Raw genomic sequence first — 72,089 nt, forward strand, 5'->3', positions numbered from 1 at the left:
ACCCACTTGTGCCTTTTTGCATAATCATAAGTCAAACGAGTTAATTTTCCATCAATGGATGTGGATTTATCTTGGGAGTTTAATACTAGCGAATTATCTTCTCTTGTGACATATTCAAATTCCTTTATAGCTCGCAATAATTATTATTTAGAGTTAAACCGAATTTTGCATCTAATTTTGTTACAAATTACTATGATATTTATTCTTAATTCCCTCAAACGTTATGGTGGGGGAAAAAAGGGTTTATTGTATAAATATGTTAACTCTCTTACTGTGAAAAAAAATGTTGGGCTAGTTTTCAGGCCTTTTGGGCAGGTTGTGAGTAGTCCTGCTAAAAACCCTGGCTCACGCTAATGTTGTTCACAACACACTGGTACTGTATATTTACAATAAACTACATACTTCCTAGTTAACAGCAAAAGTTCAGCTGTGAATCAGACACCCTGAAAACTACCAGACGCTTATTTTATAGTAGAGACTCGACATGGAGAGAGAACTTTCTATGAAGTTAACTCAACAATTATTTAAAAAATAAAATAAAATAAAAAAATAAAAGACTGACAAGAACCCCAAGGCCCATTACGCCCACAAAATAACAATACACGGATTTGCCTCGATCTCTAAACTAACAGAGGCTTACCTTATAAAATTAAGTAGCCTACAAATATTACCTTGTCGCACGAAACGGAATATCAGGTCTCTTATGAAACAATTGTACTTGTCTTACAACTGAACAGCACCATGCCGTAACACGAAATGAATATGGAGTCGAGGAAATGTTTCCTAAAAAAGGTGTGGCAGATGATCAAGTGAGCTCAACATTGGATGATCAGCCACCATAAAAAACGTTCCTATTGGACAAGAGGCAATGTCACTCACCCGGTGCCCGCAGAGCAGGGGGAAGAGTCCGTGCTATCCGGAATACTTGGGACGTCCCTACCCCATGCAAGTCGTTGAAGTTTAACATGGTTAAGGCAAATATTTGTATATTTGTGGTTAAGGTAAGGGTTAAGGTTAGGTAGGGGACGTCCTAAGAATCCCGGATAGTACTGACCGTGCAGGAAGTGACTACACACATATCCCGGTTGTCACTAGTTACCACAGCCACAAATTGCCTGTATAGTAAAAATGTATGAAAACCAAAATGTGCTTTTTGGTCTTAATCTTAAATTAAGGTTAGTCATAATGTTACAGTGTGCCTAGGGTTAAGTTTAGGGTTAGGTTTAGAAATGGTAGAAATAGGCGTGGTTTAGCCATTTGTGGCTGTGGTAATTAGTGACGACTGCATATCCTTGTTGAAACTACACCCAGTGCGACAGGGTGAATTTTTTTCTTCTTCTATAGATATAAAAGATGTAGCCATTTACGATTAGCCTATCCATCCGATGTACAATGTTAACGTATAAACTCCGTTCAATAAACAGCCATTAACCACTTCTGATAACGTTTCATGACGTCTGACGAGTATACACTTGCGGGGCGAGGAAGGAAGGAAGCGATTTTTAAAGGGACCGCCCTTGCCCGGAAATTCGTCACACGTTCATCCCGCGATGACTGTGTTTTCATCCACCGGAAGCTTGTTGGTGGTTTATATGCGCTAGTCAATTATGATTGCATGTCTACTTACATGAACTATGTAAGTAGACAATTATGATTGCATGACATTATTAACGCCTACTGTATAATAGCTAATTAATTAGCTAACTAACGTTAGCCTGCCTAGCTGTAACTTCTGAAGAAGGAAAATGTTTTATTTCTACAATTTCCAAAAACAAAAACATCATTACTTTTACTAGACGTGTTTGTGAATTTAATTTATAACTTATGTACATTTGTTTTTACTTACACTTGTATGTTGACATCTCCATATTGATGTTGAGGTTTTAAGTTTTGGCAGACTTTTCTTAGCAGATGTACAATCATCGCGAATTGAATTATGGGGCGTTTCACGCCCGACGTGAACATAAAATTGTACATTCGCAAACGCCATTAAAAACGAGGGCTGAGGGTCTTACGTTGCTAACTTCCCTTGCGTCGTCATTTGAACCAACGACAAGATTGGGGGCGGCAATTCCCCTAAGGGCATAAGGCGATGGTAAATTGACGAAGGTGTATCTTTTATTAGTTTGAAACGTAGCCCAGATCTCTCGTGCCTTGCGAATTTGCAAATTAATAGGTTACTATGTCCTGATCAAAAATATTCTTACAGAGAGCAGAGCTTGTGAAACTGGTGCATTTTTGCCAAGCACCTAATTTAAAATATGGACGTCTGCAGTAAAATTCAACACCAAAATATACATGTTTTCATTCAAATCAGTTTTTTTTTTTATAATCCACTTATGCTTTGTACTGGTTTAAAAGGTGTGCAACTTATTTCTGCACTACTACTCATCTAAATGTAAACAATTAAGTAAAATTAACACCACTAACTGAAGTTATTTGTATATTAGGCTACCACACACAGAGAGCACACAACCCTTTCTGTATACAGCAAATACCAAGGCTCTATTTCCTATGTAGGCTATCTAATATTTTCACTTTGAGCTGTAATTTTTGTTCTCAAATTCTGGCTATCCATTTCTCCACACCTATACATTTTATAGCTATACATGCATTTCTACCCATATCCTTGGACAGAACGCCTATTCAGCTCAAATGATAATACAATCCTGTAGAACAGACACTTCAGCTCACTCTGAAGTTCAGCACATCAATTGATACAAAAATAAGTAAAGCAATTAAGTTAGTTAATAGCCAGCAACACTGTAGTCTTAGCTGTTCACTGCATCACTGAATGATTTTTCTGTATAATAATGTAGCCATTTACAACCCAATACATTCGATCTTCTAGTGTTGTTGGCCTATCAACTGCGCTCAATAAATAGCCATTTGTAGAGTTGAGACTAATTGGGAACGACACAAATTAGGCAAATCAATTGGAAACACTTTTTACTGAACAAAAATATCCATCACAATGTTGTCCCCATTTGAAATCCAGTGTCAATTGGAAGTGATGAAACTGTGGCTTATTCTGCACAAGGCTGTGCTTGCGTCCCATGTCAGATTCACTCCGGATTTGGGATTGTGTCTATTATATCAACAAAGACCAGCTATATGGCAATTTCTGATATAGCCTACTGCTTTAGATTACAATCCGGTTAACGGCTTGATTTCAAAAGTGTGAGATCAGATGGGAAAAGAAGGAATATCGTGAAGTCCAACCATAATAAATCATGTCCAGCAAAACTTTGCCTTGATATTGGAAGCACAATTCCACAAATACTTAATCTACTATACACCATGTCACCTCGCACAATTCATAAATATAATCCAACAGTAAACCAATTGGCTCTGCAAGTGGCTCTCATTGCCTTATACCTGACAGTTTGGTACCCAAAAAGTAGTGTAATGCATAATATAAAGTAAAATCCAGAAGCACACTCAGTGACTTTTAAAAGGAAGCAAACCAAAATAGGCATGTATGAATACTGAATGAAAGGTAAGTCCGAACTTGCTTTGCATTGCAACTTAGCAGCTTTTTCCATCGGCTCTAACAGTGAAAAAGGCATCTTCCAGGCCATATCAGTTTCTAAATATGCTTTACGTTCATCAGCATGTTCAAAGCAAGCCCTAGGTTGTCATGTATGTCCACAAAACAACCTACCATTTCACCACAGTGCCGTATACTAGGCCTTTCACAATCTGTGGGCTCATTAGGACAAAGTGAGAAATGCAGATATCCCAAATATCAAAGAACACCCAGCATTTTACTCTTTAAAACAGGGGTCACCAACACGGTGCCCACGGGCACCAGGTCGCCCCCAGGGACCACATGAGTCGCCTGCAGGCCTGGTCTAAAAATAGCACAACTCACTAGTGAGCCGCGTCTGAAATTTAATTATATTCTTTTGCCATTCTTTTTAATCACATTTGCATTTATATATATGTAAAAATGACAATATCTTAAAAATATTTTCATTATACATGAGTTTAGATTAGGTCAGAGTTCACCTAAACTTCTCTAGTTCATAGGTCAGTATTGTGCGCTCGAAAAAACCAGTGCTCGTGGAGAGTAAGCTAGCGGGCACTGCGAAGATGTTAGCTGAATGCAGTTTCTGGCAAAGTGCAGCTGGTTTAGCATCCAGTGCGACGAGTCCGTGGACAGCGGCAGTATAGCTCAGCTGTTAGTTTTTATCCGGATGGTGTTTGAAGATTTCTCCACAAGAGAAGAACTCCTGGCACTACTGCCCTTAAAGACAACTACGAGGGGAGTTGACATTTATAACACGGTGAAGGAGTTTTTCGTGCAGAAAAAGGTACCATTGGAAAAGCTGGTAGCGGTGACTACAGACGGGGCTCCTGCTATGATCGGCCGACATACAGGTTTCATCACTCACTGTAAAAGTGACCCAGAATTCCCAAAATTTCTGCATTACCACTGCATCATTCACCAGCAGGCGTTATGTGCAAAAGTGATCGGCTTTGAGCACGTGATGACTCCCGTTGTAAAAATCATAAACAACATCCGCTCCAAAGCAAAACAGCACAGGATTTTCAAGGTGCTATTGGAGGAGATGTCAGCTGAATATGGTGACCTGCTGCTACACACAGAAATCCGATGGCTCAGCAGAGGACGAGTTTTACTTCGTTTTTTGTCACTTTTGGGTGAAATCAAAGAGTTCAAGCAGTCCAAAGGCGAAGACGTCTCACTGCTAGAGGTCACAGAGTGGACACTTGACCTTGCATTTTTGACGGACATTACTGGGAAACTAAACGACTTGAACTGCAAGCTGCAAGGCAAAGGTAAGACTGTTGTTGATCTGATAAGTGCTTCAAATGCATTTAAAGCCAAGATTAACATTTTCTCTGTGGATTTACAGAAAAAAAGGTGCTGCACTTTCCCTCTGTGCAGTCGGTGCTGAAAGACAATGCTTCTGCATCTGAGACATTTGACAAAGTTGCAGAAAAGTACTGTGAAGTCATAAACAGACTTGGGCAAGAGTTTGAGAATAGGTTTTGTAACCTTCATCAGCTTGAGCCATGTGTGTCGTTCATTTCCAATCCTTTCATGAATATGGACACAACATTCTTTGCTGAGCAACTAAGTGCAACGTTCAACTTCGATGCTGGACAGGTGGAGATTGAAATCATAACATTGCAAAATGACCTCCACCTACCTCAAAGCCTACACCAAACTTTTGGTGCCTTGTTGACACAGAGAAGTACAGTGGAGTATGCACAGCAGCTATGAAGGTTACTAGCCTGTTTGGTTCAACCTATCTCTGTGAATCAGCGTTTTCTGACATGAACTTCATCAAGAACAAACACAGAACACGCCTCACTGATGTACATCTGAAAGACTCACTCACAATTGCAGTGTCAAGTTACACACCAGATTACAATGCACTGGTGAACAGCATGCAATGCCAGTCTTCCCACTAACAAAGAAACAGATACCAGATGTTGTCAGTGGCAACATGGCAGTGCCATGGCGAAGTTGAATTAAAATATTGAAGAATTGTGTTCAATTTAAAAGTGTGTTAAAAAATGCAGCAGATTTGGTCATTAGTTCAAAATGTGACAAGATTTATTTAAAAATAAGTTGATTTTTCTAACATTACATAATTGATAACTTTTTGAAACATAGTGCAACATAGCTCATGATTTGTTAAAAGGGTTTGTCAGTGGCTAGTGAAAATGGGACATTTTTCCTATGAAATGTAGTGATGTAAGTGATCATCTGAAAATGTAACAATTACTGAGATTAAAGTGCTGAATATTGATATCTGTTTCCCACCTTATTGTCATTGTTGATAATTATTGTGAGAAATTATTAACGTGATCAGTGTCTTCACATAGATGAGTATCATTAATCATTATTAATAACGTATAACTAAAGGCAAACTGAGCAAATTTGTTATTTCAGAAGAGCGTATCAAACTGGTAGCCCTTCGTATAACTCAGTACCCATGAAGTAGCTCTGTTTCAAAAAGGTTGGTGACCCCTGCTTTAAAAAATTGAAATAAACAACTTAATTGATGAGTAGCCTATATAAAAAAGGCTGCATACGTTTTACACCACTTCAAAATAAAATTCATGTTCAGAGAACTCATATCAATCAGTCAAAAATTTTCCATTAAACTGCATGATAAAAACAAGGTACATTTAGGTTTAGCGCTAGGCTAGCTTGTAAGACACAAGAAACAGATGTTATCTTAGCCTTATAGTAGGCATGTTTGCCACTAGCATCTATAGTGGAATTGAAAGTGGGCCTTGTGACAGTGGAATAAATGTGTACTCTCTTAACACACACACACACACACACACACACACAATATATGAACATAATTATATACAGTGCTCCATCTGTAAACTGCTGAAATAAAAAATGTGAGACCATATCAACAGTGGACTACTGAACAAAATACAAAAACATTGAGTAAAAGTTCTATTTACGTTCATTCAAACATGTCAAACGTTGTATAGCATCAATCTTTAGGGCCTTTTTAACTTACAACATCAATAATATTCCAACCGGACGATTCCAATGTCTTGAAAAACATTTTGGAACACAGCTACCTCTCAAGTGAATGCGCGCCTATGAACTCATGTGCATTCCTGAGTCAACAACTTCCAACTTCCTTTATTCGCTCTCTGTTCACCATAGACGCCTCAACAACTTTCTAAAGACTGTTGACATCTAGTGGAAGCCTTAGGAAGTGCAAAATGAACCCTAAGTCACTGTGTTAGATTGGCAATGACTTGAAAAGACTACAAGAACCAGATTTCCCACTTCCTGGTTTGATTTTTCTCAGGTTTTTGCCTGCCATATGAGTTCTGTTACACTCACAGACATCATTCAAACAGTTTTAGACATTTCATAGTGTTTTCTATCCAAATCTACTAATAATATGCATATTCTAGTTCCTGGGCCCGAGAGTAGTAGGCTGTGTAATTTGGGTACGTTTTTCATCCGGCCGTGAAAATACTGCCCCCTACCCAAGAGGTACACCCCTGCCTTTTAACAACTCAGTTCCTGGAGGGCCATGTGTCTGCTTGGTTTTGTCTTTTCCTTTCAATTTGTTTGCAATTAAGATCTAGACAACCAGGTAAGGGGGAGTTTTAGCTAATCAATTACCTTAATTGATCAATCAAGTACAAGGGAGGAGTGAAAACCCACAGAACTTGGCCCTCAAGGACTGGCGTTTGAGTTGCTTTAAAGGCTGGTTTCCTAGACCCAGATTAAACCTGGTCCTGTTCTAAAAATAATTCTTAACAGAGAATTGCCATTGAAAGGGCATTTTAGTCCAGGACTAGGCTAAATCTGGGTCTGGAAAACCAGCCTACTGTATGGGTTTCTTGGCAAACCCTATCAAATTTCCCATTCAATGATAATTTCCCTGAAAATGATAATGCCCTTTTCCCCGTAAGAGCGGTTTGAAAAGGCTGCCAGAAATTTCAACCTGTTTTGGTGGGATGGGGTTTTGGCCTGCCGTTTTGACCCCCCAAGACAGAGAAGTTGCTCTTCGCAGCTATTTTGTTTATTTTTCACCATTTCAATTGAAAACAATCACAGTAAGGTACTTAATTGTTACCCAGAAATTATTTGAAAACTGCTACATTGGGCCTTAAAAATGATTTCATACCTGGAACGTTTGGTAAAATCTGGGTGCCTTCCCAAAACCATTTTATTGTTCATATAGAAAATCAGCAAGCAAGTGAAAAATAATGAGAAAAATAGAATGGCTTGTAAATCTGTCAGGAATGTCATTTTATTGACAAAAGTGTACGCTAAACAGTATATACACACTTGTGAAATAAGCTGGAACGTCCCCAAAAATATAAAACTTAAGTGTCTCTTGTTAGACAACACTACAAAACTAAAACATTCCAAATAGTATTTACATCTTTGCAAAACAGCTCAAATTCAAAAAGAGTATATCGCAGGGGGACGTTGGCAGATACAAAAAGTTCTAAAGAGCTCTGCAGACCATTAAACCAAATGCAATGTTCAACATCTTTTTTCTCAGGAACAAGCAGTACAATTTATCATATAACATAGCTAGCAACAACATTGAGATTTGCATTTACTAACAGTGAAAAACAGCAAAGAGCAAATAAGCAAATGCTTTAACCATGACACAATGAGTGTTCTCTGTACTAACACCATGCATTGCAGCATTTGGCAAGTACCCCCTTTAGAAAATCATCACAAAGAGAATGTTAAATCTATGGAAGAAATACAAGAACACAAAACGTGTCAGGGAATTTGAAAATAATACATGCTTCCAAGTGAAAGTGACATCTCAGCACAGCAATAAGACTATCCTCTTAATCCAACCATATCGTTCAAGGCTCTTACTCTAAATATGATTGGACTCAAGCTACATCAACATGGCAACAGTTGGCTTTTTGCCATTTTGAAAATCCAAACATCCCACTTTAGTTATCATATTATACATCAAATCAATATAGCAGCGTGCCATTTTATTCTTACGCTACTAACAACTTGATAACTTTGGTAAAGGAGCTAAAGATAGTTGGGAGCTTAAATGCTAAATCCTAAATGCAAGTTCTTACTTTTGCATTAATGAAACCAGATGTGTCACTTAATCATTATTGGTAGAGGGGAACATTGGAGTCTTATCCTAGGGTTATTTTCACTTTCCTAGCCCCAATAGGCCTATCATTTAAATCCATGACAGCAGATGATGCCTCCTCGTGTGACTCAAAGGCAACCATTGCCTCACCAGTGGGCAGGCCCTTTTCACTGAACTGCTGACAGACTGAACCAGGCAGCACTTGATACCCATGAAAGAAATCTAGGATCTCATCGACTGTTACGGTGAAAGGCATGTTTTGGATCTTTACAATGGTTGGTCCACGATGGTTACCAGGGCCTCTGGTTGACTGAGGGCGCACTTCTGAACGCCCTTGGCCACTTCCTCGGTTGTTATGGCCTCCGCTCTTTCGAGAGCCGTTGTCAAAAGGTGGCCTGCCCCTCAAGCCCTCTGGTCCAAAGCCAGGTGGGCCATTGTTGCTACCTGGTCGGAAGCTTGGGGGTGTCGGAACTGCTCCAGGCAAGTGACCGGCAACCATGGGTGGGGGAATGCTAAGGGCTACATTCTCTGGACTTGCTGCAAATGGGGGTGGAGGAGGGCCCACTAGTCCATTACCTGGGACAGTAAATTGAGGAAAAGGACCATTGCCTAAATTGCCAACAGTGTTTCTGATGAAGTTCAACTCTTCTCCTGTTATACCGGCAAAGGGGTGAGCTTGGGCTTGAATAGGATTCTGTGCCTGAGCATGGCCGTGTGCCTGGCCTTGAGAGTTCCCTTCAAATTTCTGGCCTCTCTTAACCTGTGGTGGGTTTCTCTCGATTTCCTTCATCTGCTCAAAGGTGACCAAATGCACAAAGGCATTTCTGCCATTTAACTTCTGCCTGTGTAGTCTCTCAGCATTTAGCGCATCCTCCTCTACCCTGAGCTGCACAACAGCCTGACCTAGACCTTTACCACTGCTGTCAACCAGAACTTTAAGACTTTCTTCAACTATCGCAATGCCTTCCAGAAACAGATGGACATCTTCCTTTGACACATTATATGGAATATTTGAGATGTGTGCACAGTTTCTAGGGCTCTTGCCTGATTCAGAGTTTTTCTTATCAACACCCTGCATCCTTTGACGAATGGAATCAATCTTTTCAAACATAGCTTTCTTACTGATGGGGTGAACTTGTATGAATCGGCTTCCCATATACTGCATGTGACAGCTGAGGGCAACCTTGTAATCAATTTCATTTTTTAACTGGACAAAGCCCTCACCTATAGCTCGGCCAGTGGGTCCATAAGCAATGTAAATGCGGTCTTCCTTAATGTCCAGGTTTTTGAAGAACTCACAGATCTGTTTATTTACTGCTTCGTAGGGCAGGCCTTTTAGGTAAACACAGAACTCCTTGTTGTGAGGGGAGCGAGACCTTGCATGATCTCTGGTTGAAGGAGACGCTGAACTCATGTTGCTGCGGCGGTGGTGGTCTTGGGGAACATTACTGGATTTTGAGTGGGCTTGCCCTCCAACCCCGTTGCCATCACTGCTGACGCTCATCCACTGGCTCTCTGTGGCCGGAGAGATGTCCACGAACCTCTGCCTTAACATTCCGCTGCTTCTTTTGAGCGCGTCAAAAGTGTCCTGAGGGGAAAAGAACTTGGCCAGTGCCCTGCCGCAACTCCGGCCAAAGTTGTCCCTGACCAGTCGGATGGAGTCCACCCCTAACCCACAGAAAAACTCCCTAATATCCATTTCACTAGCTGAGAAGGGCAGCCCTTGAAGGTGGACATATAACTCATCTGAATTACCTATTGCTGCCTTCATCTGTGCCTGGAGATTTAACAGAGGGTTCATATGGTCAACAAACATGTGATTTGGGGCCAGTCCACTAGGGGGTGGGACACCTGGGTTGAATGGTGGCATTGAGCCCATGTGGGACAGACTCATGGGAAGGACAGGGGGGCCTTGGGTTAAAGGTGAAACAGTGGGAACAGGAGGCACAGAGGACACTGGTGGTGGAAGTGGCATGGGGGGTATGGAAGGCATGGGTGGCAGGGATGGCATGGTTTTCAAAGGGTGGATAGGTGGTGGTACAGAGTTGAGGGAGGACATGGCTGTTCTCATACTGGATTCCATGGTGAGATTTGGGCTGCTGAAGTTGTTGCTGAAACTGGGGGGCATGTTTCCCATGCTAGTGGTGGCAAACGTGGACACATTTTTGTTGCTTATGGTTTCATGTGCAGAGGCAGCTGTGGTGACGGTGGCTGGTCTGGTGTTGCTGAACCCTTTTAAAGTGTTGGGTAAACTGCCCCTCCCACATGTGTTGACGGGGGGACCTGGCCTGCTACCATTTCCTGCTCCTCCCCCTACATTGCCAGTTTCAAAACGCCTGCGGCTAAGCTCAATCATATTCTGCATCTCGGTCTTGCTGCTCAGCAAAAGTGACACTTTTGAACCTTTGATTGCTCCCCCTGTACGCATCATGCCAAGCCTGGCATCTTCATCTGTGGCGGAAACAATAAAAGCCTCACCATGTTCACCCCCTACAATATGCACCCCACCATCCGGGATGGTCAATCCAGAGAAGAAATGGCGTATGTCCATGGTCCCCGCCACTATCGGGAGACCCTGCAAGCGGATGACCACAGCCATGCTGCTGAGGCGAAACAACACACACCTGCAGGTAAAAAAAGGCAACCACCGTAAGACTAGAGGAAAGAGCAATGAACACACAAGAAACAAAGAGCAGGAGAGAAACCATGATTTACAAGACGGCTTACGTTTGTATATATTCGATGAGAGCCCACTGCATCAGAGAAATTCAAAATAAATGTGCAAGTATTAGGCGGTTTGTCCACTCATCACCACTCTTACACAGCCATCCACACATTGCTTCATTCAGCACATACATCAGCCTTGGCTCAAGGACATTATGTAGACCCTAGGTCTAACAAGCAAATCTTGAATGTAGAAATGTTACTTGTAGGCCTAAATCTTGCTCATAATTATAGTACCACACATTTCAATGAAATTTAGGCTTGGACGGTACACTGAACAGCGGGGTGTTTGGAAATAGCCACAGGATGGTTTTTCATTACCGTCAAAACAATTTCTTTCACTTTTTTTAATGAATTGGAATATTTGTAGCTAGTTTACCTGCAGTCAACTTGTGTAATACGTTAGGAGATGAAGATTGTGAAACCTCATTTCACCCGTCACATAATCTTTCATTATGAAGCTTGTTGGTAGTCCCAAGTCACGTGTTTGTTTACAAGCAAAACGATGAGAGACCAGAGCCTTGAGTCACTTCACTGTTGCTAAGCACGCACCAGGTGATCTAGTTACTGTATGGAATTCACATCTAAATGTTTGCAAGCTAGATATCGTATAAATATTAAGTTAACTGTCTAAAATGTTGTAAATGCTCTGCAGTTGTGCATTTGGTTTGCTAATTTAGTAGCTAGTTAGCCATCTCACTAAGTGGTTAGCTTCTTCCAAAATCAAGCTTTGCTTGTTAACCTGTTGGGGATAGGGGGCAGTATTTGCACGGCCGGATAAAAAAACATACCCGATTTAATCTGGTTCCTACTCCTGCCCAGTAACTAGAATATGCATATAATTAGTAGATTTGGATAGAAAACACTCTAAAGTTTCTAAAACTGTTTGAATGGTGTCTGTGAGTATAACAGAACTCATTTGGCAGGCAAAACCCTGAGACATTTTCTGACAGGAAGTGGATACCTGATGTGTTGTATTGACTTTAAACCTATCCCATTGAAAAACACAGGGGCTGAGGAATATTTTGGCACTTCCTATTGCTTCCACTAGATGTCACCAGCCTTTACAAAGTGTTTTGAGTCTTCTGGAGGGAGATCTGACCGAACAAGAGCCATGGAACGATGATGTCCCATTAGACACCTGGCGCGCGAGTTCATGTTGGGTACCCTCGTTCCAATACGTTATAAAAGAGTATGCATTCGTCCACCTTGAATATTATTCATGTTCTGGTTAAAAAAGGCCCTAATGATTTATGCTATACAACGTTTGACATGTTTGAACGAACGTAAATATATTTTTTCCCCTCGTTCATGACGAGAAGTCCGGCTGGCTTAGATCATGTGCTAACAAGACGGAGATTTTTGGACATAAATGATGAGCTTTTTTGAACAAAACTACATTCGTTATGGACCTGTGATACCTGGAAGTGACATCTGATGAAGAGAATCAAAGGTAATGGATTATTTACATAGTATTTTCGATTTTAGATCTCCCCAACATGACGTCTAGTCTGTATCGCAACGCGTATTTTTCTGGGCGCAGTGCTCAGATTATTGCAAAGTGTGATTTCCCAGTAAGGTTATTTTTAAATCTGGCAAGTTGATTGCGTTCAAGAGATGTAAATCTATAATTCTTTAAATGACAATATAATATTTTACCAATGTTTTCTAATTTTAATTATTTAATTTGTGACGCTGACTTGACTGCCGGTTATTGGAGGGAAACGATTTCCTCAACATCAATGCCATAGTAAAACGCTGTTTTTGGATATAAATATGAACTTGATAGAACTAAAAATGCATGCATTGTCTAACATAATGTCCTAGGAGTGTCATCTGATGGAGATTGTAAAAGGTTAGTGCATCATTTTAGCTGGTTTTATGGTTTTGGTGACCCTGTCTTTGGCTTGACAAAACATTACACACAACTCTTGTAAATGTACTGTCCTAACATACTCTAAATTTATGCTTTCGCCGTAAAACCTTTTTGAAATCGTAAAACGTGGTTAGATTAAGGAGATGTTTATCTTTCAAAGGGTGTAAAATAGTTGTATGTTTGAAAAATTTGAATTTTGACATTTATTTGGATTCAAATTTGCCGCTCTTGAAATGCACCTGCTGTTGATGGAGTGCACCACGGGTGGCACGCTAGCGTCCCACCTAGCCCATAGAGGTTAATCATTTAGCACTTCCTAAGGCTTCCACTAGATGTCAACAGTCTTTACAAAGTGGTTTGAGTCTTCTATGGTAGAAACTGACCCAAAGAGAGGCTTGGGAAGTTGGTCACAGTGGGAGGGCCATTACTACTATGACGCGGGCGCCCATGGGAACCCTTTTGTTCCGAAACGTTTGTAAGACAATGCAATCATCCGCCTTGAATATTATTGAAGCTCTGGTTCAAAAAGGCCCTAAAGATTTATGTTATACAACGTTTGACATGTTTGAACGAACGTAAATATATATTTTTTGCACATTCGTGACGACAAGTCCAGCGCGCTTCAGTACATTATCAGTAGCCTTCGGAACGCGCTAACAAGAAGGAACTATTGGGACATAAATTATTAACTTTTTCGAACAAAACTACATTTGTTGTGGACCTGGGATCCCTGAAAGTGCCTTCTGATGAAGATAATCAAAGGTAAGGGAATATTTACAATAGTATATTTGATTTTAGATGGTTCCAAGATGGCGCTAACATGTATCGCCTAGCCTATTTTTCTGAGCATACCACGTCGTTTATTGCAAAGTGTGATTTCACAGTAAAGTTATTTTTAAATCTGGCAATGCGGTTGCATTCACGAGATGTTAATCTATAATTCTTTGAATGACAATATTACATTTTAACAATGTTTTTGACTAGTAATTTTGTAAATTGTAGCGCTGATTCACCGGAAGCATTTGAGGGAAAATATTTTCTGAACGTCACGCGCCGATGTAAAATGCTGTTTTTATATATAAATATGAACTTTATCGAACAAAAAGGAGTCCTAGGAGTGTCATCTGATGCAGATTGTCAAAAGGTTAGTGCTGCATTTAGCTGTGTTTTGGGTATTTGTGATGCATGCTAGTTGCTTTGAAAATGGCAGTGTGATTTGTTTTGGCAGGGTACTCTCCTAACATAATCTAATGTTTTGCTTTTGCTGTAAAGCCTTTTTGAAATCGGACAACGTGGTTCGATTCAGGAGAGGTGTATCTATAAAATGGTGTAAAATAGTCATATGTTTGAGAAATTGAAGTTATAGCATATAGCATATATTTGTATTTCGCGCGACGCGATTCCACTGGCTGTTGACTAGGGTGCAAGCGTCCCACGTTCCCAGACAGGTTAACAGCAGACAATTCCCTACTGGATCAAAAGCCTTGCTGTCTAATATTTGTTTTGTGTGTGCAGCAAACTCTGTAGCATTTTTTTGTTACTTGAATAACTGAGTTGGGATGTCTGTCTTGCAAATACTTTAGGTCAGAGACTTTATAAAATGTTAGCATTTAGATGCGATTTTACTATTACTTGTTAGCATTGCTAACTGTCGGATTACAAAGGCTCAGTGGGGTATGAAAATAGCGCCCCTTGTGTTCAGTATGACCTTGTACCACACTGGGATATTAAGTAAATCTGGATACAGCCCAAGCCTAATGCAATAAATTGTATAACCCTACAGTGCATTCAGAAACTATTCAGACTCGTTCCCTTTTTACACATTTTGTTACAGTAAAGCCTTATGAATGCTAAATTACGTAAATATAATAAATTGCATTAAATAAATGTTTCCCCTCATCAATTTGCAGACCCTTTGTGATGCGACTCAAATGATGAGCTCAGGTACATCCTGTTTCAATTGACCATCCTTGATGTTTCTACTACTTGGAGTCCACCTGTGGTAAATTCAATTGATTGGACATGATTTGGAAAGGCACACCTTTCTAGATACAGTTGCAGTCGGAAGTTTACATACACCTTATCCAAATGCATTTAAACTCAGTTTTTCACAATTCCTGACATTTAATCCTAGTAAAAATTCCCTGTCTTGGGTCAGTTAGGATCACCACTTTATTTTAAGAATGTAAAATGTTAGAATAATAGTAGAGAGAATGATTTATTTCTTTCATCACATTCCCAGTGGTTCAGAAGTTTACATACTCAATTAGTATTTGATAGCATTGCCTTTAAATTGTTTAACTTGGGTCAAACGTTTTGGGTAGCCTTCCACAAGCTTCCCACAATAAGTTGGGTGAATTTTGGTCCATTCCTCCTTACAGAGCTGGTGTAACTGAGTTAGGTTTGTAGGCATCCTTGCTCGTTAGTTTTAATGACTCCAACCTAAGTGTATGTAAACTTCCGACTTCAACTGTACACTTAGGTTGGAGCCATTAAAACTAGTTTTTCAACCACTCCACAAATTTCTTGTTAACAAACTATAGTTTTGGCAAGTCGGTTAGGACTACTTTGTGCATGACAAGTAATTCTTGCAACAATTGTTTACAGACGGATTATTTCACTTATAATTCACTGCATCACAATTCCAGTGGGCCAGAAGTTTACATACACTAAGTTGACTGTGCCTTTAACCTGTTATGGATAGGGGGCAGTATTTTCACGGCCGGACAAAAATCGTACCCGATTTAATCTGGTTATTACTCCTGCCCAGAAACTAGAATATGCATATAATTAGTAGCTTTGGATAGAAAACACTCCAAAGTTTCTAAAACTGTTTGAATGGTGTCTGTGAGTATAACAGAACTCAAATGGCAGGCCAAAACCTGAGAAGATTCTGTACAGGAAGTACCCTGTCTGACCATTTCTTGGCCTTCTTTGTCATCTCTATCCCAAACAGAGGATCTCTGCTGTAACGTGACACTTTCTAAGGCTCCCATAGGCTCTCAGAAGGCGCCAGAACGTTGAATGATGACTCTGCAGTCTCTGGCTGAAAAACAGTAGCGCATTTGGTAAGTGGTCGATCTGAGAACAATGAGACGGGCGCACGCTTGGACGTGAAAAGGCCATTTTACATTTTCAGTCTTTGAACGAAAACAACGACTCCCGGTCGGAGTATTATCGCTATTTTACAAGGAAAATCGCATAAAAATTGATTGTAAACAGCGTTTGACATGCTTCGAAGTACGGTAATGGAATATTTTGAATTTTCTTGTCACGATACGCGTCCGCGCGTCACCCTTCGGATAGTGTCTTGAACGCACGAACAAAACACCGCTATTTGGATATAACTATGGATTATTTGGAACCAAACCAACATTTGTTGTTGAAGTAGAAGTCCTGGGAGTGCATTCTGACGAAGAACAGCAAAGGTAATCCAATTTTTCTTATAGTAAATCTGAGTTTGGTGAGTGCCAAACTTGGTGGGTGTCAAAATAGCTAGCCTGTGATGGCCGGGCTATCTACTCAGAATATTGCAAAATGTGCTTTCACCAAAAAGCTATTTTAAAATCAGACACCGCGATTGCATAAAGGAGTTCTGTATCTATAATTCTTAAAATAATTGTTATGTTTTTTGTGAACGTTTATCGTGAGTAATTTAGTAAATTCACCGGAAGTGTTCGGTGGGAATGCTAGTTCTGAACGTCACATGCTAATGTAAAAAGCTGGGTTTTGATATAAATATGTACTTGATTGAACAAAACATGCATGTATTGTATAACATAATGTCCTAGGAGTGTCATCTGATGAAGATCAAAGGTTAGTGCTGCATTTAGCTGTGGTTTTGGTTTTTGTGACATTATATGCTAGCTTGAAAAATGGGTGTCTGATTATTTCTGTCTGGGTACTCTCCTGACATAATCTCATGTTTTGCTTTCGTTGTAAAGCCTTTTTGAAATCGGACAGTGTGGTTAGATAAAGGAGAGTCTTGTCTTTAAAATGGTGTAAAATAGTCATATGTTTGAAAAATTGAAGTTTTCGGATTTTCGAGGAGTTTGTATTTTGCGCCACGCCCTATCATTGGATATTGGAGTGGTGTTCCGCTAGTGGAACATCTAGATGTAAGAGGTTTTAAACAGCTTGGAAAATTCCAGAAAAATACGTCATGGCTTTAGAAGCTTCTGATAACTCAAATGATGTCAATTAGCCTAATTGGAGGTGTACCTGTGGATGTATTTCAAGGCCTACCTTCAAACTCCGTGCCTCTTTGCTTGACATCATGGGAAAATCAAGAGAAATCAGGCAACACCTCAGAAAAAAATATTTTTTAGACCTCCACAAGTCTGGTACATCCTTGGAAGCAATTTCCAAATGCCTGAAGGTAACACGTTCATCTGTACAAACAATATTACGCAAGTATAAACACCATGGGACCACGCAGCCGTCATACCGCTCAGGAAGGAGACGCTTTCTGTCTCCTTGAGATGAACGTACTTCGCTGTTGTTCTGGGATTGATTTACACTTTTCGCACCAAAGGATCTTGTGAAGATGCTGGCAGAAACGGGAACAAAAGTATCTATATCCACAGTAAAACGAGTCCTATATCGACATAACCTGGAAGGCCGCTCAGCAAGGAAGAAGCCACTGCTCCAAAACCGCCATAAAAAAAAAATCAAGACTACGGTTTGCAACTGCACATGGAGAAAAGTCCTCTGGTCTGATGAAACAAAAATAGAACTGTTTGGCCATAATGACCATCGTTATGTTTGGAGGGAAAAGGGGGAGGCTTGCAAGCCGAAGAACACCATCCCAAACGTGAAGTACGGGGGTGGCAGCATCATGTTGTGGGGGTGCTTTGCTTCAGAAGGGACTGGTGCACTTCATAAAATAGATGGCTTCATGAGGAAGGAAAATTTGGTGGATATACTGAAGCAACAGCTCAAGACATCATCAGGAAGTTAAAGATATCCCTCTAGTGGTGTGGGGGCTGTGCTTTGGCAAAGTGGGTGGGGTTATATCCTGCCTGTTTGGCCCTGTTCGGGGGTATCATCGGATGGGGCCACAGTGTCTCCTGTCTCAGCCTCCAGTATTTATGCTGCAGTAGTTTGACCCTAGCCCCCTGACACAGGCTGTTATATCTGGAGTATATATCCTGTCTTATCCGGTGTCCTGTGTGAATTTAAGTATGCCCTCTCTAATTCTCTTTCTTTCAGAGGACCTGATCCCTAGGACCATGCTCAGGACTACCTGGCATGATGACTCCTTGCTGTCCCCAGTCCACCTGGCTGTGCTGCTGCTCCAGTTTCAACTGTTCTGCCTGTGGCTATGGAACCCTGACCTCTTCACCGGACGTGCTACCTGTCCCAGACCTGCTGTTTTCAACTCTCTAGAGACAGCAGGAGCAGTAGAGATACTCTCAATGATTGGCTATGAAAAGCCAACTGACATTTACCACGGAGGTGCTGACCTTTTGCACCCTCGACAACTACTGTGATTATTATTTCACCATGCTGGTCATTTATGAACATTTGAACATCTTGACCATGTTCTGTTATAATCTCCACCCGGCACAGCCAGAAGAGGACTGGTCACCCCTCATAGCCTGGTTCCTCTCTAGGTTTCTTCCGAGGTTTTGGCCTTTCTAGGGAGTTTTTCCTAGCCACCGTGCTTCTACACCTGCATTGTTTGCTGTTTGGGGTTTTAGGCTGGGTTTCTGTACAGTACTTTGAGATATCAGCTGATCTAAGAAGGGCTATAAAATAAATTTGATTTGAAAGCTTGGTAGCAAATGGGTCTCCGAATGGACAATGACCCCAAGCATACTTCCAAAGTTGTGGCAAAATGGCTTAAGGACAACAAAGTCAAGGTATTAGAGTGGCACTCACAAAGCTCTGACCTCAATCCGAAAGAACATTTGTGGGCAGAACTGAAAAAGCGTGTGCGAGCAAGGAGGCCTACAAACCCGACTCAGTTACACCACATCTGTCAGGAGGAATGGGCCAAAATTCACCCAACTTATTGTGGGAAGCTTGTGGAAGGCTACCTGAAACGTTTGACCGAAGTTAAACAATTTAAAGGCAATGCTGCCAAATACTAATTGTGTATGCAAACTTCTGACCCACTGGGAATGTGAAGAACAAAATAAAAGCTGAAATAAAATCACTCTACTATTATTCTGACATTTCACATTCTTAAAATAAAGTGCTGATCCTAACTGACCTAAGACAGGGCATTTTTACTAGGATTTAATGTCAGGAATTGTGAAACTGAGTTTAAATGTATTTGGCTGAGGTGTATGTAAACTTCCGACTTCAACTGTAAGGTCCCACAGTTGACAGTGCATGTCGGAGCAGTGGCCTCCATCGTTCTTAAATGGAAGAAGTTTGGAGCAACCAAGACTCTTCCTACAGCTGGCCATCCGGCCAAACTGCGCAAATCAGGGGAGAAGGCCTTGGTCAGGGAGGTGACCAAGAACCCGATGGTCACTCTGACAAATCTCCAGAGTTCCTCTGTGGAGATGGGAGAACCTTCCAGAAAAACAACCATCTCTGCAGCACTCCACCAATCAGACCTTTGTGGTAGAATGGCCAGACGGAAACCACTCCTTGGTAAATGCCACCCCGCTTGGAGTTTTCCAAAAGGCACCTAAAGGACTCAGACCATGGGAAACAAGATTCTCTGGTCTGATGAAACCAAGATTGAACTCTTTGGCCTAAATGCCAAGCGTCAAGTCTGGAGGAAACTTGGCACCATCCTTATGGTGAAGCGTGGTGGCAGCATCATACTTTGGGATTGTTTTTCAGTGACAGGGACTGGGAGACTAGTCAGGATTGAGGGAAAGATGAACGGAGCAAAGTACAGAGAGAGCCTTGATGAAAACCTGCTCCAGAGCGCTCAGGACCTGACTGGGTTGAAGGTTCACCTTCCAACAGGACAACGACCCTAAGCACACAGCCAAGACAAAGCAGGAGTGGAAGTCTCTGAATGTCCTTGAGTGGCCCAGCCAGAGCCCGGACTTGAACCCGATCGAACACCTCTGGAAAGACCTGAAAATAGCTGTGCAGTGACGCTCCCCATCCAACCTGACAGAGCTTGAGAGGATCTGCAGAGAATGGGAGAAACTCCCCAAATACAGGTGTGCCAAGCTTGTAGCGTCATACCCAAGAAGACTCAAGGCTGTAATCGCTACCAAAGGTGCTTCAACAAATACAGAGTTAAGGGTCTGAATACTTATGTACATGTGATAAGTATTTTATGTATTATACTTTTGCTAAAATTGCTAAAAAACAGTTTTTGCTTCGTTATGAGGTATTGTGTGCAGATTGAGGAGGAAAAAATAAAACGTAATACATTTTAGAATAAGGCCGTAACGTAACTTTTTGGGGAAAAAGTCAAGTGTTCTAAATACTTCCCGAATGCACTGTATAGCTCAACTTCCAATTGATCAATCTGATACATAATTAGGCCCATGTCCAATACATTTCAGGTGGAAGGGGCATGAATTTAAAAGGTTGAGTAAGTCGTTTTAGAAGCTTACAGGGTGCATTACTTACCAACAACAGATGCAAATCCTAATAAAACTAAACCACATTTTGAAGTCGACTTTCATTGTTTTATCTGACTACACCATCTTGAATCTAGCAATTAAGTTGTAGTTTAGAGTTATTTATTAAGGGTTAGGGGAGGGGTTGCCAAGTGAAGTCACGGAGGGTTGGGAGACAATGTCAGCATAGCGTTACAATTTCGCATGGTTCTATGCTAGATTGGGAACAAACAAACATTTAGCACGACAACTAAAATGGCTTTGAGAAAATCTGATCTCAGCTAATAAGGAGAAGTATCTAACAAAATAACTACATTCTGGCATTCACTAATTATAAACTATTTACAATATAAATGTGGGTACATTTGTGGATGAAAATCTTACTTACTCAACCTTTAAAATATAGACGTGCCAATTTGATATAATTGCAATGCAGTATCCCTAAGCCATTGGATGACACTCATCTCAGTAGCAACTGGTAAACACAAACAAATGCATTTATCTCATGATAAGCTGCAGACCATACTATTTACCAAGAGAGTTTTCATCTATATTTTTCATAGCTGTATATTTACCACCACAAACCACTAAGTCCGCATTCAATGAACTGTATACGGCCACAAGCAAACAGGCGGCGCTCCAAGTGGCCGGGGACTTGAATGCAAGGAAACTTAAATCCGTTTGACCTCATTTCTACCAGCATGTTAAATGTGCAACCAGAGGAAAAGAACTCTAGACCACCTTTACTTCACACACAGAGATGCGTACAAAGCTCTCTCGCCCTCCATTTTGCAAATCTGACTATAATTCTATCCTCCTGATTCCTGCTTACAAGCTACATCTTAAGCAGGAAGCACCAGTGACTCGGTCAAAAAAAAGTGGTCAGATGAAGCAGATGCTAAACTACAGGACTGTTTTGCTAGCACACTGGAATATATTCCGGGATTCTTCCGATGACATTGAGGAGTACACCACACTGGCTTCATCAATAAGTGTATCGATAACATCGTTCCCACAGTGACCGTACGTACATACAAAAACCAGAAGCCATGGATTACAGGCAACATCCGCATTGCGCTAAAGGGTAGAGTGTCTACACAGGACTATGATTGAATCATACTACACCGGCTCAGACGCTCTTCGGATGTTGCAAGGCTTGCAAACTATTAGACTACAAAGGGAAGCACAGCCGCGAGCTGCCCAGTGACACAAGCTTACCAGACAAGCTAAATTACTTCTATGCTCGCTTCGAGGAAAGCAACACTGAAGAATGCATGAGAGCATCAGCTGTTCAGGCCGCGGGTCCAGACGGATTACCAGGACGTGTACTCCGAGCATGCACTGACCAGCTGGCAAGTGTCTTCAATGACACTTTCAACCTGTCCCTGACTGAGTCTGTAATACCAACATGTTAAGCAGACCACCATAGTCTCTGTGCCCAAGAACCTGCCTAAATGAATACCGACCCATAGCACTCACGTCTGTAGCCATGAAGTGCTTTAAAAGGCTGGTCATAGCTCACATCAACACTATTATCCCAGAAACACTAGACCCACTCCAATTTGCATACCGCAACTACAGATGCAATCTCTATTGCACTCCACACTGCCCTTTCCCACCTGGACAAAAGGAACACCTACGTGAGAATGCTATTCATTGACTACAGCTCAGCATTCAACACCATAGTGCCCTCAAAGCTCACCACTAAGCTAAGGACCCTGGGACTAAACACCTCCCTCTGCAACTGGATCCTGGACTTCCTGACCCCAGGTGGTAAGGGTAGGTAAAAACACATCTGCCCTGCTGATCCCCCTCAGGGGTGCGTGCTCAGTCCCCTCCAGTACTCCCTGTTCACCCATGACTGCATGGCCAGGCACGACTCCAACACCATCATTAAGTTTGCCAACGATACAACAGTGGTAGGCCTGATCACCGACAACGATGAGACAGCCTATAGGGAGGAGGTCAGAGATCTGGCCATATGGTGCCAGGATATCAACCTCTCCCTTAACGTGATCAAGACAAATGAGATGATTGTGGACTACAAGAAAAGGAGGACCGAGTACGCCCCCATTCTCATCGACGGGGCTGTAGTGGAGCAGGTTGAGAGCTTCAAGGTCCTTGGTGTCCACATCACCAACAAACTATCATGGTCCAAACACACCAAGACAGTCGTGAACAGGACACGATAAAGCCTATTCCCGACTGAAAAGATTTGGCATGGGTCCTCAGATCCTCAAAAGGTTCTACAGCTGCACCATCGAGAGCATCACTGCATGGTATGGCAACTGCTCCGCCACCGACAGCAAGGCACTAAAGAGGGTGTGTACGGCACAGTACATCACTAGGGCCAAGCTTCCTGCCATCCAGGACCTCTATACCAGCGGTGTCAGAGGAAGGCCCTATGACTTCCATGATGTGGAAAACACGGACGGAATCGCAGAATTTGGTAATAAAAACATGTAAAATGTGGAATATTGAAATGAAATAAAATCTAAATTAGGCCTAATTGTAGTAACCAAAAGGATTTAATAATTGTAAAGTTAGACGAGTAGGCCTAGAGAAATAAATCAGTTTTCGATTGGGGTGTTTTGAGAGGGGGGCATGGGACCCTTACGTCACCACAACTTACTATCACTTTGAGAAACATGTCGAAGAGGCCATCTGAGAGTCATCAAAAACACAACAAAAATTCGACCCCAACCCCTAAATTCAGAGCAGAGCAATACCCAAAGGACTATGAGTCAGGCGATGAGAGAATTTGCAAAACAGCTTAATTTACTATTTATTGGACACGTAAAAATACGTGTTATGACCACTTAGTCTAAAGCCCATGTGAAAAACAAGGAAAAGCAGTGTTAGCCAGAGCATGCCTCTTCAAATGACCATTACTAGTGCAAGCGCATAAGCAGATTCAAGACAATCTATTCAGGACTTTGTGGCTGTGTGCGCCGAGTCTGACATCCCCTTAGAAAAGCTAAAGAAAGCTACAGCCGTTTTTAGTGAAGCGTTGCCTGAAAATAAGTGCAGCCTCTGTCAAACTCACCTGCCCCATGTGTTCAACCAACATATGAGTTGGCGGTGGTTGTTGACGAGACAGATGCAAGGGATTGAAGCGTTCTAAACATCGTCATAGGTGAGTTAACAGCCTATTAATATACCCTTGCAATTTACATTCTGCAATGTGAATTGTCCGCATGCAAATTGTGATATTCCAAACCACGAGCTATCGTGGTGAAATATAGCGATGCATAATGTCAGCAGCTGTCTGCCTCGCCATCTAGCTAACTGTCACTGTATCTATATTGTGTTTACACTTGACATTTAAATAACACTTATGTCACAATACTATTTTAGGTTAAAACATAATTGAACTTTTTCCTTATGTTTCATTGCAGGTGTTGAAAACCAGTACTTTCTGGTGGATGTCATTTTCATGGACAGATGCAACTACTCAACGTTTTCCCAATCTATACTAGCCTCCCTCCACAGCAACGATCTGAACCTGAATGATGCCTGGGCAGTGGTCACAGATAATGCCTCCTACTGCCTGAAGGCATGCAAGGAGGTTCTGAAAGGAGTGATGCCCAACAGTGTTCATGTAACCTGTCTCTGCCATGTCATCAATTTGGTGGGTGAGACCTGGCAGCACTTCAAATACTTCTCTGAAGTTGCATCACTTGTGACATGGATGAGATCGGTCTTCTTCAAGAAGCCTGCCAGAAACAGAAGATGGGTAAGCTTCCTCATTATGAAGGAGTTTGTGTAGGCCAAGGCTCCTCCTGAAACATTGAGCTCCAGATGGAATAGCTGGTTTGAGGCAGTGAAGTACCATGCAGAGCATGTTCATCTGTACAGAGTTTTTGTTGGCAGAAAAGTCATCATCCCAGGCAGTCAAACATCCTCAGCAAGCTGGAAACAGAGAAGGTGCAGGCCCTCACTGTTAAGATAACCATCTCAGAGGGCTGCTCCAAACTGATGACAGCTCTGTCAATCCTGGAAGGAACCCACCGTCCCACAGCCGTGTCTGCATACAATGTCATGGAGGATCTAGGCTCTTATCTAGTGAATGGAATGGCAAAAACATGTTGGAATGGTGCCAAGACAGATGAACTATTGAGAAAGATAGGGATTGGAGAGAGGAGGGAGGTACTTGACCATCTCCATGATGCATTCCACTTGGCCTTCACAAAGTTCTCAGCACTGGGACACACATCCAGCCAGAGGACTACCGGCTGGCTAGGGTGTTCGATCCTAGGCAGGCTCCAGCCATGGAAAAGCAGATTGACGCTTACAAACAACTGAAACCCATCACAAGCCCATCAACAGAGCTCAGTGAAGAATGGATTGCCTATCAGCTTTGTGTGTACAGGGAGCCCTCACCTGCTTTGGAGCTTTCTGATTACTGGAGGGGCCTGAGTGCGAGATTCCCAAGAGTTTCAGAAGTGGCAGTGCCCTACATTACTTCCCAGTCAGCTCAGTCGACTGTGAGAGGAGTTTCAGAAAATACAAGACTCTACTCACAGACAAGCGAGAGGCACTCACTGAGCTCAACACAAATAGGCTGACAATCATGTACTTCAATGGAGATGTCTGTGATAGATGGAAAACTTACAATGGACAGACATAGGAGCTCATAAGGTAGTTCCATAGGTTTTGCCTATTGCTGCATCATTGCCTGAATCTTTTTTTTCTTCTTTCCATTTAGAATGAAACACTTTCTTTGACAAAAAAACAATGAATGCAATGTGTTTTTTTTGTACATAAGTATAACTCTAGGTTTTGACTATCGCATGCTGCATTGTTGCCTAGATTCCTGCATGACTTTTTTTCGTTTATAATTAAACACTTAGAACTGTATTGAAGCACTTGCCTTGATAAAAAAAATTGTGCAATGTTGTATTGCATCATCACAAATATACTGTTATCTTATTAAATTGTTGACGTTTTATTCATTCACATTATTAGACACTCTTTTTGATGATAAAATAAGCATAAATTGTAAAACACACAATTCAGACAAAAATAGAAAAAAATGGAATTTGGGAAAAAATAAGCGGATTTCATAGGGCCCTAAAAATAGTCAGACTACAACCACCCTAGTCATAGACTGTTCTCTCTGCTACCGCACGGCAAGTGGTACCGGAGCGCCAAGTCTAGGTCCAAAAGACTTCTTAACCCCCAAGACATAAGACTCCTGAACAGCTAATCAAATGGCTACCCAGACTATTTGTATTGTCCCCCCACCCCCTCTTTTATGCTGCTGGTACTCTGGTTATTATCTATGCATAGTCACTAACTCTACCTACATGTACATATTACCTCAATTAACCTATGCCCCCGCACACTGACTCTGTACCGGTACCCCCTGTATATAGCCTCGCTACTGTTATTTTACTGCTGCTCTTTAACTATGTTATTTACATTTTTTACTTAACACTTATTTTTCTTAACTGCATTGTTGGTTAAGGGCTTGTACAGTGGGGGAAAAAAGTATTTGATCCCCTGCTGATTTTGTACGTTTGCCCACTGACAAAGAAAGGATCAGTCTATAATTTTAATGGTAGGTTTATTTTAACAGTGAGAGACAGAATAACAAAAATATCCAGAAAAACGCATGTCAGAAATGTTATAAATTGATTTGCATTTTAACCTGTTAGGGCTAGGGGGCAGTATTTGCACGGCTGGATAAAAAAAATGTACCCGATTTAATCTGGTTACTAATCCTACCCAGTAACTAGAATATGCATATACTTATTATATATGGATAGAAAACACTCTAAAGTTTCTAAAACTGTTTGAATGGTGTCTGTGAGTATAACAGAACTCATTTGGCAGGCAAAACCCTGAGACATTTTCTGACAGGAAGTGGATACCTGATGTGTTGTATTACCTTTAAACCTATGCCATTGAAAAACACAGGGGCTGAGGAATATTTTGGCACTTCCTATTGCTTCCACTAGATGTCACCAGCCTTTACAAAGTGTTTTGAGTCTTCTGGAGGGAGATCTGACCGAACAAGAGCCATGGAACGATGATGTCCCATTAGACACCTGGCGCGCGAGTTCATGTTGGGTACCCTCGTTCCAATACGTTATAAAAGAGTATGCATTCGTCCACCTTGAATATTATTCATGTTCTGGTTAAAAAAGGCCCTAATGATTTATGCTATACAACGTTTGACATGTTTGAACGAACGTAAATATATTTTTTCCCCTCGTTCATGAAGTGAAGTCCGGCGGGCTTAGATCATGTGCTAACAAGACGGAGATTTTTGGACATAAATGATGAGCTTTTTTGAACAAAACTACATTCGTTATGGACCTGTGATACCTGGAAGTGACATCTGATGAAGAGAATCAAAGGTAATGGATTATTTACATAGTATTTTCGATTTTAGATCTCCCCAACATGACGACTAGTCTGTATCGCAACGCGTATTTTTCTGGGCGCAGTGCTCAGATTATTGCAAAGTGTGATTTCCCAGTAAGGTTATTTTTAAATCTGGCAAGTTGATTGCGTTCAAGAGATGTAAATCTATAATTCTTTAAATGACAATATAATATTTTACCAATGTTTTCTAATTTTAATTATTTAATTTGTGACGCTGACTTGACTGCCGGTTATTGGAGGGAAACGATTTCCTCAACATCAATGCCATAGTAAAACGCTGTTTTTGGATATAAATATGAACTTGATAGAACTAAAAAGGCATGCATTGTCTAACATAATGTCCTAGGAGTGTCATCTGATGGAGATTGTAAAAGGTTAGTGCATCATTTTAGCTGGTTTTATGGTTTTGGTGACCCTGTCTTTGAATTGACAAAACATTACACACAACTCTTGTAAATGTACTGTCCTAACATACTCTAAATTTATGCTTTCGCCGTAAAACCTTTTTGAAATCGTAAAACGTGGTTAGATTAAGGAGATGTTTATCTTTCAAAGGGTGTAAAATAGTTGTATGTTTGAAAAATTTGAATTTTGACATTTATTTGGATTCAAATTTGCCGCTCTTGAAATGCACCTGCTGTTGATGGAGTGCACCACGGGGGGGACGCCTGCGTCCCACCTAGCCCATAGAGGTTAATGAGGGAAATAAGTATTTGACCCCCTCTCAATCAGAAAGATTTCTGGCTCCCAGGTGTCTTTTATACAGGTAACGAGCTGAGATTAGAATCACACTCTTAAAGGGAGTGCTCCTAACCACAGCTTGTTACCTGTAAAAAAGAAACCTGTCCACAGAAGCAATCAATCAATCAGATTCCAAACTCTCCACCATGGCCAAGACCAAAGCGCTCTCCAAGGATGTCAGGGACAAGACTGTAGACCTAAACAAGGCTGGAATGGGCTACAAGACCATCGCCAAGCAGCTTGGTGAGAAGGTGACAACATTTGGTGCGATTATTGGCAAATGGAAGAAACACAAAAGAACTGTCAATATCCCTCGGCCTGGGGCTCCATGCAAGATCACACCTCGTGGAGTTGCAATGATCATGAGAACGGTGAGGAATCAACCCAGAACTACACGGGAGGATCTTGTCAATGATCTCAAGGCAGCTGAGACCATAGTCACCAAGAAAACAATTGGTAACACACTACGCCGTGAAGGACTGAAATCCTGCAGCGCCCGCAAGGTCCCCCTGCTCAAGAATACATATACATTCCCGTCTGAAGTTTGCCAATGAACATCTGAATGACTCAGAGGACAACTGGTGAAAGTGTTGTGGTCAGATGAGACCAAAATGGAGCTCTTTGACATCAACTCAACTCGCCGTGTTTGGAGGAGGAGGAATGCTGCCTATGACCCCAAGACCACCATCTCCACCGTCAAACATGGAGGTGGAAACATCATGCTTTGGGGGTGTTTTTCTGCTAAGGGGACATGACAACTTCACCGCATCAAAGGGACGATGGACGGAGCCATGTACCGTCAAATCTTGGGTGAGAACCTCCTTCCCTCAGCCAGGGCATTGAAAATGGGTCGTGGATGGGTATTCCAGCATGACAATGACCCAAAACACAGGGCCAAGGCAACAAAAGGAGTGGCTCAAGAAGAAGCACATTAAGGTCCTGGAGTGGCCGAGCCAGTCTCCAGACCTTAATCCCATAGAAAATCTGTGGAGGGAGCTGAAGGTTCAAGTTGCCAAACGTCAGCCTCGAAACCTTAATGACTTGGAGAAGATCTGCAAAGAGGAGTGGGACAAAATCCCTCCTGAGATGTGTGAAAACCTGGTGGCCAACTACAAGAAACATCTGACCTCTGATTGCCAACAAGGGTTTTGCCACCAAGTACTAAGTCATGTTTTGCAGAGGGGTCAAATACTTATTTCCCTCATTAAATGCAAATCATTTTATAACATTTTTGACATGCGTTTTTCTGGATTTTTTTGTTATTCTGTCTCTCACTGTTCAAATAAACCTACCATTAAAATTATAGACTGATCATGTCTTTGTAAGTGGGCAAACGTACAAAATCAGCAGGGGATCAAATACTTTTTCCCCCCACTGTAAGTAATCATTTCACTAAGGTCTACCTACACCTGTTGTATTCGGCGAATACAAATTGAATTAATTGTTTAAAATTCTGAGAGGATCAGAAAAATTAGGCCATGTGTTATCGCATAAATGCATAACATTAAAACACTAAAGGTGAAAGACAACCTATTAAAAAGCAAGTAGAAAATGTGGTCAACAGAAGGAGATCAGGTCATGAAGTGGAGACATTTACTTGGGGCTTTTGGATAATGTGGTATCTTGTCAAAGAAAGCCACCAACATACCATGCTCTTCCTCTATACCACTCATACCTTGGTAGGTCATTCTTAGCTCTGCTCACCTTCAGAGGTTTCCACAATACACTATCCCAAAAGGGACACTAGCCCAAAAGGGAATCAATAAGGCCAATGAATATAGCCTAACAAAGCTAATAATTACTGGTAAAAACCATGAAGAGCAGACAAAGTTGTGGGGGTTGGACTGGAAGTCAGTTGAATTAGCCTGTTCAGGACATATTCACAAGCTTACCTGTAATAATGGTGCTTCGTTAAAACTGTGGCACGGGATATACAAGCCAATCCTGACAGCAAGCAATTTAATTAAATTCTTGACTAACAAAACAATAGGAAATGGAAGCAAAAACATGAGCAAAAAGCAGGCAAATGTAGGCATCCTTAGTGAACAACATGTACAAAACACTCTTGATTCAACCCCATATCAGCTTCTGTTTTGCATCAGGAGAAATGCAGTAAATTGGCTTCAACAATTAGAGCACAAACTCTTTCAAATGGCTGCCTCGTCAAAAAGCCATTCACTAATATATTCCACAAAGATTATGCATCTCATAATTTCTCATGTTGACATCAAGCATGAAAATACATTTCATTCATCACCGAAATCCATAAGAGTGAAATAAACAAACATCCATGCCATTGAAAACTTGTATTTCATTGCTCAAGTTTCCCACGATAGCTTATCCTTACTCATTTCTAAAGTGTTTTATGTAAAATGATGTCAACTATATGGCCTACATATGCAAATAAGGTATAGTAATATGGTAATGAACCGGTCAGTTGGAAGACTGATTCTCATCTCCCACCAAACACACCAAACTGGGAGTTACCTTGTACTATAAGAAAATAATTGTCAAATCTGATTTCAGGTCTTTTTCCTCTGCGTATTCCCTTCATTGGTTGGCAGAACACAATATATTTTTAATCTTTTTGCATTTGTTTTTTCTTCCTGTTGTGATGGTGTCAACGGGTTTCTATTTTTAAAATGTTTTGCCTCCCAATATTTTTGTATATAGATCATGACTATCAAGAGACTCTGAAGCCTAATTCCTGAACATACTACGGACAAACCTAAAATCAGGTCTGCTGCGTCATCAGTCTCGCACTGAGGATTGTATTCAGACCCTGCCCCATGAAAAACGTAAGCCTGGGCCTACACTAAAATGTAGCCTCGCATATTCCTTATTTTGTATGCAAAATGCTAGAGAAAAAACAACCACCTGCATATGTGTGAACTCAAAGCTTCAGCACACTACAATATCTCAATTGTGTGGGAATCTTTCCACAAAACATACAGGGGACAATGGTCACTCCTGTGAAAGCACCTGACAACATGGTCCACATCAGCAACAATGGACAATAAGTGAGGTCAACTGTGGTTGTCCCACCTAGCCATCTTAACATGGCAATCCGCAGTTGAAACAAAAACAAAGCGGCACCTCGCCTCTATTTTGGGTAAAAACTGAGGAAAAGGCCTGGAGAAATATAACCACTTTCAAATTCATAGATGGCTATTGATGCAATGACTGGCCATCCAAGATATCAAAATCATAGTTTTAAGCATAATTTGAGGCCAAACAATGCCAGTATCATTTACTCAAAATAGTCAATCTAAGATTAAATAAATTACAGATTTCTTGAGTTGACGTTTTTGCAGAGGAAGTTTTAGTCGTGCAATTTTACTTCAAGCCAAGGTGTGACATGTCTTATGTAAACAAACTCTGATCCGTTGCACTGCTGGGCAGGTCTGTCTCACTGTATGTGTGTTCTGCGGTAGGATTGGATAGTGCGCAGCAGTGTGTATCCCGTGTTAGTGGGCAAGTTAGCCTTGTTGAAATCAAAACCAAACCCTCAAGTCATGACAAACTCACTTAAAAAAAAATGTTTTGGACGAGACTGACTTTATGAGCAAAATTATCCTATTTACACTTTAGTCGGTTTTGAAACTAGAATAAATGTTTGACTTGGGCCGTTTTCTATCAGATAAGTGGCATCGATATAAGTTGTTTATTGCCTTCAGTTGCGCTTTAAACACGTGGTAGGCCCCCATCATTAAGTTTGCAGACGACACAACAGTGGTAGGCCTGATCACCGACGAGACAGCCTATTAGGGAGGAGGTCAGAGACCTGTCCGGGTGGTGCCAGAATAACAACCTATCCCTCAGCGTAACCAAAACTAAAGGACATGATTGTGGACTAAGGAAAAGGAGGGCCGAGCACGCCCCCATTCTCATCAACGGGGCTGTAGATGAGCAGGTTGAGAGCTTCAAGTTCCTTGGTGTCCACATCACCAACAAACTAGAATGGCCAAAAACAAACCAAGACGGTCGTGAAGAGGGCACAACAAAGCCTATTCCCCCTCAGGAAACTAAAAAGATTTGGCATGGGTCCTGAGGTCCTGAAAAGGTTCTACAGCTGCAACATCAAGAGCATCCTGACTGGTTGCATCACTGCCTGGTCCGGCAATTACTCGGCCCCCGACCGCAAGACACTACAGAGGGTAGTGCGTACGGCCCAGTACATCACTGGGGCTAAGCTGCCTGCCATCCAGGACCTCTACACCAGGCGGTGTCAGAGGAAGGCCCTAAAAATTGTCAAAGACCCCAGCCACCCCAGTCATAGACTGTTCTCTCTACTACCGCATGGCAAGCAGTACCGGAGTGCCAAGTCTAGGACAAAAGGGCTTCAACAGTTTTTACCCCCAAGCCATAAGACTCCTGAACAGGTAAACAAATGGCAAGCTGGACTATTTGCATTGTGTACCCCCCAACCCCTCTTTTACGCTGATGCTACTCTCTGTTTATCATATATGCATTGTCACTTTAACTATACATTCATGTACAGTGGGGGGGAAAAGTATTTGATCCCCTGCTGATTTTGTACGTTTGCCCACTTACAAAGAAATGATCAGTCTATAATTTTAATGGTAGGTTTATTTGAACAGTGAGAGACAGAAAAACAACAAAAAAATACAGAAAAACGCATGTCAAAAATGTTATAAAATGATTTGCATTTTAATGAGGGAAATAAGTATTTGACCCCTCTGCAAAACATGACTTAGTACTTGGTGGCAAAACCCTTGTTGGCAATCAGAGGTCAGACGTTTCTTGTAGTTGGCCACCGGGTTTGCACACATCTCAGGAGGGATTTTGTCCCACTCCTCTTTGCAGATCTTCTCCAAGTCATTATGGTTTCGAGGCTGACGTTTGGCAACTCGAACCTTCAGCTCCCTCCACAGATTTTCTATGGGATTAAGGTCTGGAGACTGGCTAGGCCACTCCAGGACCTTAATGTGCTTCTTCTTGAGCCACTCCTTTGTTGCCTTGGCCCTGTGTTTTGGGTCATTGTCATGCTGGAATACCCATCCACGACCCATTTTCAATGCCCTGGCTGAGGGAAGGAGGTTCTCACCCAAGATTTGACGGTACATGGCCCAGTCCATCGTCCCTTTGATGCGGTGAAGTTGTCCTGTCCCCTTAGCAAAAAAAACACCCCCAAAACATAATGTTTCTACCTCCATGTTTGACGGTGGAGATGGGATTCTTGGGGTCATAGGCGGCATTCCTCCTCCTCCAAACACGGCGAGTTTAGTTGATGCCAAAGAGCTCCATTTTGGTCTCATCTGACCACAACACTTTCACCAGTTTGCCAATGAACATCTGAATGATTCAGAGGACAACTTCAGATGGGCACATATATGTATTTTTGAGCAGGGGGACCTTGCGGGTGCTGCAGGATTTCATTCCTTCACGGCGTAGTGTGTTACCAATTGTTTTCTTGGTGACTATGGTCCCAGCTGCCTTGAGATCATTGACAAGATCCTCCCGTGTAGTTCTGGGCTGATTCCTCACCGTTCTCATGATCATTGCCACTCCACGAGGTGAGATCTTGCATGGAGCCCCAGGCCGAGGGATATTGACAGTTCTTTTGTGTTTCTTCCATTTGCCAATAATCGCACCAAATGTTGTCACCTTCTCACCAAGCTGCTTGGCGATGGTCTTGTAGCCCATTCCAGCCTTGTGTATGGTCTACAATCTTGTCCCTGACATCCTTGGAGAGCTCTTTGGTCTTGGCCATGGTGGAGAGTTTGGAATCTGATTGACTGATTGCTTCTGTGGACAGGTGTCTTTTATACATGTAACAAACAGATTAGGAGCCCTCCCTTTAAGAGTGTGCTCCTAATCTCAGCTCGTTACCTGTATAAAAGACACCTGGGAGCCATAAATCTTTCTGATTGAGAGGGGGTCAAATACTTATTTCCCTCATTAAAATGCAAATCAATATAACATTTCTGACATGCGTTTTTCTGGATATTTTTGTTGTTATTCTGTCTCTCACTGTTAAAATAAACCTACCATTAAAATTATAGACTGATCCTTTCTTTGTCAGTGGGCAAACGTACAAAATCAGCAGGGGATCAAATACTTTTTTCCCTCACTGTACATGTACATACTACCTCAATCAGCCTGACTAACCGGTGTCTGTATGTAGCCTCGCTACTGTAATTTTTCACTGTCGTTTTATTTCTTTACTTACCTATTGTTCACCTAATACCTTTTTTGCACTATTGGTTAGAGCCTGTAAGTGAGCATTTCACTGTAAGGTCTACACCTGTTGTATTCGGCGCATGTGACAAATAAACTTTGATTTGGTGGACCATTTCAGATTGTCAGCGATGTGTACACAGAGGAACTTGAAGCTTTTCACCTTCACTGCGGTCCCGTCGATGTGGATAGAGGCATGCTCCCTCTGCTGTTCCCTGAAATACACGGTCAGCTCCTTTGTTTTGTTGACGTTGAGGTTATTTTCCTGGCACCACTCCGCCAGGGCCTCACCTCCTCCCTGTAGGCTGTCTCGTCATTTTTGTATTGTTGGTAATCAGGCCTACTACTGTTGTGTTGTCTGCAAACTCGATGATTGAGTTGGAGGCGTGCATGGGTGAACAGGGAGTACAGGAGGGGGCTGAGCACTCATCCTTGTGGGGCCCCTGTTTTGAGGATCAGCCGTGGTGGTGTTGTTTCCTACCTTCACCACCTGGGGTCAGTCCATCAGGAGGTCCAGGACCCAGTTGCACAGGGCAGGGTTCAGACCCAGGGCCCCGAGGTAATGATGCGCTTGGAGGGTACTATTGTGTTGAAGTCTTAGCTATAGTCCTTTAGTTCAGTTACCGTTGCTTTCTTGGGTACAGGAACAATAGTGGACATCTTGAAGCAAGTAGGAACAGCAGACTGGGATAGGGAGAGATTGAAAATGTCGGTAAACACTCCTGCCAGCTGGTCTGCGCATGCTCTGAGGACTTGGCTAGGGGTGCCGTCTGGGCCGGCAGCCTTGCGGGGGGTTAACACGCTTAAATGTCTTACTCACATTGGCCACGGAGAACGAGAGCCCCCAGTCCTTGGGAGTGGGCCGTGTCGTTGGCACTGTGTTATCCTCAAAGTGGGCAAAGGTGTTTAGCTTGTCCGGGAGCAAGACGCCGGTGTCCGTGTCTTGGCTGATTTTCCATTAGTAAATCTGCCATATAAGTATCGTGTCTGAGCCATTGAATTGCTACTCCACTGTCTCTGTACCGACATTTTGCCTGTTTGCTTGCCTTACGGAGGGCATAACTACAGTTTGTATTCAACCATATTCCCAGTCACCTTGCTGTGGTTAAATGTGGTGGTTTGCGCTTTAGGTTTTGCGCGAATGCCGTCACCTATCCACCGTTTTTGGTTTGCGTAGATTTTAATAGTCACAGTGGGAACCACATCCCCTATACACTTCCTGGTGAACTCAGTCACTGTATACGCCAATGTTATTCTGGTTTCCAGTTTGCACAAAGTCCAGTGTAATTCCTTGAGGGCCATCGTGGTATCGGCTTGAGGGGGAATAAACACGGCTGTGACTATAACCAAAGAGAATTCTCGAGAGGTAATATGGTCGGCATTTGATTGTGAGGTATTCTAGGTTGAGGGAACAAAAGGACTTGAGTTCCTGTACATTATCACAATCACATTATGAGTAGTTAATCATGAAACATACACAACCTTCCTTCTTCCTGGAGAGTTCTTTATTCCTGTCTGAGCGATGTACTGAGAACCCAGCTGGCTGTATGAATGGGGACTGTATATCTGGAGAGCGCCATGATTTTATGAAACAGTATGTTGCAGTCCTGATGTCTCTCTGGAAGGAGATCCTCGCCCTGAGCTCGTCTACTTTATTGTCCAGGGACCGAACATTAGCGAATAATATACTCGGAAGTGGTGGATGGTGTGCACGCCTCCTGAGTCGGACTACAAGTCCACTCAGAATACCTCTTCTCCACCAGCAGCGTCTTGGAGCAGCCTCTGGGATAAGTTCAGTTGCCCTGGGGGGTACGAACAAAGGATCCAATTTGGGAAAGTCATATTTCTGGTTGTAATGCTGGCGAGTTACCGCCGCTCTGATATCCAAAAGTTATTGCTGTCTGTATGTAATAACACAAAACCCGTTCTGGGCTAATAATGGAAGAAATCACACCAACAAAAAAAACTGGAAAGTTGCTTAGGAGCTAGAAGCATGTCTGTCAGCGCCATCTTCATATACAATGGTGCCACTGGACTCAGATCTACAGTTGCGCTCAGCTCAACCACTGGAGTCGCTATGGAGTGAGTTTGGGGGGGTGAATGTAGCAGATGGGGATTTGTGAAACTCACTCATCAGCCTGAAGTGTCACCCCTTGCACAATTGAAGGACCTTTTCAACAGTGCGGGGGGTTGGAACTCTTCAAGAGGGCAGTATCATGTGTTTGCGAGGCAGAGGTCCTGAGTTCGAGTCTCGATATGAGCTGAATCGGGGGGAAACAATACTCAATAAGAAAGCAGCGCGTCGTCCTTTACATTAACTTCCTGAACTTGTCCCTATAGGCTTTAGCCAAGTGGGCCAACACAGTCTTGTGACATGCAGGAGACCTGGTTCGAACCCAGTCAGTCACAAGATTAAATATGGAGTGAAAAGTTTTTTTTTTTGTGCCACTCCCTTCTATAATATCCTTGCAAGGCCTGTGGTCATCATGCCACATTGGCTTCAGAAACCACCAGAAGCTGTTGTTTACCATAGACAGTTTGATCCGATACGTGCTCCTTTACCTATCCTGGCTGGCAAAGTACGAGGGTGTTGTCTCTGGTTTTGAATTTGAAATTATGAAACTTTGATCAACTTAAATGATTGTCTTTATCAAGTTTACAAACTATGAATGCAATCTACCATATATATGGTATATAAATATTCAAAATACACTGCTCAAAAAAATAAAGGGAACACCTAAACAACACAATGTAACTCCAAGTCAATCAAACTTCTGTGAAATCAAACTGTCCACTTAGGAAGCAACACTGATTGACAATAAATTTCACATGCTGTTGTGCAAATGGAATAGACAACAGGTGGAAATGATAGGCAATTCGCAAGACACCCCCAATAAAGGAGTGGTTCTGCAGGTGGGGACCACAGACCGCTTCTCAGTTCCTATGCTTCCTGGCTGATGTTTTGGTCACTTTTGAATGCTGGCGGTGCTTTCACTCTAGTGGTAGCATGAGACGGAGTCTACAACCCACACAAGAGGCTCAGGTAGTGCAGCTCATCCAGGATGGCACATCAATGCCAGCTGTGGCAAGAAGGTTTGCTGTGTCTGTCAGCGTAGTGTCCAGAGCATGGAGGCGCTACCAGGAGACAGGCCAGTACATCAGGAGACGTGGAGGAGGCCGTAGGAGGGCAACAACCCAGCAGCAGGACCGCTACTCCGCCTTTGTGCAAGGAGGAGCAGGAGGAGCACTGCCAAAGCCCTGCAAAATGACCTCCAGCAGGCCATAAATGTACATGTGTCTGCTCAAACGGTCAGAAACAGACTCCATGAGGGTGGTATGAGGGCCCGACGTCCACAGGTGGGGGTTGTGCTTACAGCCCAACACCGTGCAGGACGTTTGGCATTTGCCAGAGAACACCAAGATTGGCAAATTCGCCACTGGCGCCCTGTGCTCTTCACAGATGAAAGCAGGTTCACACTGAGCACGTGACAGAGTTCTGCTGCCCGCAACATCCTCCAGCATGACCGGTTTGGCGGTGGGTCAGTCATGGTGTGGGGTGGCATTTCTTTGGGGGGCCGCACAGCCCTCCATGTGCTCGCCAGAGGTAGCCTGACTGCCATTAGGTACCGAGATGAGATCCTCAGACCCCTTGTGAGACCATATGCTGGTGCGGTTGGCCCTGGGTTCCTCCTAATGCAAGACAATGCTAGACCTCATGTGGCTGGAGTGTGTCAGCAGTTCCTGCAAGAGGAAGGCATTGATGCTATGGACTGGCCCGCCCGTTCCCCAGACCTGAATCCAATTGAGCACATCTGGGACATCATGTCTCGCTCCATCCACCAACGCCACGTTGCACCACAGACTGTCCAGGAGTTGGCGGATGCTTTAGTCCACGTCTGGGAGGAGATCCCTCAGGAGACCATCCGCCACCTCATCAGGAGCATGCCCAGGCGTTGTAGGGAGGGTATACAGGCACGTGGAGGCCACACACACTACTGAGACACATTTTGACTTGTTTTAAGGACATTACATCAAAGTTGGATCAGCCTGTAGTGTGGTTTTCCACTTTAATTTTGAGTGTGACTCCAAATCCAGACCTCCATGGGTTGATAAATTGGATTTACATTGATTATTTTTGTGTGATTTTGTTGTCAGCACATTCAACTATGTAAAGAAAAAAGTATTTAATAAGATTATTTATTTCATTCAGATCTAGGATGTGTTGTTTAAGTGTTCTCTTTATTTTTTTGAGCAGTATATATAAATATTCAATTTGAAATCACATTTTAAACCTGAATGCAATATTCATTCAATTCAGTTTCAAATCATGAAATATAAATTCAATTTATGCATTACAACCATGTTTGGACTAATGGTTATACCCCTGCTGGGTATACCGTTGTAAAACTTTTGCAACAGAAATCGTTCACTCCAAACAGAAACCGTTTCCAACGAAAACGAGTTTCTATTGGACAAATTCAGGTAGGTCCCTCCCCGTTTCGTTTGATTCTTAAAAGGTTAACGGTTTCCGCTGCAAAACGTAATGAATACACCCCTGGACTACCCAATCCATGGTTGTTGTCCCCCATTCTCTGGTCACGACAAATAGATAGATGAAATAGCAATGGAATTGCATGGGCACGAAAACGCTGTCAACATGAACGAGACTTCATTGTAAAACGCATTTGCCAATAACGTAGCTAAAAGCTTAGTCTGTCACAGTACTAAAGCGGTTTCCAAATGTGAAGGGCTGCAGAAAGACAGCAAATTCTGCAAGGCTACAGGAAGAGACCACAGACAAATTATATCCAGCCATTTCAACATGTTTGCCACTATCCATTTGGATGTGTACCACATTACTCGAGCAAGGGCGTCGTGCTTGCTAGCTAACGTTAGATTGGTATTAAGAGCAGACAGCCAATATGGCGTTGGTCCTGCAATGAAAACCCCTTATCCGAGACTTCAACGTAAAACACATTTGCCAATAACGTAGCTAAAAGCTCAGTATGTCACAGTACAAGAGGTTTCCAAATCTGAAGGGCTGTACAAAGACAGCAAATTCTGCAAGGCTATAGGAAGAGACCACAGACAAATTATATCCAGCCATTTCAACATCTTTGCCACTATCCATTTGGATGTGCACCACATTACTCTAGCAAGGGCGTCGTGCTAGCTAGCTAACGTTAGTTGGATTGATATTAAGAGCAGACAGCCAATATGGCGTTGGTCCTGCAATGAAAACCCCTTCTCCGACCTAGAAGCTAGCTAGTTAATTAGCAAGATGGGTAGCTAGCTAGCATCATTGGCTAAAGACAGAAAAATTGCCCTTCAACGTAGTTATTCAGACTAGTAGCTACCTAGCAAAACACGAGAATAGCAAACCCAAATGTTTAGCTAGCTAGCTAGTTCCCACATTTCTAAAGCTCACGAAAAGCATAACGTAATACATGAGTGATATAGCCTGTTGTTCGCTAAACACATGGTTAGCTAACGTTACCACATTTGGGCAGGCCGAACATCTCAAATACCCCCCCCAAATAAATATATAGCTAGCTAGCCCTTCTAGCTAACGCTATAGTCACCCAATGTCTAACTGCAGGTTTGTATTTTCACTAATCTGTAACAACCATTTCATTATTACGGTCTCTGTAATTGCATTTGTCTGCTGTGTTTTTATTTGGTCCTTACCGAAATATCTGTTAACAAACAGATCTTTATTATATGGCGCGTCCTCCTCTCTTGCGCTTCTCTCTCTGCTTGTGTAGCTTTTCTTTTTTGTAACAATAAATAGACAATACAATATTCAATTCAGGCAAAAACATATCAAAAACCACCGTACACAATTTTAAATAAAATAAAAAAGACATCACATCATACATAAAATGTTGCATTATAATGTTCAACAGTACAGATCCTTCAAATTGCATAGTAACAGAAGTAATTTAAAAGCTACAAATTCATAGGGGAAGGCTTGAAATCTGGGTTCTTGGGAAATGTACATATCTTGAATTTACTCAGTATTGAAATTAACAATAAAATCTAGCTTATCAATGTTAAACATTTTTTTGTTTGTTGCTCAAGGTAAGGTTTAAACAGACTTATTTAAAAATATATATATATATTTTTACCTTTATTTAACTAGGCAAATTTTATTTTCAATGAAGGCCTAGGAACAGTGGGTTAACTGCCTTGTTCAGGGGCAGAACAAGACTTGTACCTTGTCAGCTCGGGGATTTGATCTTGCAACCTTTGAGTTACTAGTCCAACGCTCTAACCACTAGACTACGCTGCGTATTTGAGAAATATACAACAAGATCCAAGAATTTGGATATTACATTGATAAAAATAAAAAAAAATAAACTTCTAAATAGAGGCGTTTGTTGGATATACACTGAGTGTACACAACATTAAGAACAATTTCCTAATATTGAGTTACACCCCTTTTGCCCTCAAACACCTCAATTCATCAGGCATGGACTAAAACAAGGTGTCGAAAGCATTCCAAAGGGATGCGGGCCCATGTTGACTCCAATGCTTCCCACAGTTGTGTGAAGTTGGCTGGATGTCCTTTGGGTGGTAGACCATTCTTGATACACACAGTAAACTGTTGAGCGTGAAACATCTAGCAAACCGGTGTGCCTGGCACCTACCACCATACCCCATTCAAAGACACTTAAATATTTTGTCTTGCCCATTCACCCTCTGAATTGCACACATACACAATCCATGTCTTCTTCTAGATTGGGTTGGCGGACCGCATCCAACTTTTAAAGTGCATACACTACCAACTACTGTACTGGATTGTGAGGCCAGTCACGGCCTACCTACATTCAATTGTCTTCATTAGTCCGGTTCCTCTAAGAAAGTAAAATAGAGCCCTGGACAACACTTCCCTGCCCCCACTACACCACCCAAACCCCATCCAGCCTCTCTAACCCTGTCACACAATCTCTCCCTTCCTCCACTAAACACTCACACAGACCTGTTTCATGTCTCTCTATTATCAACAACGTGACATTCAAACCTGTGTGCCCAAACTGTAGTCTACTCGACACAGCTTCCTCTCCTACATCCCATACTCCCCACCTCTTCCTTAACTGACCGGTGGATGCGATAAAATTGTCTCCCCTTACTACTACCACCATCCTACTCCCTTTGCCAAAGATCGAGCCCTTTTGCCCAGATCAAGGACTTGACTTCCCTGCGGCCCAACGGGACCTGAATATCTAACCCCTCTCCTCATGCACTCTTAGCCACCACATCAGCCTTCTCATTACCCTCCACACCCACATGGGCAGGAACCCAGCAAAAGCTTACCACCACTCTCATCCTCTCCAATCCCTTTAACAGCACCATCATCTCCACAAACATGTCTCCCCTATCTGACCAGCCCGTCTTCACACTACTCAACACTGCAGCCGAATCAGAGCAAATCACCACTCGGAGGGGTTTCACCTCCTCCACCCATCTCAAACCTATAATCACGGCCATCAACTCGGCCGCATACACTGACACAATCAGTTAAAATCAGTTGACCACTTACATACTCTGACATTTAAATCTGGGATATACACCCTTGCCCCTACCATATCACTGACTGCATCCTTTGAACTACCTGTATATTTCCTGATCTATATATCAATCCATTAAGGCTTAAAAATCCTTCTTTAACCTGTCTCCTCCCCCTTCATCTATACTGATAAAAGTGGATTTAACAGGTGACATCAATAAGGGATCATAGCTTTCACCTGGATTCACCTGGTCAGTCTACGCCATGGAAAGAGTAGGTGTTCCTAATGTTTTGTACACAGTGTAAATAATGTAGCACCTTCTAATGGACCTCTCTAGCCTTGTTTGGTATACAAAACATGCAAGGCATTAACCATGCTTTTTTCCAATCTGGGTCTTGAATACTGAGTTCCAATAAAACTTTCTCTTGGGGTAACTCTCTTTTGACAATGAAACATCTCTTAATTGTTTTACCACATCTTGGATCATTATTTATCATAAATATCCATTCATCCAACTAAACATTTATGGTTAAGTCACTGAATCTCAGATCCTATATGACCTCATTAGGTGAATAAAGCCATTGGGGATTGCATTGATCACAGCACCAAATTATGTATGTATGTTTTTTATTATAATGAAGTAACTCATTATTCAAGATTTTGGTTTGATAAAGGGAAAAGTTGTGTACGAAGCTCAACTTCCACACCAATAGATGTTGTTTATGACGTTTTGATAGTTTTATGGGCAATTTAGATGTAGTCACATGTTAACAAATTCTAACCAACAATCTTCTCAAAGATATTGTGGAACGAAGTACCAAATGGAGTCAGGTGCAACGATACACCTCTTCATCCAGTTAACTTTAAAAGTTATTATTTCCATCAAAAAAGTCTAACATATCAAACCCTCCTGCTTTCTTCCAAGCTTTAACTGCTTCCTTAAGATTTTTATGCTTATTCTTCCAGAAGAAATCCACAAAGGCTTTGTTAATGTCTTTGCAAGTAGTTTCATGGACAAATAATGAAAGTGCAGGGTATATGAAACAAGACAACCCTTCTGCTTTCACCAAAATAACTCTGCCTAGTATAGACAGGTCTCTTTGTAATCAATTATTGAAAAGGAGAGTCGCTATCTTCAGTCTGGATGAGAAATTAATCTGCTGTCTGACAATGTGGTTTTTGGTAATATGAATACCCAGATACCAACACTGTCTAACAGGAATGTTACCTATTGTAGTTTCTACATTATCACAGAGATCACACTTTGAGACGTTCCAACTTTAACCCTATAACAAAAAACAAATCAATAGGTGTCAAGTGCTTTGGCAATCTGACAATAGTCAGCCAACTGTGAGATCCTAACCTCTCCCAAATATTGATAGACCTTTGATATATGGGTCAATAAGGATACTTACAGATAATAATTCCAAAGTCAAAACCGGAAAAGTTGAAATTCCGCATAACTGGCGAACCCCACGTTTGATAAATAGTGTTTGATTGTAAAATTACTGAACTTAATGTCCTTATGTCCTCATTGACAGTTTAAAACATTTCCAACAAACAACATTTTTCCAAAGTAAGAAAAAGGAATTGATGTTCAATGGTATCAAACGCCATGTAGAAATCTAGAAAGAAAATAACAGCTTCTGCTTGTGTGGCTAGCTAGAAATGTCAGTATTTCTCTCCCTAATAAAAAAAAAAATGATATACAAATATTGCTCCACAAAGTTGGGATTCAAATTCACACGAGGCAAAAACAAATTCTCAATTTTCTCCTTTACTGTGACATGAAACCAGTATTACTGTCAACCTCATTAGCATGCTGCATGTTGTCAACGTATAGTGAATAATGATCCATTAACTCAATGGAATGTAACACATACAGTTGCAGTCGGAAGTTTACATACACCTTAGCCAAATACATTTAAACTCCGTTCACAATTCCTGACATTTAATCCAAGTAAAAATTCCCTGTCTTAGGTCAGTTAGGATCACCACTTTATTTTAAGAATGTGAAATGTCAGAATAATAGAAGAGAGAATGATTATTTCAGCTTTTATTTCTTCCATCACATTCCGAGTGGGTCAGAAGTTTACATACACTCAATTAGTATTTCGTAGCATGGACTTTAAATTGTTTAACTTGGTTAAACGTTTTTGGCTAGCCTTCCACAAGCTTCCCACAATAAGTTGGGTGAATTTTGTCCCATTCCTCCTGACAGAGCTGGTGTAACTGAGTCAGATTTGTAGGTCTCCTTGCTCGCACACACATTTTCAGTTCTGCCCACAAATCTTTTATGGGACTGAGGTCAGGGCTTTGTGATGGCCACTCCAATACCTTGACTTTGTTGTCCTTAAGCCATTTTGCCACAATTTTGGAAGTATTCTTGGGGTCATTGTCCATTTGGAAGACCCATTTGTGACGAAGCTTTAACTTCCTGACTAATGTCTTGAGATGTTGCTAAAATATATCCACATAATTCTCCTCCTCATGATGCCATCTATTTTGTGAAGTGCACCAGTCCCTCCTGCAGCAAAGCACCCCACAACATGATGCTGCCACCCCTGTGCTTCACGGTTGGGATGGTGTTCTTCGGCTTGCAAGCCCCCCCTTTTCCTCCAAACATAACGATGATCATTATGGCCAAACAGTTGTATTTTTGTTTCATGAGACCAGAGGACATTTCTCCAAAAAGTACAATCTTTGTCCCCGTGTGCAGTTGCAAACCGTAGTCTGGCTTTTTTATGGCGGTTTTGGAGCAGTGGATTCTTCCTTGCTTAGCGGCCTTTCAGGTAATGCCGATATAGGACTCGTTTTACTGTGGATATAGATCCTTTTGTACCCATTTCCTCCAGCATCTTCACAAGGTCCTTTGGTGCGAAAAGTGTAAATCAGTCCCAGAACAACAGCAAAGTACGTTCATCTCTAGGAGACAGAAAGCGTCTCCTTCCTAAGCGGTATGACGGCTGTGTGGTCCCATGGTGTTTATACTTGCGTACTATTGTTTGTACAGATAAACATGGTACCTTCAGGCGTTTGGAAATTGCTCCCAAGGATGAACCAGACGTGGAGGTCTACAATTTCTTTTCTGAGGTCTTGGCTGATTTCTTTTGATTTTCCGATGTCAAGCAAAGAGGCACCGAGTTTGAAGGTAGGTACACCTCCAATTGACTCAAATTATGTCAATTAGCCCATCAGAAGCTTCCAAAGTCATGACATAATTTTCTGGAATTTTCCAAGCTGTTTAAAGGCAGTCAACTTAGTGTATGTAAACTTTTGACCCACTGGAATTGTGATACAGTGAATTATAAGTGAAATAATCCGTCTGTAAACAATTGTTGGAAAAATTACTTGTGTCATGCACATAGTAGATGTCCTAACCGACTTGCCAAAACTATATTTTGTTAACAAGTAAATTGTGAAGTTGTTGAAAAACGAGTTTTAATGACTCCAACCTAAGTGTAAGTAACCTTCCGACTTCAACTGTACTACATAAATTAACCATTTTGTAACTTGCTGACAGTCATGAAATCCAATGGTCAATGCTGTTGAAATACTTAAAGTCAGGAATCTGCAACCACCCCACTGCTTGTGTTGTGTGCTCGGTTATTAGTATTACTGTCCGACCCAGCACTATGGTGAAACAAAAACAAAGTTGCTGGGGCGAACAGTAATACTAATAACCGTGCACACAACACAAGCAGGGTAGCGGATTCCTGCTTTAAGAGCACATCATTTCTGTATCAATAATAATACTTTGTCAAATACAAAAGGAACAAATTATTCAGGTCTGCCAATACAAAATATACTTACAGGTCTACACATACATAAGTCAGGAAGTTGTGCGTGTTTCTAAACGGTATAAATTATTTCCAGTCATCCCAGGAGTGGCATATTAGGCGGAAAACTAAACAAGTTCAGTATTCACAATGCTCTTAGGTATGTTTCCTGAAGGCTTTCTCTAGTGCTGCATCCACTTAATGCTCTTTATATTGATCCTTTCTTGCATAATCTCCCACAAGGGGCTGAAGAGAAAAAGAAGTTGGAGAACAATGAAGACATTGAGAACTGTTAGAGTGCATTGATAATGTTGCAAAATAAAAGGGTAATATATAGTATTCCATTCCTGCGATGGGCAACTTTGATGGGGGGTGTGGGCACAAAAAAAAAAAATAATAATTAATTAAAAAATAAATAAATCGGAACTCATGAGGACCGCAATGGCTCGCGGGTCTGCGTACCCACATCCATACCGACACATGCCTTTTGGGGACCCTAAGTGAAATTTGAAGTTTAGAGTTAATTCCCTGCAATTCTACACATTTTGTCATGGGGCGTAGAGAGAATGTTTCCATTTTAAACAAGTTTGCTGCATATCTACATATTTTGCCATGGGGTGAAGAGAAGATTTTAGCAATTTTGTAACTCATTTCATGCAATTCTACTCATTGTGCCATGGGACGGAGAGAAAAAATGTGCAGATTTACAGCACATTTCCTGCAATTCTACACATTTTGCCCTAGGGTGGAGAGAAATGTTTGCAGTTTTTAATAATATCTGAGAGTGATCCACGGGCCTAGAAAGGGCCAGTTTCCTGGACACAGATTAAGCCTAGTCCTGAACTACAAAGCAAATTCAATGGAGATTCTCCATTGAGTTTGCTTTGTTGTCCAGGACTGGGCTTAATCTGTGTCTGGTAAAACTCTGTATGAGAATGTTCTACTCGTAATCTCTCACCTCATCTCTCTCAGGCGTTTGACCTGCTGAATGCACTTGTCCGCTGTATAGTCCACTTCTGCACTAAATCGGCCAATTCCAAATCGTCAGGCAATTTGGAGAAACAAAAACAGACTAGGTAAGACACCAAAATAATACCATTGAGCTGCAAAATGTTATTCTGGACCCTGCTCTTTTTCAATTAGGAATAATAAAAAGGAAAGTTTACATCTTTCAAATCCCATGACAATCAATGTGAGGTCCCCCGGTTTGTGTTTCTGTTACTCATCTGACAGAGGAGTGGGCCAGGTCCTCATCTGTTCCAATTGCTCTCAAGACACATTACATTTAAGTCATTTAGCAGACGCTCTTATCCAGAGCGACTTACAAATTGGTGCATTCACCTTATGATATCCAGTGGAACAACCACTTTACAATAGTGCATCTAAATCTTTTAGGGGGGGGGTTAGAAGGATTACTTTATCCTATCCTAGGTATTCCTTAAAGAGGTGGGGTTTCAGGTGTCTCCGGAAGGTGGTGATTGACATGAAGGCTCCAATGAAGCAGAGGTGCAGGCATTGCATGGAATCAATGTATGAACAGTGTTTCATAAAGTCAGCAACACCAAAAAAAAGTGTCCCCTTTTCAGGACCCTCTCTTTCAAAGATTCTTGGATTTTTACGAATTAACTTCACAGATCTTCATTGTAAAGGGTTTAAACACTGTTTCCCATGCTTGTTCAATGAACCATAAACAATTAATGAACATGCACCTGTGGAACGATCGTTCAGACACTAACAGCTTACAGACAGTAGGCAATTTAGGTCACAGTTATGAAAACTTAGAATACTAAAGAGGCCTTTCTACTGACTGAAAAACACCAAGAGAAAGATGCCCAGGGTCCATGCTCATCTGCGTGAACGTGCCTTAGGCATGCTGCAAGGAGGCATGAGGACTGCAGATGTGGCCAGGGAAATAAATTGCAATGTCCGTACTGTGAGACACCTAAGACAGCGCTACAGGGAGACAGGACAGACAGCTGATCGCCCTCGCAGTGGCAGACCACGTGTAACACCTTTACAGGATCGGTACATCCAAATATCACACCTGCAGGACAGGTACAGGATGGCAACAACTGCCCGAGTTACACTAGGAACGCACAAACCCCCCATCAGTGTTCAGACTGTCCGCAATAGGCTGAGAGAAGCTGGACTGAGGGCTTGTAGGCCTGTTGTAAGGCAGGTCCTCACCAGACATCACCGGCAACAACGTCGCCAATGGGCACAAACCCACCGTCGCTGGACCAGACAGGACTGGCAAAAAGTGCTCTTCACTGACGAGTCACGGTTTTGTCTCACCAGGAGTGATGGTAGGATTCGCGTTTATTGTCGAAGGAATGAGCGTTACACCGAGGCCTCTACTCTGGAGCGGGATCGATTTGGAGGTGGAGGTCCGTGATGGTGTGGGGCGGTGTGCCACAGCATCATCGGACTGAGCATGTTGTCATTGCAGGCAATCGCAACGCTGTGCGTTACAGGGAAGACCTCCTCCTCCCTCATGTGGTACCCTTCCTGTAGGCTCATCCTGACATGACCCTCCAGCATGACAATGCCAGCAGCCATACTGCTCGTTCTGTGCGTGATTTCCTGCAAGACAGGAATGTCAGTGTTCTGCCATGGCCAGTGAAGAGCCCGGATCTCACCCTCTGACCTGTTGGATCGGAGGGTGAGGGCTAGGGCCATTCCCCCCAGAAATGTCCGGGAACTTGCAGGTGCCTTGGTGGAAGAGTGGGGTAACCTCTCACAGCAAGAACTGGCAAATCCGGTGCAGTCCATGAGGAGGAGATGCACTGCGGTACTTAATGCAGCTGGTGGCCACACCAGATGCTGACTGTTACTTTTGATTTTGACCCCCCCTTTGTTCAGGGACACATTATTCAATTTCTGTTAGTCAGATGTCTATGGAACTTGTTCTGTTTATGTCTCAGTTGTTGAATCTTGTTATGTTCATAGAAATATTTACACATGTTAAGTTTGCTGAAAATAAACGCAGTTGACATTGAGGACATTTCTTTTTTTGCTGAGTTTATATGGATCCAACTTAAAAGCCCTAAACAATCTAATCTAATCTAATCTTAATCTAAAATAATATACACCTTTTTTTTAAAGAATCTAATAGCTCTTAATTTGCCTCCAACCTGCTGGATGAAAGAGCAACATCCTTCAGGGCCATCAGACACCCTCCCTCCACGTAAGCATAAGACAAAACAATACATCCTGTGTCAGACCGAAAACATTCAAGTTAATAATAGCGGATCAACAAACATTTAAATAGCGGATCAACAAACATTTAAACACAAAGTGACTACAGAGTACAATCCACCAACTATTAGGTGCTACACTTAATCTGTAGGCATATGCAACATACTATTGCTCTAATGTGATTAACTCATACACCACTTAGAACATACATAACAGCTAAAAAGGAATAAAGGGACTCATTTCATGAACAGATTACCAGCCAATTACATATAGATGGTTCTTGTGGAAAATAGAATTCTACCCACACATCCCCTGCTCTGTGTTTCACCTGAGTATCTTTGCTCTGGATCACCATTCATCACAACATCAGCGATCTCTGACATGATCTTCTGTACAAGGCGGTTTGCCAACATGGACACCTGGCTGTGATCATACTGGAAAGGAGATCAATAAGTAACAAAAAAAAAAATCTACTACTAAACTTTTTATTTAACTAGGCAATTCAGTTAACAACAAATTCTTATTTACAATGACAGCCTATCAACAGTGGGTTAACTGCCTTGTTCAGGGGCAGAACGACCGATTTTTACCTTGTCAGCTCGGGGATTCGATCTGGGAACTTTTCAGTTACTGGCCCAATGCTCTAACCCAGTGGTCACCAACCTTTTCTGTGTCAAGATCACTTTGAGTCAAAATGCAATGCGAGATCTACCACTCAGATTTTTTTATTAACATGACTTAAAAAATGTAAGCCTATGCAACATTAACCCATTTAAAACAGTACTGTAGCAATGAGGTTTGTGCAGTAAGCTATAGGCCCAATACATTATCACCACATACTAACTTTGTTTGAATTTACCTGCCAATGCATTGTTGTTTGGAACATTTAAAAAATATATATTTCCAAATTTGAAGTAGGCTCTTTGATCACACCGATAAAAGATCCATTGTTGTATTACTTGTGAGGCACAGCTGAGTAAGAGGTGGGTATAATTTATGTGGAACGTTCCAACAGGAATCAGTTCCAAAAACTTCGTAAATATCAAGGTTGCCAACAAACAACGCATACGAAGTCGTATAACGGTAGAATGAGATACCGGGTAGGGAGTGAGCTATCTAATTACGTTTTTCACTCAGCACGTTTATTCGGAAAAATGTCTCTCTTCATTTTGGTACCCTCCACCATTCCTCGTTCATTGGTTTAGTTATTATTTCCGGTGTTCCTGCATTCGCCGGTGAACTCTGTTGCGCCTCAATTAGGGAATCGCTATGGTTGAAATGCAACTAATGACCGATAGCCCCTGTATTCTATTAGCTAGGTGGCTTGTACACAATTGTTACCGATGATACTGTATATACCAGCCTACTCATACTACAGAAACATACATTGTATTTTGCAAAGTTCTCTCTGTGTTAATCCTATTTCCCAATTATAGCAGGTAATTTGTGTCGATGTTGTTGAGTTCATTTTACCTAGTTAAATAAAGATTAGAACATTTCAAATATATGCTTTGACCTATTTCAGGTAACCTCAAGATGCTAGATTCACTACAGCTGCTTTTGAAGAACTTTCCAGTCGTTTGTGCTTTACATTCCGACTTTTGAACGTCTGTTTATTAGACATATGTATTAGTGTCTAATAAAAAAAGAGTATGTAAAGCATCCCATCTGGTTTAAGGTTATAGTGTGTGTGTAGTTCCTCTTGATGTCCACTAGGTGTCAGCACAATTTCAATAATGTCACACCAGGTTCACAACATGTTTTCATGTGTAACATATCAAATTGTATTTGTCACATGCGCCGAATACTACATGTGTAGACCTTACAGTGAAATTCTGACTTACAAGCCCTTAGCCAACAATTTAGTTGTAAGAAAAATATGTGTTAAGTAAAAAATAAGAAATAAAAGTAACAAATAATTTAAGAGCAGCAGTAAAATAAAAATAGGGAGGCTATGTACATGGAAGTAGGAGTGCTGAACTAGGATATGTTTATCATTTCTGAGTAGAAATAATAACATTACTTTGACGGGGAGGGGCTGATTCCAGTTCAGCATTCGTAGCCTGAGACATTTCATAAATGCGTACAGAGGAGTACTGTTCTACGATCAGCTTTGCCTAGATCATACTGAATCAGTTGTCTACGGAATAAGATTATGGATAATAAGCCTCGTTTGGAGATCAACCACCATAACCACTACTCTACCAGACAGACAGAGGTAAAATGTTAAGGGGAACGTGAAAATGCACACACCAAAGACAACATTTCAGAGGTTGGAGAATGGTGTGGGGGCTTGTTCTTCTTGGATCTATCAACCGTTCCTCAATCTTCTTCTGATGACTACAAGCATAGAATACGAACCTTCAAAACCTACACTATAGGATGGATGTGTCTAGGAATGGGGGACGAAATTCGAAAGGTACGTGTTTCACATTACCAGCAAATAAACGCTAGAAAACTTATACAATCATTTTTCTTATTGTACTTTTTCCCCTTCATTTGCCTACTACTGTTTCTAAGCTATCATAACATGTGTTTTTTTTTTCAGGGGGACCAGGTATCGGAACGCATTTTAATGGTCTACAAAGCTTGCCCCCAGGTAAAAGTAGGCTTTTGCTGACAAGGATTGTATTGTTACTCCACAACATAATATATTATCACAACACTATTAAAAGGACATTCTATACAAGGTGTCACTTCATTCGTGCTATTTGATTGGAACTAGCCCCTATCCCCCTACAAACCTCAAGTTGGTCTTTCATGCCCAAAAAAGGCAATAACAAAAATGTCTCTCTATTAATTGCTCCTCTGGGATTTGAACTCTCAAACTCTCATTTGGGGAGCAACCACCTTAACCACAACCACCTTAATACCCCCTTCTTCCATTTGCGATTATTCGCAAATGGAAGAAACACAAAAGAACTGTCAATCTCCCTCAGTCTGGGGCTCCATGCAAGATCTCACCTCGTGGAGTTGCAATGATCATGAGAACGGTGAGGAATCAGCCCAGAACTACAGGGGAGGATCTTGTCAATGATCTCAAGGCAGCTGGGACCATAGTCACCAAGAAAACAATTGGTAACACACTACGCCATGAAGGACTGAAATCCTGCAGCGCCCGCAAGGTCCCCCTGCTCAAGAAAGCACATATACATGCCCGTCTGAAGTTTGCCAATGAACATCTGAATGATTCAGAGGACAACTGGGTGAAAGTGTTGTGGTCAGGTGAGACCAAAATGGAGCTCTTTGGCATCAACTCAACTCGCCGTGTTTGGAGGAGGAGGAATGCTGCCTATGACCCCAAGAACACCATCCCCACCGTCAAACAGGGAGGTGGAAACATTATGCTTTGGGGGTGTTTTTCTGCTAAGGGGACAGGACAACTTCACCGCATCAAAGGGACGATGGACGGGGCCATGTACTGTCAAATCTTGGGTGAGAACCTCCTTCCCTCAGCCAGGGCATTGAAAACGGGTTGTGGATGGGTATTCCAGCATGACAATGACCCAAAACACAGGGCCAAGGCAACAAAGGAGTGGCTCAAGAAGAAGCACATTAAGGTCCTGGAGTGGCCTAGCCAGTCTCCAGACCTCAATCCCATAGAAAATCTGTGGAGGGAGCTGAAGGTTCGAGTTGCGAAACGTCAGCCTCGAAACCTTAATGACTTGGAGAAGATCTGCAAAGAGGAGTGGGACAAAATCCCTCTTGAGATGTGTGCAAACCTGGTGGCCAACTACAAGAAACGTCTGACCTCTGTGATTGTCAACGAGGATTTTGCCACCAAGTACTAAGTCATGTTTTGCAGTGGGGTCTAATACTTATTTCCCTCATTAAAATGCAAATCATTTAATAACATTTTTGACGTGTTTTTCTGGATTTCTTTGTTGTTATTCCATCTCTCACTGTTCAAATAAACCTACCATTAAAACGATAGACTGATCATTTCTTTGTCAGTGGGCAAACGTACAAAATCAGCAGGGGATCAAATACTTTTTTCCCTCACTGTACCATCCTGAGACAAGGCCGAGTATGGCCCACAAAGATCTCCGCCACGGCACAACCCAAGGGGGGGCACCAACCCAGACCGGAAGATCACGGCAGTGACTCAACCCACTGAAGTGGGTTGAGTCCCCTCCTAGGGATGGCATGGAAGAGCACCAGTAAGCCAGTGACTCAGCCCCTGTAATAGGGTTAGAGGAAGAGAATCCCAGTGGAGAGAGTGGAACTGGCCAGGCAGAGACAGCAAGGGCGAGTCGTTGCTCCAGTGCCTTTCTGTTCACCTTCACACTCCTGGGCCAGACTACACTCAATCATAGGACCTACTGAAGAGATGAGTCTTCAATAAAGACTTAAAGGTTGAGACCGAGTCTGTGTCTCTCACATGTGTAGGCAGACCATTCCATAAAAATGGAGCTCTATAGGAGAAAGCTCTGCCTCCAGCTCTTTGCTTAGAAATTCTAGGGACAGTTAGGAGGCCTGCGTCTTGTGACCGTAGCGTACGTGTAGGTATGTATGGCAGGACCAAATCGGAAAGATAGGTAGGAGCAAGCCCAAGTTACGCTTTGTAGGTTAGCAGTAAAACCTTGAAATCAGCCCTTGCTGAAGCCAGTGTAGAGAGACTAGCACTGGAGTAATATGATCACTTTTTGGGGTTCTAGTCAAGATTCTAGCAGCCATGTTTAGCACTAACTGAAGTGTATTTATTGCTTTATCCGGGTAAAGTAGAGCATTGCTGTAGTCTAACCTAGAAGTGACAAAAGAATGGATTCATTTTTCAGCATTATTTTTGGACAGAAAGTTTCTTATTTTTGCAATGTTACGTAGGAAAAAAGCTGGGCTTGAAACAGTCTTGATATGTTCGTCAAAAGAGAGATCAGGGTCCAGAGTAACGCCGAGGTCCTTCACAGTTTTATTTGAGACGACTGTACAACCATCAAGATTACTTGTGAGATTCAACAGAAGATCTCCTTGCTTCTTGGGACCTAGAACAAGTATCTCTGCTTTGTCCGAGTTTAAAAGTAGAACATTTGCAGCCCTCCACTTCCTTAAGTCTGAAACACAGGCTTCCAGCGAGGGTGATTTTGCGGCTTCACATGTTTCATCGAAATGTACAGCTGTGTGTCATCCGCATAGCCGTGAAAGTTAACATTATGTTTCCGAATGACATCGCCAAGAGGTAAAATATATAGTGAAAACAATAGTGGTCCTAAAACGGAACCTTGAGGAACACCGAAATGTACCGTTGGTTTGTCTCTGTGGACAAACCATCCACAGAGACAAACTGATATCTTTCCGACAGATAAGATCTAAACCAGGCCAGCTCCCAAGGATGAACCAGACTTGTGGAGGTGTACAATTGTTTTCTGAGGTCTTGGCTGATTTCTTTTGATTTTCCCATGATGTCAAGCAAAGAGGCACCAATTTTGAAGGTAGGCCAAGAAATACATCCACAGGTACACCCCCAATTGACTCAAATGATGTCAATTAGCATATCAGAAGCTTCTAAAGCTGTGACATCCTTTTCTGGATTTTTTTCAAGCTGTTTAAAGGCCCAGTCAACTTAGTGTACGTAAACTTCTGACCCACTGGAATTGTGATACAGTGAATTTTATAAGTGAAATAATGTCTGTAAACAATTGTTGGAAAAATTACTTGTGTCATGCACACAGTAGATGTCCTAACCGACTTGCCAAAACTATAGTTTGTTTAACAAGAAATTTGTGGAGTGGTTGAAAAACGAGTTTTAATGACTCCAACCTAAGTGTATGTAAACTTCCGACTTCAACTGTATGTTCAACATAGGAAGGCCAAGCACAGGAAGCAGCTCTTTCAGTAGTTAAGTTGGAATAGGGTCCAGTATGCAGCTTGAAGGTTTAGAGGCCATGATTATTTTCATCATTGTGTCAAGAGATATAGTACTAAAACACTTGAGTGTCTCCCTTGATCCCAGGTCCTGGCAGAGTTCTGCAGACTCAGGACAACTGAGCTTTGGAGGAATAAGCAGATTTAAAGAGGAGTCTGTAATTTGCTTTCTAATGATCATGATCTTTTCCTCAAAGAAGTTCATGAATTTATCACTGCTGAATAACACATAACACATTTGCCTACTGAATTATCCTTGGAACTAATAAGCATATGAAGTTACCAGCAGCACATAAACGCCACAATTGTAGCTGTCTCTTTGCTTGGTGTGTGGTATTGTTGTCTCCTGCCAGGGAACATTGCCGAACGCAGATTGTGTGCCGGTTCTGTGGGTTCGTTCCTCAAACCAGTATCTGTTTGGGTAGGAAAACATGAATGGTTTATACATAGGCTATGACATTCTCTCCTCACAACATTCATACACCTGCATAGCGTCGCATAACACATGAATGGCTAGTCAGGATTGAGACGGCATGCTTGAATGGAAATAAATAATGCTTCATAATTATCTCTTCAGAGCCTACCACATTTATAACATGAACACATAAGCTAATTAAGCCATGAATATGCAACTGGACAATAAAATTAACAATAGTGTCAACATCGACAGGTCAACTTAACATTATGAATAGTATGCCGGACATTGGAGAAATGGTTGAAGAATCTTTTTGCCAGACCATACAATAGATGTACCCAGTGATGGAAAAAGTACCCAATTGTCATGCTTGACTACAAGTAAAGATACCTTAATAGAAAATGACTGAAGTAAATGTGAAAGTCACCCAGTAAAATACTACTTGAGTCAAATTCTAAAAGTGTTTGGTTTTAAATATACTTAAGTAGCAAAAGCAAATGTAATAGGTAAAATATACTTAACCTCTCTAGGGAAGGTGGCACAAAATCGTCCCACCTACGTAACAGCCAGTGTAATCCCGTGGCGCGTTATTCAAAAACTTCAATTTTTCAAACATATGACTATTTTACAGCATTTTAAAGACAAGACTCTCGTTAATCTAACCACACTGTCCGATTTCAAAAAGACTTTACAACGAAAGCAAAACATTAGATTATGTCAGCAGAGTACCCAGCCAGAAATAATCAGACACCCATTTTTCAAGCTAGCATATAATGTCACATAAACCCAAACCACAGCTAAATGCAGCACTAACATTTGATGATCTTCATCAGATGACAACCCTAGGACATTATGTTATACAATACATGCATGTTTTGTTCAATCAAGTTCATATTTATATCAAAAACCAGCTTTTTACATTAGCATGTGACTAGCATGTGACTAGCATTCCCACCGAACACTGCCGGTGAATTTACTAAATTACTCACGATAAACGTTCACAAAAAGCATAACAATTATTTTAAGAATTATAGATACAGAACTCCTCCATGCACTCGATATGTCCGATTTTGCAATATTCTCAGTAGATAGCCCGGCATCACAGGGCTAGCTATTTAGACACCCAGCAAGTTTAGCACTCACCAAAGTCAGCTTTACTATAAGAAAAATTTTGTTACCTTTGGTGTTCTTCGTCAGAATGCACTCCCAGGACTTCTACTTCAATAACAAATGTTGGTTTGGTTCAAAATAATCCATAGTTATATCCAAACAGCGGCGTTTTGTTTGTGCGTTCAAGACACTATCCGAAAGGGTAAATAAGGGTGAGGAGCATGGCGCAATTCGTGACAAAAAATTTCTAAATATTCCATTACCGTACTTTGAAGCATGTCAACCACTGTTTAAAATCAATTTTTATGCCATTTTTCTCGTAAAAAAGCGATAATATTCCGACCGGGAATCTGCGTTTAGGTAAACAGACGAAAGAAAATAAAGCATTCGGTCGACTCGGGCACGCGCCTAAGCCCATAGTACTCTGATCGGCCACTTGCCAAAAGCGATAATGTGTTTCAGCCAGAGGCTGCCTCGATATCGTTCAGCTTTTTCCCGGGCTCTGAGAGCCTATGGGAGCCGTAGGAAGTGTCACGTTAGAGCAAAGATCCTCAGTCTTCAATAAAAAGAGCCAAGATAAAACACAACTTGTCAGACAGGCCACTTCCTGCATGGAATCTTCTCAGGTTTTGGCCTGCCATTTGAGTTCTGTTATACTCACAGGCACCATTCAAACAGTTTTAGAAACTTTAGGGTGTTTTCTATCCAAAGCCAATAATTATATGCATATTCTACTTACTGGGCAGGAGTAGTAACCAGATTAAATCGGGTACGTTTTTTATCCGGATGTGAAAATACTGCCCCTTAGCCCAAAGAAGTTAAGTAACAAACTTAAAAGTTTAAGGATAAATCAATTCAAATTCCTTACTGTCACGTCCTGACCAGCAGAGGGCGTAATTGTGTTAGTCTTGGTCAGGATGTGGCAGGGGGTTTGTGTTTGTTAAATGTTGTGTGGGTGATTGGACTCCCAATTGAAGGCAGGTGTGTTGAGTTGCCTTTGATTGGGAGTCCTATATAGGAGTGTGTGTTTTTCTTTGGGGTTGTGGGTAGTTGTTTTTGCACTGCGTTTAGTTAGCCTGCAAAACTGTTGCTGTCTTGTTTATAGTTTTTTCACTGTGGATGCTTTACTCTTTTGAATTAAACTATGAGTATCCACATTCCCGCTGCGCCTTGGTCCATTTCTTGACGACGGTTGTGACAGAACTACCCACCACAAAAGGACCAAGCAGAGGAAGAGGAGGAAGCCACAGGAGAACAGGGTGGATGAATGGACATGGGAGGACGTCCTGGACGGCAAGGGAGTCTACACTTTGGAAGAGATCCTGGCCGGAAGGGATCGCCTCCCATGGGAACAGGTGGAGGCACTCAGGAGAGTGGAGGCAGCTGGACAGAGGAACCAACGCGAACGTTATGCTGGAACACGGCTGGCGAGGAAGCCGGAGAGGCACCCCCAAGAATTGTTTTTGGGGGGGCACACGGGTAGTTTGGCCAGGCCAAGGAAGAGCCGTAAGCCAGCTACCCGTGATTACAGGGAGGTGCATATGAAGTGGAGGGCGCCATGTTACGCTGAGGTACGCACCATCTCGAGCCGGAAGGGGTGATGCCAACCCTGCGCTCAAGACCACCAGTGCGCCTCGACGGTCCGGTGTTTCCCGCTATACGCACTAGCATGGAGGTGCGTGTCTCCAGGCTGGCACGTCCAGTACCAGCCCCACGCATCAGGCGTCTAGTGCGTCAGCCCAGCCTCGCCAGTCAAGAGTCGCCAGAGCTGCCCGCCAGTCAAGAGTCGCCAGAGCTGCCCGCCAGTCAAGAGTCACCTGAGCTGCCCGCCAGTCAAGAGTCGCCTGAGCTGCCCGCCAGTCAAGAGTCGCCAGACCTGCCCGCCAGTCAAGAGTCGCCAGAGCTGCCCGCCAGTCAAGAGTCGCCAGAGCTGCCCGCCAGTCAAGAGTCGCCAGAGCTGCCCGCCAGTCAAGAGTCGCCAGAGCTGCCCGCCAGTCAAGAGTCGCCAGAGCTGCCCGCCAGTCAAGAGGCGCCAGAGCGGCCCGACTGCCCGGAGCTGACAGAGCGGCCCGACTGCCCGGAGCTGCCAGAGCGGCCCGACTGCCCGGAGCTGCCAGAGCGGCCCGACTGCCCGGAGCTGCCAGAGCGGCCCGACTGCCCGGAGCTGCCAGAGCGGCCCGACTGCCCGGAGCTGCCAGAGCGGCCCGACTGCCCGGAGCTGCCAGAGCGGCCCGACTGCCCTCCGGCCCAGCCCGAGCGGCCCGCCTGTCCTCCGGCCCAGCCCGAGCGGCCCGCCTGTCCTCCGGCCCAGCCTGAGCGGCCCGCCTGTCCTCCGGCCCAGCCAGAGTGGTCCGTCTGCCAGGGTCAGCCCTAGTGGCCCGTCTGCCCGGCGCAGCTATCGGCGCCACCGAAGTGGGCGACGCCGAAGGTGGAGCGAGGTCCACGTCCTGCACCTGAGCCACCTCCAGGATAGGTGGGTTGGGGAGGGAGGGTGTAGCACAGTGCCGTCGGTGACGGCAGCCACCCTCCCTCCCTTCCCTCCCTTATTGTTTAGGGGTTATTGTTTATTGGTTTTGTTGGGGTATTGGGGATTTTTTTGTCTTTTCTTTTTTTTAGGTGCATTCCGGGGTCTGCACCTTGAGGGGGGGTACTGTCACATCCTGACCAGCAGAGGGCGTAATTGTGTTAGTCTTTATCGAAAAGTAGCCTCTTTATCGAAAATACAGGATCTCTGCTGTAACGTGACATTTTCTAAGTCTCCCATAGGCTCTCAGAAGGCGCCAGAACGTGGAATGATAACTCTGCAGTCCCTGGGCGAAAAACAGTAGGGGTTTTGGAGAGTGGTCGTTCTGAGAACAATGAAACTGGCGTGCGCGTGAATGTGACGACTCCATTTTCTACTTTCAGTCTTTGAACGGATATAACGTCTCCCGGTTGGAATATTATCGCTATTTTACGAGAAATATCGCATAAAAATTGATTTTAAACAGCGTTTGACATGCTTCGAAGTACGGTAATGGAATATATTGAAATTTTTTTGTCACGATACGTGCCGGCGCGTCACCCTTCGGATAGTGTCTTGAACGCAAGAACAAAACGTAGCTATTTGGATATAACTATGGATTATTTGGAACCAAACCAACATTGGGTGTTGAAGTAGAAGTCCTGGGAGTGCATTCTGACGAAGAACAGCAAAGGTAATCCAATTTTTCTTATAGTAAATCTGAGTTTGGTGAGTGCCAAACTTGGTGGGTGTCAAAATAGCTAGCCATGATGCCCAGCTATCTACTCAGAATATTGCAAAATGTGCTTTCACCGAAAAGCTATTTTAAAATCGGACACCGCGATTGCATAAAGGAGTTCTGTATCTATAATTTTTGTAATAATTGTTATGTTTTTTGTGAACGTTTATCGTGAGTCATTTAGTAAATTCACCGGAAGTTTTCGGTGGGTATGCTAGTTCTGAACAAAACATGCTAATGTAAAAAGCTGGTTTTTGATATAAATATGAACTTGATTGAACAAAACATGCATGTATTGTATAACATAATGTCCTAGGAGTGTCATCTGATGAAGATCATGAAAGGTTAGTGCTGCATTTAGCTGTGGTTTTGGTTTTTGTGACTTATATGCTAGCTTGAAAAATGGGTGTGTGATTATTTCTGGCTGGGTACTCTCCTGACATAATCTAATGTTTTGCTTTCGTTGTAAAGCCTTTTTGAAATCGGACAATGTGGTTAGATAAAGGAGACTCTTGTCTTTAAAATGGTGTAAAATAGTAATATGTTTGAAAAATTGAAGTTTTTGCATTTTTGAGGTATTTGTAATTCGCGCCACGCTATACCATTGGATATTGGTGAGGCGTTCCACTAGCGGAATGTCTAGATGTAAGAGGATATGTGTGCTTTCCTCACTACCTTAAATAAACATGCCCCATTCAAAAAATATAGAACTAAAAACTGATATAGCCCTTGGGTTCACTCTAGACTTGACTGCCCTTGACCAGCACAAAAACATCCTGTGGCGTACTGCATTAGCATCGAATAGCCCCTGCGATATGCAACTTTTCTGGGAAGTTAGGAACTAATATACACAGGCAGTTAGGAAAGCAAAGGCTAGCTTTGACTAACAGAAATGTACATTTTGTAGCACAAATTCCCAAAGGTTTTGGGATACTGTAAAGTCCATGGAGAAAAAGAGCACCTCCTCCCAGCTGCCCACTGCTCTGAGGCTAGGAAACACTGTCACCATCACCACCGATAAATCTACGATAATTGAGAATTTCAATAAGCATTTCTCTAGGGCTGGCCATGCTTTCCACTTGGCTACCCCTACCCCGGCCAACAGCTCTGCACCCCCCGCAGCAACTTGCCCAAGCCCCCCATCCACTTCTCCTTCATTCAAATCCAGATAGCTGATGTTCTGAAAAAGCTGCAAAATCTGGACCCGTACAAATCAGCTGGGCTAGACAATCTGGACCCTCCCTTTCTAAAATTATCTGCTGCATTTTTTGCAACCCCTATTACTAGCCTGTTCAACCTCTCTTTTGTATCGTCTGAGATCCCTAAAGATTGGAAAGCTGCCGCGGTCATCCCCCTCTTCAAAGGGGGAGACACTCTAGACCCAAACTGTTACAGACTGTAACAGAGTAGGTTTTTTTGTTCTCTATTTTTGGTTAGGCCAGGGTGTGACATGGGTGGGCGTTCTATGTTCCGTTTCCTATGTTGGTGTATTACTTTGTTTCGGCCGTGTATGGCTCTCAATCAGGAACAGCTGTATATCGTTGTTGCTGATTGAGAGTCATACATAGGCAGCCTGTTTTTCCTTTGGGGTTTGTGGGTGAATGTTTTCTGTTTAGTTTTACAACCTGACAGAACCCGTTTTTGGTCATTTTTGGTTTATTTTGTAAGTGTTCATTTAGTCCATTAAAGTCTTTCAAGATGAACACATCCTCCGCTGCACCTTGGTCTCATTTTGACGACGGCCGTTACAGATTCACCCACCATAAACGGACCAAGCAGCGTGAGAGGAAGGAGCAGGGTTCAGGATTCCTGGACATGGGAGGAATTACTGGACGGAAAGGGACCATGGAGGCAAGGTGGGGAATATCGCCGCCCGAAAGAGGAGCTGGAGGCAGCGAAAGCTGAGAGGCGGTGGTATGAGGCAAGGGAGCGCAACAGGCATGAGAGGCAGCCCCCCCAAAAAGTTTTTGGGGGGGCACACGGGAAGTATGGCAGAGCCAGGATGGAATTCTGGGCCAACTTCCCGTGCTTACAGGAGGCAGCGTAGTACTGGTCAGGCACCATGTTATGCGGTAAAGCGCACGGAGTCCCCAGTACGCGTTGATAGCCCGGAGTGCTACATGCCAGACCCCGCAAGTGCCATGCGAGAGTGGGCATCGAGCCAGGACGGATTGTGCCAGCTCAGCGCGTCTGGTCTCCAGTGCGCCGTTTCGGTCCAGGCTATCCTGCGCCGGCTCTGCGCACTGTGTCTCCGGGGCAATGGGAGGGCTCAGTTCGTCCTATGCCTGCGCTCCGCCCGTGCCGGGCTAGAGTGGCCATTCAGCCTGGAGTAGGGGTGTCAAGCCTACGCACCAGAACTCCAGTGCTCCCCCACAGCCTGGTCTATCCTGTGCCTCCTCCTCGGACCAGGCCTCCAGTGGGTCTCCCCATCCTGGTCTATTGTGTGCCTCCTCCTCGGACCAGGCCTCCAGTGGGTCTCCCCATCCTGGTCTATCCTGTGCCTCCTCCTCGGACCAGGCCTCCAGTGGGTCTCCCCAGTCCGGAGCAACCAGAGCCGCCCGCCAGTCCGGAGCCGCCAGAGCCGTCCACCAGTCCTGAGCCGCCAGAGCCACCCGCCAGTCCGAAGCCGCCAGTGCCGCCCGCCAGTCCGGAGCCGCCAGAGCCGCCCGCCTGTCCGGAGCCGCCCACCTGTTCGGAGCCGCCAGAGCCGCCTGCCTGTCTGGAGCCGCCAGAGTCTCCCGCCTGTCCGGAGCCGCCAGAGTCGCCCGCCTGTCCGGAGCTGCCAGAGTCGCCCGCCTGTTCGGAGCTGCCAGAGTCGCCCGCCTGTTCGGAGCTGCCAGAGTCGCCCGCCTGTCCGGAGCCGCCAGAGTCGCCCGCCAGCCGGGCGCAGCCAGAGTCGCCCGCCAGCCGGGCGCATGCAGAGTCGCCCGCCAGCCGGGCGCAGCCAGAGTCGCCCGCCAGCCGGGCGCATGCAGAGTCGCCCGCCAGCCGGGCGCAACCAGAGGCGCCCGCCAGCCGGGCGCAGCCAGGGTCACCCGCCAGTCCTCCGGCGCAGCCAGGGCGCCACCTAAGTGGGCCAAGCCGAAGGTGGAGCGGGGCCCACGTCCCGCACCAGAGCCACCGCCGTAAGGAAGGCCCACCCGGACCCTCCCCTTTAGAGTCAGGTTTTGCGGCCGGAGTCCGCACCTTGGGGGGGGGTACTGTAACGCCCTGGCCATAGAGCGGGTTTTTTGTTCTCTATTTTTGGTTAGGCCAGGGTGTGACATGGGTGGGCGTTCTATGTTCTGTTTTCTATGTTGGTGTATTACTTTGTTTCGGCCGTGTATGGCTCTCAATCAGGAACAGCTGTATATCGTTGTTGCTGATTGAGAGTCATACATAGGCAGCCTGTTTTTCCTTTGGGGTTTGTGGGTGAATGTTTTCTGTTTAGTTTTACAACCTGACAGAACCCGTTTTTGGTCGTTTTTGGTTTATTTTGTAAGTGTTCATTTAGTCCATTAAAGTCTTTCAAGATGAACACATCCTCCGCTGCACCTTGGTCTCATTTTGACGACAGCCGTTACACATACCTATATCTATCCTACCCTGCCTTTCTATGGTCTTTGAAAGCCAAGTTAACAAACAGATCACCGACCATTTCGAATCCCACCGTACCTTCTCCGCTATGCAATCTGGTTACCGAGCTGGTCATGGGAGCACCTCAGCCATGCTCAAGGTCCTAAATGATATCATAACCACCATCGATAAAAGACTACTGTGCAGCCATCTTCATCGACCTGGCCAAGGCTTTCGTCTCTGTCAATCACTACATTCTTATCAGCAGACTCAACAGCCTTGGTTTCTCATATGACTGCCTCGCCTGGTTCACCAACTACTTCTCAAATCAAGTTCAGTGTGTCAAATCAGAGGGCCTGTTGTCCGGACCTCTGGCAGTCTATGGGGGTGCCACAGGGTTCAATTCTCGGGCCGACTCTTTTGTCTGTATATATCAATGATGTCGCTCTTGCTGCTGGTGATTCTCTGATCCACTTCTATGCAGATGACACCATTCTGTACACTTCTGGACCTTCTTTGGACACTGTGTTAACAAACCTCCATATGAGCTTCAATGCCACACAACACTCCTTCTGTGGCCTCCAACTGCTCTTAAATGCTAGTAAAACTAAATGCATGCTCTTCAACCGATCGCTGCCCGCACCCGCCCGCCTGACTAGCATCACTACTCTGGACGGTTCTGACTTAGAATATGTGGCCAACTACAAATACCTAGGTGTCTGGTTAGACTGTAAACTCTCCTTCCAGACTCACATTAAGCATCTGCAATCCAAAATTAAATCTAGAATCGGCTTCCTATTTTGCAACATAGCCTCCTTCACTCATGCTGCTAAACATACCCTCGTAAAACTGACTCTCATACCGATCCTTGACTTCGGTGATGTAATTTACAAAATAGCCTCCAACACTCTACTCAGCAAATTGGATGTAGTCTATCACAGTGCCATACGTTTTGTCACCAAAGCCCCATATACTACCCACCACTGTGACCTGTATGCTCTCGTTGGCTGGCCCTCGCTTCATATTCGTCGCCAAACCCACTGGCTCCAAGTCATCTATAAGTCTTTGCTAGGTAAAGCCCCACCTTATCTCAGCTCACTGGTCGCCATAGCAACACCCACCCGTAGCACGCGCACCAGCAAGTATATTTCACTGGTCATCCCCAAAGCAATCTCCTCCTTTGGCCACCTGTCCTTCCAAAAATCACTGAAGCTGGAGACTTATATCTCCCTCACTAACTTTAAACATCAGCTGTAAGAGCAGCTTACCGATCACTGCACCTGTACACAGCCCATCTGTAAATAGCCCACCCAACTACCTCATCCCCATATTGTTATTTATTTTTGCTCTTTTGCACCTCAGTATCTCTACTTGCACATCATCATCTGCACATCTATCACTCCAGTGTTAACGCTAAATTGTAATTATTTCCCCACTATGGCCTATTTATTGCCTTACCTCCCTAATCTTACTACATTTGCACACACTGTATAGAGATTTTTCTATTGTGTTATTGACTGTACATTTGTTTATCCCATGTGTAACTCTGTGTTGTTGTTGCACTGCACACTTTATCTTGGCCAGGTCGCAGTTGTAAATGAGAACTTGTTCTCAACTGGCCTACCTGGTTAAATAAAGGTAAAATATTAATTTTTTTAAAGACTGGCCTGCTAATGCTGAGTTTTTAGCATCCTGCAGTTAGCTTCCTGCAGTTAGTCTGGGCGTCTGGTTAAGGAAGTGGGTTTTGCTAGGGATAGCTTGAGTAGACAATGACTAGGTGATAAAAATCTAAAAGCTGGCATTCTATAGATAAGATGTGGTGTGTGTGACCCGAGATAGAGACAGCCTGGAAGAGTTTAGAACAATCCATCATTGTCTCATCTTTCTGGCATCTGGGAAACTAAGCCAGGTTGGAAGTAAAACAACATCCCATGCAGATAACCAGGAGATGGACGAAGGTGGCTTATGGGAAGGGTAAAAATGACTGACTGAGCATTTATGGCTTATATAAGATCTCTATTTTTTCATTATCAGTTAAGCTCTCGGCAACACAACTTAGAGTGTGCGGTCAACCGTTTCCTTATTGCAATAATTAATCAATGTTGAATAAAGATGATTGTTTGAATATTTGTCCAAGTCTCTCTCAGTACTGACATTTCCATTACAGCAGTTGTTGGTTATTTTGTCTGACTGGATGCCAAAGCTGTTTATTGGGTGCTCTTGTCCATGGCGTCGGAGAGCGACTGATGTAAATAAGCCTCGAGATCAGGGCTCCAGTGGACACACACACTCTCCAGTGTGCATTTGTAGTCACTCCTTGATTTCGAGGCCAAGAGCTTTTTGATGGGATGCTGGTAATCGGCCACAGCTTGGGCACCCTCTGACCCCATCTTGTACTTCACATTGTTCGAGATGTGGTTCTAGCAATTGACGATCCTGGCTTGTGGCAGCACAGACTGGATTGCCCCCTCAATAGCCGCCTCATGGTCTGTGTAGAAGATTGCTGTTGATAGTTGGGGAAGGGGTGAAAGGATGGTGCGAAATAACTGTTTGTGGTTTTCCATGTGCCGGGTGGTGTGAATGAAGAAGGCCAGGGGAAGGACAGGTGCCTCTAGAAACGCTACATGACGGAAAACAAGGGGTGAAACATAAAAATTGCCCAGGTCAAACAGGGTGTCATAGTGAAAAATGTGTGCTTCTTGGTGTTTGCTTTTAGTGACTGCCTTGGCCTCTTCAACCATTTCTGGTGCTGCCACCACCAGAAGGGTTGCGGGTCGAGTCTCCATATGGGTGACAAATCCGGGGAGAATGTCACCCATCATATGTGTTGCCACCAACTAGTCCTGGTCCAAAACAGTGACGTCCCTTGCTCGGCGAATTGTGTTCTTCAATTGTGCTAAGTTGCGAGGTTGGTAAACTGGCATGAATGATGCATTTGGGGGTGGTGGTGGGTTATTGGTCATGAGTATACTTTGCCAGGTGTTTCAGTCTTTCGCCTGGACATTTCATCTATAATTGAGGGAGCCAATCAGATGAAATCCCTTGCTTGCTGCTGTTGGCTGTTGCTGTGGGGGTGGGGGACAGCGGAGTGTGCCTCCTCACCAAAGTAGTAAACTAGCACAGTATGAGGCTGATGTAGCAACTCATACTCCCTTTTTTGGAGCCCTGGTGCTTCCTTCCCTGCATACTACCGCACCCTTAGTTTTGGTGAACGGCGCGGAAGGCTGTGGGATCCCTCCTGAATCCATCGCTTTTGGTCCGCCTTCCAGTCATCACATGACGAGGAACTACCCCCAAACATAAAAATGTCTCCAGGCTTGGGGTGGAGTGGTGGAAGGTGGGATACGTTAGCGGGATCAACCGTTTCAAACATTTCAGCTGCTTGTGCTGGTGTTAAAGGCAGCAGGCGTGTGGTGTATACTTGCTGGGGTATTGATTGGGGGACCTGGGTTAGTGATGGGGCAATGTGGGAGATGGAGGGGGGTTGCGCATTGGCTATCCTTCCCTTACTCCACACGTCGTAGAGTTGACGACGATAGCTGAGGGTGTTCGACATTTCCAGTTCAGTGACCAGCACAGAAAAAAAAACATGATGGTAGCACGCTGCTGTAACTTCGTCTGGTGAGAGGCCTTTTAACAACTGAGGTAATGTCATCAAAAGTTGGGGCCCTCTTTCTTTTTGGCATTCTGATAAGTATGGAGATGACACATAGGACAAGTTTTCCAGACAGTTACAGACTAACTATATGGGCTGTTATATGGAAAGATGTCCCCTAGTGCTTCAAATAGTTTACCAAGCTAGATTGGGGTCCATTCAGAATTAAATTGAGACCTGTTACATTCTACATCAGTTACTTATTTTTGAATGGAAAGAATCAGTATGCAGAATTTGACACTGAATGTAAAGAACATGGATTGAAAGTGAATTACATTAGTAAAAATGTTTTAACCATATCCCCCCTGTAATCAATGATAATTTCTAAATACATGACCTGCCCAATCATGTCTAAGCAATTGATTACTTCCAGGGAGGATGGAATTGCGCTATGACGCATAACCACAGTGGGCTGCAGGCATAATCCACATAAGCAGTAGCTAGGGGGCCACCGACCATTATTATCATTATTATTTATTTTTTAACAACAGTCACTTACTGTTGTGTTACAATAGTAAAATACACAAGGTGAAATTTCGAGATTTGGTTGTGCATCAGCAGTTGGTTAGCAAATAAAAGTTTGTCACATACACGTGTTAAGGGTGTGTACTGGAGGCGAAGTCAGATGCAGGAGAGCAGAGTGTAGTTAACAGGCGCACTTTTTATTCCAGTCCAAACAAAAGCACATAAGTACATATAACGTGCTCAAAACACGGAACATAAAACAAAAGTCTGGCGCGTACCAATACCCACATAACATCAAAACAATTTCACACAAAGACATGGTGGGGAACAGAGGACTAAATACATTCAGTGTGATTAGGGAATAAAAACCAGGTGTGTATGGAACAAGACAAAACAAATGGGAATATGAAAAATGGAGCGGCGATGGCTAGAAAGCCGGTGACGTCAATCGCCGAACGCCGCCCGAACAAGGAGAGGAGCCGACTTCGGCGGAAGTCATGACAATATGTTATCGCAGAGGCAGCAAAATGTTGGTTTCTAGCTCCAACAATGCAGTAATACCTAACAATACAAAATACACAATCCTAAAAATGTATATAGTAAATAGCAGAACAAGCATTGTCAGTCACTGAGTCACAATTAGCCATGGCAGCTACAAAAATTTAGATTGGTAAGTTAGTCTAGCCAGTTATCTAAACTTCTTGTAATAATGGCCCGTTACCGACTGGGCACACAGGGCATGTGCCAAAGGGCCCTGACCTCCAGGAGGCCCCCAATGATTTTGTTAGTCACTCTCACTCAGATATGTTTAACATTGCATAAATCTTGGCAAAATGTGTAGAATTGCAGCAAATTCACTGTAATACTGCACCTTTTCTCTGCTCCATGGCAAAATGAGTCTAATTGCATGAAATGTATTCAAAATTGCTAAACCTTTCCCCGCACAATGGCCACAATTGAAATGTAAATAATTAAACTATTTCAATTTCTATCCTCCATCATGAGGGGGGGGCACTACAACGTTTTGCCAGCGAGGTGGGGAGCCCCCAAACCAAATATTGGTTAGGGCCCCCAAAAGGCATGTTAAGATCCAAATGAACAACATAACATGGACAGAGGGGGACCTGGGACTTCATCCACGAATCATCTCACAGTCAGTGCTGATCTAGGATGTGTCTATAATCTTATTCTTGTTGTAAACTGCAAAACTGATCCAAGAGGAACACTCCTACTCTGAGACACTTGATACGTAAGGCCGCAGGTTAGATTGAATGTTGACACTTGGCCCCTGGGGTTGAGTGGGGTCATATGGGTATCAAACTTCATGCTAATGAATTTACCTGGAGTAGGAGTGATGAGTTATTGCTGACGTGGACGAGGCAGAGGCTCAAGTGTTTCCACTGTACAAGATATCTGTGGAATGGTTACAGACAGTATACAGGTCAGAGGTCAAAAGTATATTATATGCAAATAACAGGATTGGGTTGTGCAGCTGACAATAGTGGGTCGCTCAATCTTTTACATACATCCCTCCTTTCTTGCTCCCTAGAAGAAATCACTGATTAGAAATGACTAGACAGGTTAAAGACTTGTAGTGGAGGCCTTGGTTTCACCTGCCCATTCCTGTCTAAGCAGTGATTACTTCAAAGAGGGAGGAAGGAGTTGCGCAGCAATTTGTACCAAACATCTCAGTTCTCCCAAAGTGCCCCCTTTCAATTCTCTGCATGAACAGGAAATATGGTGGAAACTCCTTTTGGGCCATGCATACACCAATCTAATGCTCTTACATTTATGGCAAATAGTGAATCATATTATGTACGCCCTTCAGGAGAAGTGAGTGTTTGATGTCATTACACTAAATTGAAATAATGATCATCATAAGTGATTTCATACAGACATCCCACCAATTTATGTAAAATATATTTCAAAAGGACAAATTAAGAAAGACTACAAATGAAATCCTTCACCCACATATTAAACATATTCAAAGTATGTCTACATGAACAAATATAGCGATGTCCAGAATAAATGCGCAATTTCAATTGTCATTGATTGACATTTCCCCTCATCCAAAATCACATGTCATGTCTACATCAAGTAGCACCTTTCCATTTAACTGTAGGTCAGCCAACATGGGACAAGTGCTGGGGAAAAAAATAGTCACATGCTAGATCAAACAGTGAAATACCAACAAAGTTTGGCAGGATGTCATCCAGAATGTGTAAATTTAAGGCCCTTTGCAAGGGATCAGAGGTCACAATAGGGCAGAATGGAAAGTATCACCAATAACCAGAGACTGGATGATTTATTAGTGTATTTGTAAACTGTTCTGCATATACACAGAAAAAAACTGGTTAATTTTTCACCCGTTAGTTGGAATTTCTCTACCCCACACTGTCAGATCATGAAGTTATAGTTGCCGTAGTTCATGAACGTCTTTGACAGGAAAATTGTGGTTAGCTAATGGCCAACTTCGACAAAAATTTAGAAATGTGTTGTTTTTGTGGATATGTAAGACTTAAAACATAATAACTGCAAAAACGAACTAAATGTTTTCTGGTAGGAGTATCATAGGACGGGCCACAGTGTCTCCCTACCCCTTGTATCTCAGCCTCCAGTATTTATGCTGCAATAGTTTGTGTCAGAGGGCTAGGGTCAATCTGTTATATCTGGAGTATTTCTTCTGTCTCATGCACCCTCTAATTATCTCTCTCTCGCTCTCCCTCTCCCTCCCAGAGGACCTGAGCCCTGGAACCATGCCTCAGGACTTCCTGGCCTGATGACAACAACCTCTCTCTCAATGTGAGCAAGACAAAGGGGCTGATCGTGGACTTTAGGACAAGGAGGGCCGAACAGGCCCCCATCAACATCGACGGGGCTGTAGTGGAGCGGGTCCAGAGTTTCAAGTTCCTTGGTGTCCACATCACCAACGAACTATCATAGTCGAAACACACCAACACAGTTGTGAAGAGGGCATGACAACACCTTTCCCCCTCAGGAGACTGACAATATTTAGCATGGGTCCCCAGATCCTCAAAACGTTCTACAGCTGCACCATCGAGAGCATTCCGAGAGGTTGCATAACCGCCTGGTATGGCAACTGCTGGGCATCTGACCATAAGGCGCTATAGAGGTTAGTGCGTACGACCCAGTACATTACTGGGGCAAAGCTCCCTGACATCAAGGACCTATATACTAAGCGTTCTCACAGGAAGGGCCAAAAAATTGTCAAAGACCCCCCCCCCCCAGTGTTTTTACACTGCTGCTACTCACTGTTTATTATAAATGCAATGTCACTTTACAAATTACTAACCTGTACCCCTGCACATTGACTCGGTACCGGTACCCCATGTATATAGCTTTGTTATTGTTATCTAATTGTCTTGTGTTACTTAATTACGTGACTTTAGTTTACTTAGGAATTCTTTTCTTAACTCTATTTCTTGACCTGCATTGTTGGTTAAGGGCTTGTAAGTACGCACTTCACGGTAAGGTCCACAGCTGTTGTATTCGGCGCATGTGACAAATAAAATTTGATTTGGCTTGGTATTTGCTCTGCCATGTAGTGTCAACTGTGGGACCTTATATAGGCAGGTGTGTGCCTTTCCAAATCATGTCAAATCAATTGAATTTACCATAGGTGCACTCCAATCAAGTTGTAGAAACAGCTCTAGGATGATCAATGGAAACAGGATGCACCTGAGCTCAATTTGAGTCTCACAGCAAAGGGGAAGAATCATTATGTAAATAAGGTATTTCTGTTTTTTATTTGTAATGAATTTGCTAAAATGTATAAACCCGATTTTACCTTTGTCATTATAGGGTATTGCGTGTAGATTGAGGGAAAATTTTAATGTAATCAATTTTAGAATAAGGTTGAAAGGCAATAGCATGTAAATAGGGGAAGGAGTCTCAATACATCCAAATGCTCAGTGCTAACTTAGTCTGACCGTTAGAGTAGTGGTTAAGGTGGTTGCTCTCCAAATGAGAGTTTGAGAGTTCAAATCCCAGAGGAGCAATTAATAGTGAAAGTTTTCTGTTATTTCCTTTTTGGGCATGAAAGACAAATTTGAGGTTTGTAGAGGGATAGGGGCTAGTTCCCATCAAATAGCACGAAGTAAGTGACACCTTGTATAGAATGTCCTTTTAATAGTGTTGTGATAACATATTATGTCGTGGAGTAACAATACAATGTGAAACACGTGCCTTTCGAATTTCGTCCCCCATTCCTAGACACATCCATCCTATAGTGTAGGTTTTGAAGGTTCGTATTCTATGCTTGTAGTCATCAGAAGAAGATTGAGGAACGGTTGATATATCCAAGAAGTACAAGCCCCCACACCATTCTCCACCCTCTGAAATGTTGTCTTTGGTGTGTGCATTTTCAAGTTCCCCTTAACATTTTACCTCTGTCTGTCTGGTAGAGTAGTGGTTATGGTGGTTGATCTCCAAACGAGGCTTATTATCCATAATCTTATTCTGGAGACAACTGATTCAGTATGATCTAGGCAAAGCTGATCGTAGAACAGTACTCCTCTGTACGCATTTATGAAATGTCTCAGGCTAAGAATACTGAACTGGAATTAGCCCCCACCCCCTAAGCATGTGTTTAGTGAGTCCGCTCGATCAGAGGCAGAAGGGATGACCAGGGATGTTCTCTTGATAAGTGTGTGAATTTCCTGTCTGGCTTAGTATTCGAAATGCAACATGTACTTTTGGGTGCCAGGGAAATTGTATGGAGTAAAAAATACATATATATATTTTTTAAATGTAGTGAAGTAAAATTAAAAGCTGTAAAGAAACAGCAAGAGTAAAAGTACAGATACAAAAAAAACATATATATACGTGTAACAGATGTATAGCGTACTCTCCTTGCGTTGTGTTTTTTTCCCCTAATAAATCACATCAGCCAGTGGTCCCAGTTGAGCATCATTTATTCCTGTTGTTAAATGAGAAACAGCACGGTAGTTGTGCAGGGCTTAATGATACTGATGGCTGTCGATGGCAAAAGCCCTTGCATCACATCAACAACTGACACCCCACGAAGCATCGTTACCCATCGCGCCACAAAAGCTGCGGCCCTTGCAACGCAAGGGGCAACCTTACTTCAAGTCTCAGAGCGAGTGACGTCACCGATTGAAACGCTATTAGCGCGCACCACCGCTAACTAACTAGCCATTTCACATCGGTTACACTCACCCCCCCTTTGACCTCCTCCTTT

At 43.0% G+C, this 72,089-nt stretch overlaps 2 protein-coding genes across 4 annotated transcripts in view; both read right to left on the reverse strand.

Annotated features, from left to right (window-relative positions):
- LOC106565030 (RNA-binding protein 12) overlaps positions 1-1,968 on the reverse strand; it is a 13,895-nt gene extending 11,927 nt beyond the window's left edge. Inside the window, exon 1 of one of the 3 annotated variants that reach the window (XM_014131607.2) lies at positions 1,847-1,968. In XM_014131607.2, coding sequence (XP_013987082.2) covers positions 1,847-1,965 — 119 coding nt within the window. In that variant the 5' untranslated portion in view covers positions 1,966-1,968. Of the gene's footprint in view, positions 1-671; positions 813-879; positions 1,473-1,846 lie in introns of those variants that run through there. The other 2 variants (XM_045691367.1, XM_014131608.2) reach the window with 2 other exon arrangements.
- Positions 1,969-7,743: 5,775 nt separating this feature from the next.
- Positions 7,744-39,933, reverse strand: LOC106565031 (RNA-binding protein 12). Its single transcript, XM_014131609.2, has 2 exons — positions 39,765-39,933; positions 7,744-11,224 (listed from the first exon to the last, which is right to left on the reverse strand). Exon 2 carries the CDS (start codon positions 11,197-11,199, stop codon positions 8,644-8,646), a length of 2,556 nt encoding a protein of 851 aa, XP_013987084.2. The 5' UTR covers positions 11,200-11,224; positions 39,765-39,933; the 3' UTR covers positions 7,744-8,643.
- Positions 39,934-72,089: the final 32,156 nt, after the last annotated feature.

This window comes from Salmo salar, chromosome ssa12, assembly GCF_905237065.1.
Source record: "Salmo salar chromosome ssa12, Ssal_v3.1, whole genome shotgun sequence".
In the NCBI taxonomy this organism is placed as follows: Eukaryota; Metazoa; Chordata; class Actinopteri; order Salmoniformes; family Salmonidae; genus Salmo; species Salmo salar.

Excerpts from the sequence above, each read along its gene's own strand:
- LOC106565031 (XM_014131609.2), bottom strand. The coding sequence starts at position 11,199 with ATGGCTGTGGTCATCCGCTTGCAGGGTCTCCCGATAGTGGCGGGGACC.